The sequence below is a fragment of the Vigna angularis genome, chromosome 4, assembly GCF_016808095.1.
Source record: "Vigna angularis cultivar LongXiaoDou No.4 chromosome 4, ASM1680809v1, whole genome shotgun sequence".
In the NCBI taxonomy this organism is placed as follows: Eukaryota; Viridiplantae; Streptophyta; class Magnoliopsida; order Fabales; family Fabaceae; genus Vigna; species Vigna angularis.
The window spans coordinates 12434193-12506281 of NC_068973.1; the positions used below are offsets into that span (position 1 = coordinate 12434193).

At 32.0% G+C, this 72089-nt stretch overlaps 3 protein-coding genes across 14 annotated transcripts; all 3 read right to left on the reverse strand.

The window, feature by feature from the left end:
- Nucleotides 1-19295: 19295 nt before the first annotated feature.
- LOC108331268 (LOB domain-containing protein 25) lies at nt 19296-21845 on the reverse strand. 2 transcript variants are annotated; one of them, XM_052876653.1, is made up of 3 exons: nt 21600-21845; nt 19730-20303; nt 19296-19524 (listed from the first exon to the last, which is right to left on the reverse strand). In XM_052876653.1, exons 2-3 carry the CDS (start codon nt 20289-20291, stop codon nt 19487-19489), a joined length of 600 nt encoding a protein of 199 aa, XP_052732613.1. In that variant the 5' UTR covers nt 20292-20303; nt 21600-21845; the 3' UTR covers nt 19296-19486. The 2 variants fall into 2 exon arrangements, with proteins under 2 accessions (XP_052732613.1, XP_017421406.2); XM_017565917.2 differs by having other exon boundaries at nt 21550-21845.
- A 15843-nt stretch (nt 21846-37688) lies between these two features.
- Nucleotides 37689-42929, reverse strand: LOC108329960 (putative pentatricopeptide repeat-containing protein At1g64310). Of its 8 annotated transcripts, XR_008248468.1 has the most exons (4): nt 41139-42928; nt 38311-38395; nt 38146-38176; nt 37689-38046 (listed from the first exon to the last, which is right to left on the reverse strand). XR_008248468.1 is itself a non-coding variant. In XM_052876730.1 (2 exons), exons 1-2 carry the CDS (start codon nt 42835-42837, stop codon nt 41182-41184), a joined length of 1545 nt encoding a protein of 514 aa, XP_052732690.1. In that variant the 5' UTR covers nt 42838-42929; the 3' UTR covers nt 37689-41181. The 8 variants fall into 8 exon arrangements, 5 of the variants coding, with proteins under 5 accessions (XP_052732690.1, XP_052732689.1, XP_052732688.1 ...); XR_008248469.1 differs by lacking the exon at nt 38311-38395; XR_001832276.2 differs by having other exon boundaries at nt 38311-42928.
- Nucleotides 42930-46735: 3806 nt separating this feature from the next.
- On the reverse strand, nt 46736-52188 carry LOC108332052 (histone deacetylase 6). Of its 4 annotated transcripts, none has more exons than XM_052876743.1 (7): nt 51550-52188; nt 50453-50893; nt 50217-50359; nt 49261-49351; nt 49057-49175; nt 47014-47048; nt 46736-46901 (listed from the first exon to the last, which is right to left on the reverse strand). In XM_052876743.1, exons 1-6 carry the CDS (start codon nt 52111-52113, stop codon nt 47015-47017), a joined length of 1392 nt encoding a protein of 463 aa, XP_052732703.1. In that variant the 5' UTR covers nt 52114-52188; the 3' UTR covers nt 46736-46901; nt 47014. The 4 variants fall into 4 exon arrangements, with proteins under 4 accessions (XP_052732703.1, XP_052732701.1, XP_052732702.1 ...); XM_052876741.1 differs by having other exon boundaries at nt 47014-47051; XM_052876742.1 differs by having other exon boundaries at nt 46736-47048.
- Between the last annotated feature and the right edge of the window lie 19901 nt (nt 52189-72089).

Genomic DNA, 72089 nt, shown 5'->3' on the forward strand with positions numbered 1-72089 from the left:
TAAATTATTAATCGTGAATTAACAAAATGCAATTCAAAGCAGATCAATTGGATCTTCTTTTATCTTTTATCTCATACCCTTTATTTCATTTTATATGTTGTAATTGTTGTTCATATAAATAAAATATTATTATACTTTTCTATCCGCCTACATATAAGAATAAATTATTTTTATGTTAACATGAGAGATTCAAATTGTTTTGCAGTTTGCAAGATATAACAATTATTATTAAGCAACTTTCTTTCTCACCTAATTAATTTGTGCTCATAATGACCAAATTTTAGTTATTGTAAATTTTTATTAATGAAATTTTAATTATTATTGTAAAAGAAGTAATAATAATCAATTTAAAAATTATTAAAAAAAACTTAAACTACACGTAAGTGAAATGTAACAAATGCTAATTTTTCGTAAGAATACTAATATACTCACTAGTACAAGCAGGAGAAAAGACAGCGGTTGTTTTTCATTATAGGCACCGGTTCTCGAACAGAGGCATATGCAGACGAGGCAAAAAGTGTACCACTTTTGGCCTCTATAAAGGGAGACGATTTGGCATCGGTTCAAATACAACCGAGGCCGTATGTTCCACCTACTGCTTCGGTTGTAGTCTGAACCGAGGCCGTAGAGGTTTTTTTTTATTGCACCCTACTGCCTCGGTTGTAATCTGAACCGAGGCAGTAGAGGTCTTTTTCTTTTTACGCAATACTTTCGGCCTCTCTTGTGGTCATAACCGAGATCATTCCACTCTACTGCCTCGGTTGTACTCTGAACCGAGGCAGTAGAGTTCTTTTTTTTTTTTTACGCAGTACTTTCGGCCTCGGTTGTGGTTTTAACCGAGGCATATATCGCTTTTCTACCTCGGTTGTGACACCAACCGAGGCATATATCACTGTTTTTTTTTTAAAATGAGGTCTGTTTCTGCGACATTCCCCACAACAGAAACAGACCTGCATATATATTTACAGCCAGAACAGTCGAGAATAATCCAGAAACGTATATTTTGAATGAAAATTATAATAAAACATAAATACATTCAATTGAATCATAAATCAACTTCTTATAAGCATAAATCAATCAAATTATAATTCTAAATCAAGTTTGAAGCATAAATAAAACTGAATGTACAATGTTAAACTAATAATAATGTAGAAAAACATCAAACAACTTAGAAACATTAACTTAGAACTTAGTATATCTTAATATCTAGTATATACTATTATATAAATGAATTACATATTTAGTCAGTGCTTTCCTCACAAGTTGAAGTGACTTCTCCGGAATTGGAGCAGTCCTATTGAATTTCTGCATAAAATACAATGATTTAACTTAGTGTATTTGAAATCTAAACTATAGGGAAAATAAAATTGAAACCTAAATAATACCGTTTCCCATCCACTGGTGTAATGTGCACGAATAATGGTCATCATCCAAAACATGACGTAGTAACCACATTCATATGACCCCGTTTGTATATTACACTACAATATATCATCATAATTATAAAATGTTAAGTAACATCAATTGAATGGAACCAAATGTAAATGAGTATGGACTAAAATACCAAACCTTAAGGGCAACCCATGCAAGCTTTTTAGCTGTAGCAGTAGATCTCCCAGATAACATCATATGTGTTGCAAGGGAACTATTAAAAGCAATTCCTTTAGCATACATTTATATATAAAAAAAGTAGAAACATTGAGATTCTTACCAATCTACTACATGTCTAAGAGAGCTGGGAGGAGACTTCTGCAATGAACAAAACCAGACAACAGTGTTCTCCGGTATGGAGATCACAAGTAGCTGCCAATGACACCTGAAATTGGTAATAACTTATGAATCATATACCAAAATTAATAAATGAATGTGTTGAAGTTAACAAACTTCACTTACCCATGTATATAAGGGAGAAAATATATCTCCTTCCCCATTCCAAAACAGGTGCTGATGTATGTCTGGATATCATCAAATTTATTTCTTTCATGAGTCATAGAGGGGTCAATGAACCCATATACATCGTTGAACCCCTTCTTGTTACTAACATCAGACATATACCTAAAATGAAGAAATAATATGATATAAGTAAGTTGATAAAATAGAATTGTATAAAAAAGTTTTCATAAACTTACATCATCCACAGCTGAATGAGTGTAATATTAATTTCTTCTCTACCCGACGCAAGCTCCCTAACATCTTGATGATGCAAGTACAATGGGATCTGAGTTTCTCTTCCAAATGTAGTAGAATCCCAGTGTACATTCATCGGCACATTTGAAATGATTTTAGCGAGCTCGTCTAACGCACCAAGAGGGTCATCCTCAGATAAATGAGTCTTCTTCGGTGGAGGACTTCCCTCTTTACCTATCTGCTGTTAAATGCAAAAATGGTTATGTTATAACGTCAATTAGAAGTAAATATTAAAATTGAGAAGTATATAGTACAAGTGTTTACCGGGGGATTAGATACATCACCAACCAAATGTCTAGGCCAGGCGACAAAGGACTTAAATGCTTCTTCCACAGTGAAGAACTCATCTGTAGGCACAGGAAGAACAGCATCCGCTATGACAACTTCATCCACCGTGACCTTGACCTCATCTTCTGAAAGTTGTACACCATACACTAAAGTGGCTGTCTCATAAACTGTACCACGAGCCACTAGCACGGTCCCAGTATCAGAAAGAATAAATAACTGACATGGACGAGTTTCATCCATGTCGTCACCTGGGGCACCGGAAGCTGAACAACTTCCTTTACCGCTTCTACCTGTCAAATTAAATGTTAGGTTATGCAAAAAGTAAATTAGTTACCAAAAATAAATAAATAAGTTTACCTGTAGGGGGCACAACATGTTCCGCTACAGGAGATGGCGGAGGACGATTGCCATAATCCTCATAATGCTGCTGGAACTGGCGCGCAACCATATCAGCAACTTCATCATACAACTCTGCTCGAACCTTCTTTGTGATCTCCTGCGTCATCTCTTTTCTTATTTCCTCCTTCATCTTTTCGTATGAATATGGACGCGAGGAAGACCCAAAAAACTGTCGTATGCCTATGCCAGTCCCAGCACCACGCACTCGTCCTGGGTGCTCAGGTCGTCCAATAGCTGTGGCAAGAATATCTTGACGACCTTCTTGTGTGAATTGACCTTGGGAGCTCTGCTCAACCAAGGAGTCCTGTCACATAACAAAAGTTCAAAATCATTAGAAAAATCTATGTAATATATATAACAAAATTAATGTAAAAATATAAGGAATGACATCTTACAATTCTTTCAGATATTTCTCTGGCAGACTCGGAAGTGTAGGAGCCCGATGGTCTTATACGGGCTAACTTCCACTTCTCGTGCCGAGATGGTGGTGAAGGAGGAGGAGGAGGGTCACAACCCTCAGAAAGTGGAAGTCTGCTATCTGACTTCTGCTTCATTATTTTTTCTTCAAGCTTCCTATATCCACCACGAGACAGTATGTGTGGATTTTTATTCTGAGCGCTTATTCCCTGTGCTTTTGACCTTTTTTCCTGTGACAATATGAAACAATTGTCATAATATAGAACTATGAATGATGAATTGAATGATTTTACTGTACTTACCTGCCACGCCTCGGATGAACGAAGCTCTACAAACTGACGCCATGTTGCTTCGTCAATTGCTGAATATTTGGAACATGGATTTTCATTACTTTTTGGTCCAAATATATATCTAGACGTCAATTTTGTCTTAAACCCTCGAAATCTTTCTGCAATTGCAGATAAACACTTATTCCTTAAGCTCTCGATGTTTGGCATATCAAATGTTATCTGCAACAAAGAAAGTAATAACCTTATATCAATACAGATTTATCAATATAATGAATATAGAAGATGGAGCAATATTGCTTAACTTACCAATAGATCTTGCCAGATGAGATTCCGATCAGCCTCAGAAACATGGTCAAAGGATGGAGTAAGTATAGAGATACGATCACGTGCCAATACTCCAAGGTAAGACCTAAATACATCTGCATTTGGGCCAGATGCAACTCCAGTGACCACGTCAATAATGATAGGTGTCCTCTCACCTGCATTTCTTCTAAGTATAAGCTGTCGTAACCTCGTTGCTCCTCTCGTCCGTCTAGAAGTGGTGGGGACTTCATCGCCTGACGAATGAGGTGACTCAGCCATATATCTGTCACAATAAATAAGATGATATATAAATAAAGCACTTATAAAATAACATATTATTTAACAATTGCCATAAATATTTACACAAACATGAAATTCATACATAATCATATGGATTGGTCATATATATATTCCCTCATTGTGATCTTCTCGTATTGCTTGTATGTCATCAATTAGAGGGTCGTCATCCAAATTTATTGTCGTTTTAAATGGATGGCTGTCAGCGATATGAAGATTACTTATATTCTCTTCTTTATCTTCAATTTGCCTTTTTCCTTGGAGAGCAACATACCAATGGTCAGACGCAGGATCTTTGACATAAAAAACCTGACTTGCTTGATATGCCATGATGAACGGTTCGTCTCTATAACCAACCTTTCGAAAATCAACAAGTGTCATACCAGATTCATCTATTTTGACACCACTCTTATTGTCTACCCACTTACATTTGAAGAGTGCAACGGAAAACTTAGTGTAATCAACTTCAAATATCTCTTCAATTCTACCATAGTATTTCATGGATCCAACTATAGGATTTTGATCTTTGGATGTTGAAAACTGTAGTGACTCAGCTTCTAGACTGACGCCACTATTTTGTACTGTGCTTTTACCATCCAAAGTCTTTGTATAGAATGTGCAATTATTAATTTCGTAGCCTGTACAACATACAACATCAAACTTCAAGCCATTTGCTAACCACAACAAAGTCTCAGAGGACCGTGATTCTTTCGAAACTTCAGATTTGAACCAGGACAAGAATGTTCTGTTATGCTCCATCAACTGCCATTTCTCTGATTGTCGTGGATAGTTGTCCCTTACAACGGCTTTGTGTGCTTCCAAAAATGGGATCACTTCATCTGTGTTGTTTAATATGTACAAATGTGCTTGCATCAATTCTTCACGACTTTTCGTCACCACATTCACACCTCGGATGCTTTTACTTGTAGAATATCTACTCAACCATGATGTCCGAGGGACTCCTATCGGATTTGCTTTAGTCATATACTCAGAGCAAAACTCAATACTTTCTTCAGCAATATATCTTTCAATCATCGAACCTTCTGGACGATATTGATTTTTGACGTACCCTTTCAAAATCTTCATATAACGCTCAATAGGATACATCCATCTTAAGTATACTGGTCCACACAACTTTATTTCTCTGATCAAATGAACAAGTAAATGCACCATGATGTCAAAAAAGGATGGAGGGAAAAACATTTCTAGTTGACACAAGATGATGATAATTTCGCTTTGAAGTTCATCTAACTTTGTAGGATTGATGACTTTACTACAAATTGACGAGAAAAATGAGCACAATCGAGTTATGGTCAGCCTAACTTTTTTGGGCAAAATTCCACGAATTGCCACTGGTAACAACTGTTGCATTAAGACGTGGCAATCGTGAGACTTCAGTCCAACAAGCTTTAAGTCCTGCATTGACACTAAGCTCTTGAAATTTGAAGAGTATCCTTGTGGTACCTTGATACTCTTTAAACAAAGACAAAAACTTATCTTCTCTTGTTTGGACATTGTGTAACATGCAGGGGGCAAATAAGTACGTTTACCAATCTCTCTTGGTGCCAACTCTTCTCGGATCTTCATGTCAACCAAATCCAAACGCGCATTCACTCCATCTTTTGTTTTTCCCTGGATATTTAGTAGTGTACCAATCAAGCTATCACAGACATTTTTCTCAACATGCATGACATCTATGCAATGTCTAACATCTAACTTTGACCAATATGGAAGATCAAAGAATATTGATTTCTTCTTCCAAGGGGTCGTTACAGAAGACTTCTTCGACGTTTTCCCAAATATATGATGTACTTTATTAACTTTCTCAGCAACTTCAAGTCCAGTAAGTGGAATGGGTGCATTGTCTTTCTCTTGTTCTCCATTGAATGCTTTCTTTAACCTTCGATATGGATGATTAGATTGTAAAAATCGCCGATGACGCATATACACTGTCTTCCTTCCGTGTTTTAATTGTTGAGCTGCAGTGTTTTCTTCACATATAGGACATGCTTTATGACCCTTCACACTGTACCCCGACAAATTACCGTAAGCTGGGAAGTCATTAATGGTGCAAAATAACATGGCATGCATCATGAAAGTTTCTGAAGCAAAGGCATCAAATATTTCAACCCCATCAACCCACAACAACTTCAAGTCTTCAACTAGTGGCCTTAGATAAACATCGATGTCATTTCCAGGCTGCTTTGGACCAGATATCAACATTGACAACATCATGTACTTTCTTTTCATGCACAATCCAGGAGATAAGTTGTAAATTATCAGTATAACGGGCCAACAACTGTGATTGGTACTTAAATTACCAAATGGATTCATTCCATCAGTAGCTAAGCCAAACCTAAGATTTCTACATTCTTCACCAAATTGGGGGAATTCTTGATCAATAATTTTCCATTGCTTTGAATCAGCTGGATGACGAAGCAGCCCATCAGTTGTTCTCTCATCTGCATGCCATCTTAGGTTTTTAGCGTCTTTGGGATTCGCGAACAAACGCTTAAGTCTGGCAACTAGTGGAAGGTACCAAACTACTTTCAAAGCAGAACCATTCTTTTCTGTGTGACCACCATCTTCACCGTTGTTTTTTGACTTGTATCGTGATAACCCACACTTTGGACACTTTATCAAAACTTCATTCTCATTCCTATATAATATGCAATCATTCGGACATGCATGTATCCGTTTATATTCCATACCCATCGGACAAAGAATTTTTTTTGCATCATAATTACGATTGGGTAACGTATTTCCATCTGGCAGCATTTCATTCAACAACGACAACAATTCTGTAAAACTCTTATCACTCCATCCATTGCTCGCCTTTAAATTCATGAGCCTTAACACCGCTGACAACCGTGTGAACTTAGTTGAACCCGCATACAAAGGAGTCTCCGCATCAGTGGACATCGTTTCATACACATGTGCTTGGGCAAAAGCTTCTGCACCAACATCGCGGATCATGTCCTCTAAGTTTTCTTCTTCTGCTTGATCTTCCATATCCATTGTGGAATCATAAACATTTTCAGTTTGAGAGACAGTTGGAAAGTCTGTTAATTCGCCATGCCATATCCATGTTGTATAACTTCGTATGAAACCATCACAGATAAGATGTTCCCTAATATCACTTGCGTTCAACTTTCTCCCATTCAAACAGTTCACACATGGACATCTGAACTTCACTTCATTATCATCACTTGTACTCGCATTACGTCGCGCAAACTCTATAAATTCTTCTACCCCTCTCTCGTACTCAGTGCTGATGCGTGGTAAATTAATCCACCCTCTATCCGTACGCATCTTTACTGAAATTGTTTACACAATTTCAATCATCTTGAATGATCACTTTGATCGTGTTTGTATTCAAGGTGTGACCCTATCCCATTCAAGAAGATTCACTTTTTTTAGTTTATTAAACATATCAATTTTAAACAACATATCTCATATTTCACGAAATTTTGCCAGCATTTCGCATTGGTCTTCAGGTTACACGAAATGAAAGTGATTATAAATCACAATCAAATATGCACCCGAAGATCAATACAAAACACACCGACAAATTTTCGTGAAATTTAAGAAATGTATATTAAAATTGATATGTTATAATAAACTATGAAAAAGTTATTACTCTTCTTAAACTGTCCAACCGGACAATTCAAGATTCAATACTGTAAATTATTATTACCATCTCCTCTATTTTTATTTGTAAAAAGTATGTTTGTTCAAAAAATCTGGAGATAGTAAATAATTTTTGTATTGAATCTCAAACGGGAAACTAAGGCTAATTCACAACAACAATATATATTCAAGCAAACAAATAATTACATACGCAATATGTAATATATTCAACCAAACAATATATTCAACCAAGAGTAAATAATGTCATTTCAATTAACTTTAGGGTTTAGATACTTGTTAATTATTTGTCTCAAAATCTATCAATCTTGTTAATTGATTTTCTAATATATAGGTATAGGTTAGACAACTTGTCTATTAAACAAGTTCAAACTAAATTAGAAGCGAATTGATTTGTAACCTACTTATAATAATCTTTTATTATATTCTTACCATTTTTTATTAATAATGATTTATTATTATTAAGTTTGTAAGTTAACAATTTCATCTTTTTAAACACTTATTTATCAATAACGTTTTGATAGTATGAATATAAAATTATTTATTAGTCTAATTAGATGTGTTATAACACTTTAATTTTCATCTACTATTTATACTAATTTTTAATAAAATAAGTAAATTTAATGATTTCATATAAATAAGTAAGTTGAGTAAAATGCCTTTTATAATACCATAATATATATATATTAAATTGAAAAAAAAATTATCCTTAAATAAATTAAACTACCAATCCTTAAAAAACAGTATAAAATAAACATTTGATTTTATAAAAATTGATGTCCAATTTATATGTTAGTATAAACATATGCATATGAACTTAATGAAAAATTAATTAGAATGTACCGTGACTATAAAGTATTCGATGCTATCTGCCATTTAATTTTATATATAATTAAAAATATTGAATTTTTACAAACTTTTTTAAGAAATATATTTCTAAATTGATTTTGAATGGATTGTATTTACACTAACATTGTAAAAATTAAAGTCATAAATAAATTACGCAATTATTTTAGTATGAAGTATTCAAATTATTTCTTTCGACCCCTGATCCATTCTTTCAGACAAATTCTTACCGCAATTTCATAAATTAAAGTCATATGTTTATGTGCACTTTGATTTAGAATTGTGGTTGATTGTGTCTCATCCTTACAGGCATTTTCCCATCCTTTAATCCAATAATTGTCCCTAAACAGAGGAATGTTTCTGACAGTGTAATAATTCATCCTAACACCTTTTATGTTTACATATGCTTACTTTAAGGTATCTATTTGTTTAGGCGAGTTAATACTCTACTCTTGCTTTTTGGCATATTATTTCCTTTGGGTTTTCCTGATGTCATTACTATAGAAGATGACAATGCCATTGCAACAAATTAATCAGATTATAGCAGATAAATTGTCGTTAGTTTGTGAATCTTATTAGTGATGCCTCTGCTAGTTCTTAATCTGGTGCCATCAATTATGACAAATGTGATGTTAAATAAGGACAATATATGCTTGATCCAACAAAATTTAAAAAATCAACTCAACCAATACATACGATTTGATTCTCTTCCAGAAACAACAATTATTATCAGCAAAAAACAACAATTATTATCAGCAAAAATACAATCAACTAACCTCAATGTAGACAGGAAGAATGAAACAGCGTTGGAGGCAGTACCGGCGGAGGCAGCAGTGGCGGAGGAAGCACCGGCAGGCGAGAGCACTGGCAGAAGCAGTGGCGGAGACCGGCGACGTACCAATGACAGCAGCAGTGGCGGAGGAAACACCGGCAGGCCAACGGTGACGCGTAGGTGAAGGGCGGAGGCGCAGCCAACAACGAGGCCTGAATGCGCGAGCACTGGCAGCAGTAGTGGCGGAGGTACACCTACTTAATATTCAACTCTAAAATTATCATAATAACTTAACATTAGAAGAATTTGAGTCAGAATAATCAACTTAATATTATTACAAAATAAATTTTAAAGAAAAAAATGCAACAATTACAGAACACGTCTAACCTTGCTTTTATTTTATTACCCATCTTGCATTGGCCATAATTTATTACAGAATAATTTATCCAGGCAACTACAAATTCATGCCGATAGCTATCTTAATTATGATAAAATTAAATCAAATTAACTATCAATAATTAAATGACTTTCGTCAAATCTTCTACTAAAAAAAATTTCATGATTTTTAAATCTCAGTTCATTAAATCGATAAATTGAATAATAATAATAATAATAATTAGTTTAAAGAGATAAACTAATATAGATTAGAAAGATTAATATAAATATGAAAATTTTCCAGTGATCTAATAAAAAAACATGTTTGTTCCAGTGCAACCAAAAAGATAAAATGAATCAAAAAAGAAAAAAGAGGGTTTAAATATGACAAACCTAATATACTGGTGTGACAGCTGGGCAGCAGCTACAAGTCCTTTTCAATGTGCTTCCTATATTCATCCAACGTTGTGGCTCCAATACACTGCAAAAAAAATTTCACACTTCCTTACAATAGTTCCAAGTTCCACTAACAGTATGTTTAGTATAAGCATAATTCTTGTACCATTTAACCAAAATTGAACTGCTGACCCTGCAAACGGAAATTTTTGAAGATAAAATTCCAATACTAAATATTAAAAGTTCACATTATTTAATTCAACTAACACGCCAAGAGCAAATGATCATTTATCAGAATTGCTAATTGATATATGAACTTACCAGATCTGTTAGTTACAGTCAGTTTTTAACTACTTACAATTTAAAACAAAAATACTGAACAACCAAAAGACTAGGTATTCCTGTATCTAAAACAGACTTGCAAATATAGCCTAAATGTATGATTATTGAAAGCAAGTTGGCAACACAGAATAGAACAAGTCATTTTATCCTTTAGTATTTATGTTTCAATGGCAATACATGCACCAGGTATTCTTTTCTCTAAAACATATTTGCAAAAATAGCCTAAATATATGATTATTGACCAGCAGGTAGCAACACAGAAGAGAACAAGTATGCTCCAAATATCAAGTTCAGGGTTCACAAAAAATTAATAGCAATGAGAAAACAATGTAGTAATACGATTAAGTAAATAATAAATAATATCATTCTACAGGAGCTAAGCAACAGCTGGTCACAAGAACAAGCATACAACAAGTGATGCAAAACTACTTTCCATGGCATTCAAGAATATCTCTTTTTTTGGTTTGCAAGGAAAATAGCCAACAACACTATTTGAATTACAAGAATATATCCCACAGATGAAAATAAAATAAAAACAAAACAAAGGAGAATAAACACACAATGTAGTTATAAACCAAGTATTGAATTAAGAAAATCAGAAATAATGAATAGCATTCAAAATCAGCAACAACCAATAATACAGCAAATTAACAAACCAGAGATTCTTCGCCTTCTCCATCCACAGGCTCTGCTAGAAGAGACACATTGCGTACCAAATCAAGGACAGAATAACTCAACAAAATTATCAGCAGTTTAATACAGCAATCAAAATAAAATTAATCATAAAGAACGAAACAGCAACGAACACCTGCTAACAAAACTAATCCAAGACTTCAAATGTGAGAGTCACCACCACAAATGTGAGACCACTGGCAACAGCAGTGGCGGAGACCGGCGACGCACCAATGACAGCAACAGTGACGGAGACCGACGAGGCACCAATGGCAGCAGCAGTGGCAGAAACCGGCGAGGCACCAATGGCGAGACGGCGAAAGCAGGACGCAGGCGAGAGAACTGGAAGCGGTGAAGCGGTGGCGCGGCGACAGAAAACAAAATGAATACGAGGAAGAAGAAGCTGTCTGATTTGGTTGATGAATAAGAGCTACTACCTCGGTTACTTAAACACACGATGCAATAGGTGCTGGTTTAGGCACCGGTTGCCTACGAAACCGAGGCAGTAGGTAGGCGTTCTGACTTTTCAGTTACCAGAAGGGGTTTAGGCTTCGGTCACTTACCAAACCGATGCCGTAGCTACGCCCAACGACCTCGGTCCCTTCTGAACTGAAGTAATAGATGCTGGTTTAGGCACCGGGTGCCTCAAAAACCGATGTCGTAGCTATGCCCAACGACCTCGGTCTCTTCTGAACCAAAGCAGTAGAGCCTGACAGAAATGTCAGGGTGCCGTGTAGCAGGTGCAAGGAGTAGAGTTTTAGGCTTCGGTTGCGTGGCAGAACCGAGGCAATAGAGGCTTATCAAAAGTCAAATGTCTTATCGGACAGAAATGTCAGGGCTGTGCAGAGGTATATGCTTCGGCCTTGTCTTAACCGAGGCAGTATGCGGATTCCGCTTCGGGCTCTGTTGCAACCGAGGTATAAACTGTTATATGCTTCGGTTTTCTCATAACCGAGGCATATATGGCGCGTTTAAATCGGAAATTTTTACTAGTGACTTCATCAAAATATTAAAACAAAATGTTTTAATATTACTCTACTTAATCATAAAAAATATATCTCGTGTAACAACTAAAATTATAAAGTGAAAGACTTCTTTATGATTATTTTGATTTCGAATAAGAATAATTATGTTAAATATCTTGAAATTTTTTTATTTGTGATTCTTATCCTACTCAAATAGGATTTAACCTTGTGTATGCAGGGAATGTACGTTGCCACAAAAATAATTTTTTTACTAAATTATTTTGCTAACTATATATTACATTTATTAAATTAAATATTTATAATTATAACATTTTAACTTAATGAATGAATATTTAGGATATCTTTGGACTAATTTTTTTATTTGAAAAGAATTGTAGTCAAACTATTTTGAATATGATATTTGGCTAGAAGAAACATACATCTGTAATCTTTATATATATATATATATATATATATATATATATATATATATATATATATATATATATATATATATATATATATATATATATAATTTGTATGGTAAAATTATTTTGATACATTTTTTTTAACTCTAAACACATGATTTTCAGAATACTATTATATATTTATTTCAACATATTAGTGTAATTCTTACGAAAATTACTTATATTTTGATTATCGTTAACTTTACAAAAACAATTTTTAATTCAATTAATTATACTCAATACGTTTTCTTGAGAAATCAGTGCTAAGCAAAGACTAGGTCATTACCGATCTTATATTACTCACAAAATATACCGACGTGTCTTATATTAATATTTATCCTAATAATTTCATCAATAAAATAAATATGAATTTAATAAAAAAATTAATAAAATATTCTTTTCATTCGTTTCGAAAAGATGATCCACCATAAAGTGAGTCTCTAGACAGCTCATGAAGAGGTGAAAGAGACAAAGCATATTGCAGTATTTAAAATAATATTTTTTTCCTCTAATTTGAATGAATATTCTTATAATAAAATTTGTAAAATGATAAATATTCTTGTAATATTTTTTTTATCTTTTCCCTTTCTAAAAAATTGGAATACATTTCTATTAGCGTATTAAAGTAATTTAAATGGATAAAATTTATAAACACCATAAAGTTATTATATAATAAAAAATATAATGTTTTTGTTATTTTGTGTGACAATCGAAGTGAAAAAAATATAGTTAAATAACTTTTCAATCCTTAAAACATAGGATTATTTTCCTTTCGGTCCTTTTTTTTTCTTTCTTTCATTTTTATAATCCTTTTCATTCATCTTAAGGATTGCGTAGTAATAATGTCCGTATAGATTGGAAAACGAACTACATGTTTCCTAAATAATGAAAGTCTTTCAATATAAAAATACTTGTAGCAAAAATACAGTGTTATAACTTATAAGAACTGGAAGAATAACATTAGAAACAAAATGAAACAAAAATAATTATAATAAAAAAATTTATATAAGTCAAAAAGTTCTATGTACACATAAATATATAAATGAATAAGGACGATCCGAAACAAAATGGCTTTAAAGTAATAAATAGCTTTAAATGAAATGCAATAATAATATAAAATTATTTCACACAACAATCTGATCATATTCTGTCATATATAACAATAATATTATAATACTTACTTATAACTAAGGTGATTTATAATTGTTTTAACAATGCTAGTTTTTACACTGACAATATATTAACATTTAACTAAATACATAAATACATAAATTCGATGTTAGTTTCCGGAGGACTTCTAATTGCTCTGATCAATTAGGAAATCTAATATGGTTCAAACATTTTTTTTTTGGTGAATAAAGAGATTAGAATAATAATTTGGTAAATACTTTATTGCAAGTTCTAATGTTTTTCTTTCTGTTGGTCTACCAAACATTGTACTACTATATGTCCTATCTTTTTTGTTTTCCCGCAAAACCTCATATCCATAGTTGAAAAATAGTTGTCAAGGATCACAAAAACCTTTGCAAAACATCTCCATAACTAAACAGAAAAGAAAAAAATTATTATTATTTTCATAGTTAAAATAGTTTATACATAAGCTAATTTATATTTTTTTTTACATAATTTCACTAAATTTGTATTTTTAGGTTGTGTACAAACTAATTTTAATTTATTGAAACTTATTTCCTTTTAAAAAACAAAATTTCCTCTGTGAATGCTCATGAAAAGTTTATCCAAACATCTCCTATTATAATGAAATATCTTAAAGCATACTTAAGAAAACTTAATTGTTGTAAACATTTTTAGTTAATAAGAGATATTATATTGTTTCCAGTTCAATGTTAAATTGAGAACCGATATAGTGTCTGTCCGAGTCTTTTTAAAAATCAAATTTAATTTGGACTGATTAAACCAATAATGAACTATAAAATTGACGGGTTAACAGTTTAATCCATTGATTCTAAAAATGTATTTTTTTTTATCGTAACTAGAACTTTTAAGAGATTTATAACTGCTAATGAATTTTTATTGTTCAACTTAAATAGTGATATATTAGACGTGTTAGTTTTCAAAATTGACTTTTTTTTTTCTTTTTTCTGTGTGTACATATTTCTTTGTCTATGAGTTGGGACAACCCATTTATCCTAATTTAATATAGTTTTTAGTATAGTTGCATTTCATGATAAAAGAAAGGATACTTTGGAGTAAATTGTAAATTTTAATTTTATAAATTTATATGTATATCGTCTTTTTCTTTTATTAATACTACTTTTTATATATATATTAGATATATTAAAAATTTTAAAAATATATATTTTATTAAAATTTGTTTAATGGGTTAAACCGCAGTTAAAACTTTGAATTATAAACCCATCTTTCATCTTGGTTACGTAGTTTTGCTTTTGTAGCTGTTAACTTTGTACACACATTAATTCCTCGTCAAATAACTACACTTTAAGAAACATTTACCAATTGATTAGAGTTGTAGATTAGCGAATTGCGGTGGCCAGTCAAAGTCAAAGTGGCTTTCCAAGTCAAATAAATAACTTTTTACTTTTAAGGTGGATATATTCATTTCAGAAAAAGTCTAAGAATTTATGAATATATAAAGTAGTAAAGTTTAAATTTTTATTCGTCTTCAAAGTAAATATAAATATTCTATATAAGTTTGGAGGATATATACGATATGTCATAATTCCTTGGTCATTTTAAACTATTATTGGTATATATATATTGATGGATCATAATTAATAATTAGTAGTTATATTTGTAATTGTTCTGATTTTAAATTCATCTAGTGATATTGTTAGAAATAATTATTTTTCATTTAAATTATTATTCATTTTAAAATTTGATAATATACCACGATTTTATTCTGAAAAATGTTTGAAAAATAGAAAAAAATTATCTTATACTTCACTCTTAAATGACAGAATTATTGGATATGATAAAAAAATGCAGTGTTGATAAATTATAGTGTAAACGAGTTTCTTTTAATGTATCACTTTCATTTTATTGATAAATAAATGATATAGAATAAAGAGATCTCCTTGATCATTAATAAGACTGACTTTGAATCTTCTATTAGAAGAAAAAAATCTTACAGGGCTGAAGACTAAAAGTATATTTTTCTTTATAAACTCCGACAGTATATATATGAAATGGATGGGAAATGAGTGTGAAGTGGGTAATAAAGATGTTGGTAGAAGGGAAATGGAAAGAGAAAAAAGGTGTGTTTGTGAAGAGTTAGAGTTAAAAATGATTGATGAAATTGATTAGGAGGGATTTTGAAAGTTGGAATATTTATGGTACACTGAATTAAAGTAGAGACATGAGGTGTGCACGTATAGGTGTCTGTGAAGAGTATTAGCATGACAATGGAGTTGTTTGTCTCTCTTGACCACATTGAGAAGAATAACGTAAGTACATGAGTACGTGTTTGGGTGAGTGAGTGTAAGAGAGAGAGAGAGAGAGAGAGAGAGAGAGAAGTTGAAGAAATGAAAGAAGGTGTGGAGCCTTATTGATAGGAAGAGGAGGACATAAAGAATTTGATGTGGGGGCTTAAATAGGGATAGGACCCCCCAATACCCTCCACCACATGTTTGTCCTTTCTAATAACCTCACCCTGCCATTTTTCACCTGCTCTTTGCTTCTTTTCCACGTCTTGGCATGGTTCAGACAGACCAAGATTGATGGATTCTGAAATTATAACTATAGCATTCATTCAGAGGAACAACAACTTCAGAAACCCATACTCACTTTTCTCTCACACCCTACACTATTCTTTCTTTCTCCTTCAACCATCTCCATTTTTCTTTACTTTTTCTTCTTCCCATGCCCTTTTATTAATAATATTTCTATACCAATTAAAAGGGACTTGACGAATATAAGGAAGATATTCTGTGGGATTAGATTTGCTTCAGCAAAAGTTCCAAGAAAGAAAAAGTCGAGGATTTTGGTGATCTCGAGGACACTCATGAATTGGAGGAGTAATTAAGAAGAGGAAGAGGGTTTATGTATGTATATGAGGCCCTCCCTCCTCATTCAGCTCAGGGAACTCGGATGGATGTTCTCATTTATGTGGATTCTTTTGAGTGTAACAGTGTCCGTGCTATCTGCTGTTTGCTGCCACACCTAGAAAAGTGACTGACAAAACTCAACCCAGAAACACAACACCACCACCTCACATTTTTCTCATTAATCATTTCTCAAACATCAATCCAACCAAATTAACCATATCTACTCCTCTATTTATCTTCTAAATCCATTTTAGTGCTTGTAAAATATTCTATTGCTCATAAATAAAAAATCTCCCACTATAATTCATGTTAAGAATGACTTTGCTTTATTAAGACATTGGAATTATTTTTTTCTTAACTTTTTACTAAACCATTATATCAGTTTAGGAAGGTAGAATAATAAGATATAAATTGTAATTAATGTAATATTTTTAACACATTTCTTTTGTCGAGAATATTGAATTTGAGAATTAAAGGGATTCGATGATAAATGACATATAGCTCCAAATTTCAATTTCCATAGACCCGATATCATACTTTTTTTTTATCCCGGACAAATAATATATAAATGAAAGAGAACATAGGAGTACCCTACCCCTTAAAAAAAGAAAAATAACAAAGGATACAAACAATTAAAACTGAGGTGTGTGAACTTCTAACTGAAATTACAGTACTATATCCCGATACAAGTGTGAAAGTTTAACCTGATTTTATTAAATTGGTTTAGTAGTGTAAGATTTATTCCTACTTTTATCTATCTATATATATATATATATATATATATATATATATATATATATACATATATATATATATATATATATATAGGTGTTTTGTGGAGTAACATGTCAAGAACTGTAAAAGGTGTGAAACTGAGATTGCTATTTTGAACATTTTACAATTCATCTCTCAGTCTTTTTCTTAATTTCTTCTCTAGTTTTGTTTAACTAAATAACTCTACTTTTCCCTTTAATTTTGATCTATTTTTATTTTACCAACTTCTTTCACCATATACACACTCTAAATACATGGTTTTTAACGGTTGAACTAGTATAGATTCATATTTATGGAATTAAACTGACGGCTTGCTTTTGAAAGATGAAAGGTTCCACTGTTACTTTTCTTCAGGGAACATGGAGCTAAAGCAAATGCGACTCAAGGTGTGTGTTAGTTCAAAAACTTTGTTTTTAGTTTTTCTTCTTACATTTTAAAAATTTAATATATACATATATATGATCATGGAGAAAATAAAGAAACCCTAACCCTATTATTCGATCGGATTTCGAAAGGTTTAATATTGCTGCAACCAACGCGTAGGATTCTGATCTCGCCAGGATCGGTTCAGAAATTTCCGTCATATTGCGAACTAGCCTTTGCCTAGAAATAAACAATTTCATTTAAAAAAAAACAAGAAGAAAAACCAAGACCAGTACGATTCTATTAGTTTGAACAATGAATAATAATAGAAAATTTTATTAAAATTTATATATATATATGCATGGAAGTTGCTGTGAATGTGAATGTAGATGCAGTGTATTGGAGAGAGGGAGAGGGGTGTGACTATTTGAGTTTCACTGCGATGTCTGGGGGAGAGTGTTGGTGTGGTTGATAGAAACAGTTTGGAAGTGGTAGCTATAGGGTACTTGTTGGAAGAGAGACAAAATAAAAATAAGAAATAAATAAAAGGTGAAAACCCTAATAAGCATGAACTAGTTGGTATATGTATATGTATCCACCACTACTTTTCTGTATCGGATCCAATGAGTACAGTGACTGTGGCTTACTATTTCTCTGATTTATTTATTCAAGAAAAACGAGAGGGTGTTGCTGAGCCTCACTCTCACGTGAATTGAGACTATAGAGACCAAGTCTTTTTAGAACCAAGAGATTCATCATCCTACCTTTTTCTCGGTACATGATGAAAACTACAATTCAAAACAAGTTCGGATAGATTGCAGCACAGACACAGATTCAGAGAAACACTGCTCGTTTTCCTGTTAGTTGAGTTCATCAAACAAACACCAACCCCAATAATACCCACTGTGCCTTCCAAAGAACCTATATAGAGACTAGATATGTATAGATATATATACATATATATATACATGTAGCACTAACAAGTTGTTCTGATTACCATCAAGACCTTTTACAACACTTGAGATTGAGACTTGAGAGAGTTCGTATATGTATATATATGCTTTGAACTCAACCGTAATATCTTGTTTCTGTGGCTGTGATTGTGACATTTTGCAGTAATTAACTCAGCTTCCTCACTGTCACTGACACTATATAGTTCTGTGCCTTTATTTTAGTGAAATTAAAATTTTGACGGTTGGTGAAGTAAAATTAACTCAATGGATGGTTTGCCAAGTGAGGTAATTATAATGAGTAGAGAAAATGAAAGCATGTTTAAATGATTAATTGTGTGAACCGAGTATAGAATGGCGTAAATAAGTAATTGAAGAGGGGTTAAAATAAGAAGGATAAAGTAAAAGAGTGGTCCATGAAGAAGAGGAAAATTAAAGGCAGGGAATATATAGGGTAAGTAGGACTATAAGCGTCTAAGCCGTAGAGTTAGGCTTTAGAATCAAGTAACGTTATCGTTCATTTATTCTTAATCATAAACAATGACAGAGAATGTCAACTCCGCATGCTCACTGCACATGCCTATAGAGTTGCACTGAATAATACACAATAAGAGTAGGTCTAGCAGTAGTTGTACATTACTATGCTTTCTCATCTACCACCCACTTATTTTAGGACTAAAGATTTTGGAAAGACTACCTAAGTTTTTGGTAGCTTAGGTCTTGATAAACAACACATGTTCATAATCATCACCTACAAAAACAAAACCCCTTCAAATTAATTTAAGAGAAATTAAACAGTGGATCATCATCAGTCACCTAGCCAGAACAGTCCAAAGGAGGCTACATAGCCAGAGACCATGACTACATATTATAAATATTGCAGGGGACATGCCCTCAAGAGGCATAAACCCTAGATAGGCAATATTATTCTTCAAAGACATTTCACAAGTTATTACCTCCTCCTTCTCCTCCTCCATCATTGATATCTTCAGGAGAGGTATCAGTCCATGGAAGAGAATAAGGGTAAGAGTTGTAAGTGATGGTGGGAGAGGGCCTATAAAACCCACTTGCTTCATTTCCAAACCTTGCATTGAAAGACCTTTGGGGAATTTGTTGAATTGTTGTTGCTGTCATTGCTGGTGGCACAGAAAGAGAGGGTGAAGGCATGTCATTGTAGGCATAGCGAAGGAGATCAGCATTGGCAGAATCAAGCTCCTTTTGGAGCCTTTGAACTTGTCTCTGCAGAAAAGAGATGGCTCCTACGCACCCATAAACTGGGTCTCTCACACGTGCCTCAGCTTCATAGGCAAGGGAATTCACTGCATCTTCCCTCTGGTGAGGAAGAAGCTCGTTCAGAAGCTTCGTCACATTGCTGGCACCGAATATCTTGTGCACGTTCGCGAACTTCTGAGGCTCTTCCGGTGGGAAGTATGGTGCAAAGATGCACCCTGAAAGGCATTTCCTCCTCAAGAACTTGCAGGCAGCACAAGGAGAATTGTAGGAGCTCGATGATGCCATTTTTCAATTTCCCTAAAAAGAAAAAGGATTCACATGAAATGAAATCAATTAACACAACTTTCCCTTCTCCACTGTGTAGACTTTTGTTTTCTTCTCTTTCATATTTTAAAGACCAAAAGTTTAGATCAGAAGAAAGTTCTCCCTTATACAAGATATAGGACCACCAACATCTACGAAAATTTATGGTGAAATTTCATATTTCTTATAACTTTAGTGAGTTAACATTGAATAGAACTCCAACTATAATTTTATATATATAGAAAGAGGTAGAAGACTGACAAATAGTCAGTGTATTGTTCTCTCATTTTCATTTCCAAAATTATTATGAAAATGTATGGTAAAAAATAAAGAAAAACAAAATTAGATCTGATTACTTCAGTTATATTTTTTTTTTCTTGTCAAGTTCGTGTTTAAGTTCTTTCTTCGATCAAAGGTATCAACTATATGTATCCATATAATCATTGAATATTATTAGAAGCAGAATATATATATATATATATATGTATGTATATATATATATATATATGTATGTATATATATATAGTAGGATCTTTTAACCCTTCGTAATCCTTTCTTCCTGAGATCTCTTAAGACCCTTCCCCATTACAAACATATACGTACCCAAAACATTGTAACTGGTTTAAATTTAAGGATTAGTTGTCACTTTCTTTAAATTAAATTATATTAAATTATAGTATGACCATCTTTATCCTTTCTTTTTCTTTAACAAACTTTCTTATTTCTTTTCTTAAAATATATTTTCCTTCTTTCCGTTCTGGCTTCTTTTTTCTATTCTTGAGGAGGAAAAAAAATACAATGAGTTCTTAATTTTAATCTTGAAACTCCCTTCATACTGTTTTCTAATTTTCCCCCCATATAAGTTTCTGTGTATGTTCTATCTTCTTCCAGGTTTGTTCATCAGAAACTTGCACACTCTAACACAGACAAGAAAACTTTATATGTATATATATATATCTTTCTTCTGCTGGAATTGAGCTGCATGATAAAGTAAAAAGCTTATAATTAAGTGAGTTGAATTAACCAGGGATCTGGCTGCAGCAACGAGGCATGACTGCATAAAAAAAGCATATGTAAAATGAAAAAAGAAAAGAAAAAAGAAGAAGCCCTAAACAGTGAGTTCTCAAAAGGATCCATTTTGTCTAGTTAGCACCCGGTACTTTACTTAAAAGAAGATGAAACAGAGAAAAGAACTATAGATGCATAGAGAGAAGAAGCTAGAACATGAACATGATTTTACCTGTTTTGTGATGTAGGTTTGGTTGATGAGAAGAACTAAAAGGGAAGTACCTTTTTTTCCCTTGTGGGAGGGGCTTTAGAAGCTGCTCTTTTACCCTGAGAAGACAAAAGAGGCTTAGCCAATGAAAGATATAAGTTGCAGATTTGTGACAGGAAGAGCACCCTTAAAGAGGAAACCCTAACTGCAAAGAGATACACAAAGTGAGAGATAAAGAGAGGAGAGTGTGAAGGTGATAATTAAGTGGGAAAAGTTTATGAGGGAGAGAAGGCAAACAGCATTGAGTGGATGGAGAAGGAATGGATGCAAAAGACAAAGGTAATAAATGGAGGTACACTATAAAAGAATGACTATGACCTTCCATCTAATAATAATATGGGGAATTATGTGCCCATGTCTCACATTCTCATTCCCTTTCTAATTAACCATGCACTTCAACTAAATTGGTTTAAGACAATACACTCAACAATCAGATCAAATCCACCATGTGTTATAGAAAAATCAAAATAAAAATAATTTCAAAAGGGTTATAAAAAATACTATAAATCAATATATAACATAACTCAATAAATTTTGAGAAATTTAACCACTTTCTCCCCAACAATTGTTCATTTACTTTAAGGTAGCAATTTGCTCAAAGTTAACCATTGTACATAATGTTTATGATATTTGTCGACACAATCTTCATAACTATTAAGAAAATAATAATATTTTAAGAATTTGTTATATGTCTGTCTAATTTATGTAACACTTCTTTTATTTGAAAATTAACATAACCATGAACATTACTTTCTAAATCTTTTACTAACAAATATTAGTATTTGATAAGATAATGATAAATATAATATTCTATTTATTATATAAAAAGATTAAAAAAAACACTTTCATTTTTGTTTATTTCATTTTTAAACTTTTAACACGTCCACTAAATATATTTATTAATTTTTCCTTAAACACAAGGGGACTAAGCAAACAAGCTATTAATGGTATTGAATAGATCAAGGATTTTATAAATAAAAGTCCTAGCAACTAATAATGGTCTAACATACTAGATAAAAAATAAACAAATATTGAGATATTCCTATAAAATTTTATATTGTGCACCCATAAATATACCATGAGAGTAGGAAAACGTTTCAATTTAGAAAAGTGCTTACTGTTTAAAAATTCAAAAGGTCGTTTAATACTTTTGATTAATTTAAACAAAATAATAAAATGTATAATAATGATACCAAACCATGTGCCACATATATATATATATATATATATATATATATATATATATATATATATATATATTCAGAATTGCTCTAATAACATTAATTTAACAACCAAAAACTAACAAATCTTATTTATCTTTTAAATTTTTTTGTTCTATAAATCATTTTTCAGAAAAACGCTAACTCATAACGGGCTATTAAATAGTGAAAAGCTAAAAATTAAAAAAACACCAATTATAACATCGAATACCTAGATTAGAACTTTGTCAAATTTATTTTTAAGCAAGATCAATGAGTAATCTTTAACATCATCAGATTTATATATTTTTATATTAGATATAAATTATCTCACAAGTTTATATGGCAAAGTTGTATCATAGGATCACTTAATAATGGGCTATCATTCCAAATTTTAGAAAAAATATATAAAAGAACTTAGTTACTAATTCATGAATAATATATATATTAAGTAACAGAAAATCTCATGGTTTTGATTTACGGTTTTTGTTTTGATTTTTTTTTTTTGTTGAAATAGCCTAAATTTGTACGGTCTTGTAGCATTCTAGGCAGGGTCAGTTGAACTTTTATGCATCAATGGCTCTTTATCCATCTTAAACTTTAACAATGATCAGCTTTATATTGTTGGATAATAAAATATTACCAAAGTAAGCATTCGGTATGAATTTGTTTAGAAAAATCTCTAAAATATGTCAATTAATGTATGTGCATTTTTCTGAATATTAAACCATTTAAAAATAATGTAATAATAATAATGATATGCCATAGAAAATTTTACAACAATAATATATAATTAACCTCTAATCCTTATTACCTGTCTTAGGAAGTATTATCAATAATATTAATATTTTTACATATCATTTTGCATGGTGAAGACATTGTACGTATTTATAGCAAATATTTAATATTGTTTGCTATGAAACATATTTTATGTTGATGGTCGAGACTTAGGAGAACATGACACCCAAGAAATAGGTGTTGTTGTCCGTTTTAAGGCACTATAATCTGCAGGCACTCTAGTGAACCCAGAAACTCCCTACACATATTAGAGGGACCAATATTTCCTATGCATTTCACTCAATAACTCTTCCACAGTCACTCAATAATAATGCTATGCCACATCAAATTCATATTATTTCTTTTACCATTTAACTATTTTATCTCCTTCCCAACAACATTCATCATAGACTGTCGAAAGGTATTGACTTTTCTATTATCCTAAATACTTAAATACATATATTAACTTTTACATTCTTTAAAACTACATTATCGGTTCTAATAACATAGAATGCTGAATTCTTTATTTTAATTATTTTATGTTATTTTATAAGAGATGCATGCTAACACACCCCCCTAACATTTTTTGTTACAAGCTCAAATTTACTGAAAATTATTCTAAATATATTTTCTCATGCCATTTTCATTTCAAAAGAATTTAACAGATAAGGTTATAGTCTAAGATAAAATATATATTAATTGTTTTAGTTTCAATCCATTATTATACCAATCACAACCTAAGTTACATATCTAACATACATTATCTATTCCATCTAAAAGGTACTCATATTGGATTTAGTGTGAAATATTTATATAAATAATACAATATTTTAAGGTCAGATAGTATATATTGAGAAACTGAATTTTGAACTTTGTTATTTTTTGTAATTTTTTTTTTCCTAAAAATCTCTTCCTGCTTTATTTTTAAGTAAATACCCTTATGATTTTGTTTTGATTGAAGAGTAATAGATAATAAGGTAGCTTTACCAATTTGGATATCATTGGATAGAAGAAGTATTTGATATCTGAGAAGTGACAACATGATGGTGACCTCTATATTTACATTAGCTGATGGCAATGGCAGAGTTCCCCCACCTACCTACATATATACATCATCCATCACCTGATTGCCATATGTGTATAGTTCTTATTAATTGCCACATTTTATCATATTATCTAATTCATTTTTCTTGAAAGCTACATTATTAATACTTAATCTCATAAATGAAATCTAAAGCCATGGACGAATAGCTTCATTGCATACTTCGTGATGCAATCATTAGTTAAAGATAATCCCAGCCGCATAGATCAGAACTTAAAAGCAAAAGCTTTTATTTTCTTTTCTTAAAAATTATTTGCTTGCTAAAAGTGGAAATATTGTTGCTTTCTGATCACAGTCTTAATCAAGCAACCATGGAGGATATTTTTTTCTTTCTTTTAATTAAAGAATGATAAATATTTTATGATAGGGTTTCGTGTGGCATCATATGTGCCCTTCCATTTGTCAAAAACAAATGATATATGCCCTTGCGATAGGGAACTCAAAAGATTCCCCTAAAGTGGGTAAATGTTTGATTAATTGAAGACGTGAAACCACAGGACAATCTGTTGATTGAGTGGTAACTAGTGAGTATGTTAATTTTTTTTTAATCATAAGGATGCTAATTAATTAGGATCGTTAATTACCTGAGTAAAACAAATTAGCCATCATTGGAGGGCTTTTTTATTTCCTTTAACCTACGATCTCTCCACAGTTAAACAACCGTTATTAGTTGGTATGAAACTATATTTATTTTGAATAAATTTGAGTCTTGTTTGTAAAAAGAAGATATTAATTAAATATGATTAGTTGTTTTTTTTTGGCTGAGATTTATCTGATATAACATTTACTAATTATTTGGTTTTAAATTGTAATTATATATATATAAATATAATTTTTCATACGTTTACTAAACGTGTATGCTTGATTGTATTAAACAAAATATTTATCATAGAAAATAGTAACCAAAGTGTCTATATATCCTAATAATATCGTACACCATCGGCACATAAGTTTGAGTTTATAATTTCGTGTATTCTTTTTAAATATCATATGAGTTTACCAAACCTGTCTATTTTTTTCGAATCATAATATTTGTAAGAATTTTTTATTATTAAAAACAATAAGTAAGTTATAGTATATACAATACGAACATTATATTCTCAATTTGCTTTATTTCATATGTAAAAATTTAAGCTTTGGACTATTTAGTTAAGAGAGACAAATAGTTATTAGTAGCTTACGATTTAAAAATAAAAAATATTTTTTTTTTTACATGTACGTTTAAATTATTAGAGAATTAGTTAACTTATTTTCTTGTCAACTAAAATCTACTCCTTTTTTAAGAAAAATGGTGCAATATGCACAATGAAATTTAATGTTAAAGAGAGAAAAAAACAAGTAAAATATATATATATTAACTTTTACAATAAAATAAATCTTAGTAATGTTAATATAAATTAGAGTTGTACGTGTTATAATTGGTTAACGTATTATTTTTGGACGGTGTGTTCTTTCTTAGTGACTAACATTTAAAGATATAGAATCTTGGAATTTAAAGATTTGATGATTACAAATTTGAAGATTTGATATTTGATGCTCCCAACCACAGTATCTCAAGTTGATGATGATGTAAGTGTTAAATATGATGATCTTGTACTTAATTTTTGGTTTGAGTTGCGATTTTTTGTTTTAATCATGTTATAAGTTTTTCCTTAACGATTTGATCATGTGCTAAGTTGAAAAGCCTTTGAATGTGTTATAGAGCCTCTTGTGGTTTGTAGTTATGTTTTAGTAAATTGAAATGTGCTTTAATTTATTAAAATGCTCTTAGATTTGCTAGAAAAGAAATGAATAACAGTTTACAAGATTAATATGACGATTTAATTTGTTTAAATCACTTAAAATCTAAAGTTGTCATGTTGGCCCTTATTTACTTAATCAAAATAATTTTTTAATCAATTAAAATCACTTAATTTCAAGTCTTGTTTTATTGGTTTTTGTTTTAATATGTTAAGGCAATGATTTAATAAATTAATTTGATGAGTAAATGAAATTAACAAATTAAAATGTAGTTTTAATCCATTAAAATAGGAAAATTGAAATTTATATAATTTTCTTATTTCAAAACCAAATAACAAAAAAATTAAACCATTCTTTCTAAAAACACATTTGACTATTTAGAGAGATTGTAACTTCAGATCACAAAACACTTCTTGAAGCCTTCTTGTCTTACACTTTGGTTCAAATCCTTGGTTTTAAGAAGTTCACATTGTGATCACTTTTGTATCTTTTCTTCTCATTTGTGTTTGAAGTATTTAGATGATCTTATTCCTTTTTCTTTAATTACTCTAGTTTGTTTTGTCTTGACTAGGATTGTCAACAATGTTGCTTGTTATAGGGTTTCATAAGTGGTGGTAGAAGATCTTGTAAGGTTTAAGATCTTATTATGTGTATTGTCATTGTTATTTTCTTAAAGGTTTCTTATAAAATTTGAAATTATAGTTGTTTGGTTAATCAAGGTGATTAGACCACTGGATATAGCTTTTGTGACAAAGTAAACCAATACAAATCTTTCTCCTTTCGATGTAGGGTTTAAGAATTTGTAGTTGAATTCTCTCCAAGAAGGGGAGGATGGTGAGTCCATGACTCACCATGAACAATGGAGAACATTCCAAGAAGAGTAACTAGAAGCATGAATAGAAGGGAGGCCTCTAATCCTTGTTCTTAATCTCTATTTTACATTTCTTTATGTTGACTTTTTTTAAGTTGACTTAAGTTGACTTTGGTTGACTTGACTTAAGATGACATGTTGAACTTTTGTCTTGTTTGTTTTATAGGATAAGTTAGGACTATTCTTGAAGGAGGATAACACTGCTTGGAGTGGAGGAGAGGCTTGCACTTGGGACCATACACCTTGGAGCGCATTTTGGACAGCTTGGAGAGCAAGGTTGACCTTTCCTTCTAGAAGGTCAATGTTGCACACTAAGAAGGCTTAGTGGCCAAGCTTGGTCACTCTCCACACCAAGATGTCACCTTTGGGATGCCCTAGCTTCTAAAATCTTGTTTCATGTATTTGCTTTAGTGTCCTTTAGCTTTGTACTTTTGCAAAGAGACTTTCGTACCTATAAGAAGGGTTATCTTAAACCTTTGTAAGGGTTGAATATTTTGAAGTTGTACACTTCATATTTGATCATTTGTGAAAGGCTCTTCTTTACGAGTGTTCTTTTCTTTGTCTTATATTTAGAATAGATTTCAAGTGGCAATGACGTTTTAATGGCTCTTAAGTGGTGTGCCATCCTATTAAGCCTCCCTCCCCTCTTCTATCTTCCATCTTGTATCATCTTTCTTCTCTTTTGGTTACTTTTGTCTTCATTTTAATTTACATATTATGATGCCTTGTGTTCTTGTTTTTAGTTTCTTGTTTAATTAAGTCCTCTCCTTTCCTAGAGCACTTGGAAGTAAACATTCACCTTTAGATAACCTTGGTTATCTTAGTGTCCAATGGAGATTTCCTTGAGCTTTCTTAATCACCAAAACATGTTAAACTCTAAAATGGGTCTTCATCATTCTTAATTAAAGACACACTTTCCACTTTAAGAAAAACAATTTCTCTAATAACAATTATGTTCATGCTTTGAGACATGTTTTCAACCTAAATACAACTTGTTTAAGCAAACCTTTATTTGACCAAATGACTGTGTATTTTGCGACAAATCTTCTCATTATAACTTGTGATTACTTAATATTATGTTCTTAAATATTTTCTATAAAAAAAGGTTCAAATACTAATTTAGTATTTATTTTCGTTGAGTTTATTCAATGTGGTCCTCTCTTTCTTCATAGTCAGTAAGAGTTTAGTCCTTTTTGGTAACCTAGTTTAAATCATTAACGACATACTAAATAACGTGACACAACTCATGTGACGTGTCAATTTATCTTATATGGAGGGTGGCCATTTTAACTTACATGGAGGGAAGATTCATTTTCTCACCTATATCCTCACCTTCATCTTGAACCCATGCCTCTTACCTAACATTCTAGTAATATGACACAACCTCATCACCATCTTCTTCTTTGAAGAGTTCCCTTCCATAAACCTAAGTACTATAACACTAGAAGCCTTCATCTCCTTCATCCTCTCCTTTGGGACCCATTACACAATCCCATCACCACCTTCATCTTCTTACAACACAGAACCACCCATCACCAACACAGCCATCCCACATTAAACAAAACCATCATTAATCACCTATCCCCACATACCTTCATCGAAAAAAACACACTATATATCATGAATCATTTCCTCCATTCCAAATTCAAGAAACCCTAATTACATACCTCCGTTTCAAATTGAAGAAACATTAATCATGAAACCCCAATCACATACCTCCATTACAAATTCAAGAAACCCTAATCACATACCTCCATTTCAAATTCAAGAAACCCCAATTAATTGTGTGTGGTTTAAAGTAATGTCAGGTGTGTTGGTTTTGTGAAAAGGAAGATAATTCAGAGAAAGTTTCTATGTGTGTTTTGCGTTGATGATGGGTTGTTCGGTGCTGTAAAAAGATGAATGTGTGGAGATGAGTTTTGTACGTGGAGGAAGAAAATGGACTGTGAAGTTGGATCCCTAGAGAAAGTGGAGTGTGTGTTTTATGAAAATGAAAGATGGGTTATGAAGTTTGATGTATGTTGGTGTTGGAGGAAAACACTAAATGTTATACAAATAGTGTCAGCTTGTCTACTATACCGCTTATTTAAACGTCGTTACTAGAAAGAACTAATTAAATTAAAAAAAATTAACAAAAATTGAGATCTTATTGACCACCAATAAAAAAGAAGAAGACCACATTGAATAAACTCAATGAAATTAGGAAATAAATTAGTATTTAAGCCTTAAAAAAAAATTTATACTCATATGCTTAACATCATAATCTATGACAAAAACATATCTTTTGATCACAAACTTTATGACACCTATTTAGTTTAAGACATCAAATTTTGTCATACTTTTTTATAACATGTGTTTAGCGAAAAAAAGTTTAATAAAGTACACTGGATGTCACTATGTTACAATTAAATTAAGACCTGAATTAAAAGTAAATTGCAAATATTAAACCACTACAAGAAAAACATTAATTATCGATAAAACAAATCCTTTGTAATTGCAAAAATTCATTGATAATTTCAATTTACTAATGGGTTCTCAAAAATCAAACAATCGTTAATCAAATGGTCATCGATATATTTTACCAAGAGATTGGAAAATCCGTTGATAATTAACGATGACTACAAATCTGTCAAAAATTCCAACAGATCCTCCTTTCAGTAAAATTCATCAATAAATATTGCAATTTGAGTTTTTTCTTCCTCCCCATCTTCTTCTTTTTCCTTTTTCTTCTTCTCCATCTTCTTGCTAGAACTTGCTAAATCTGTCTACCATATAAATTATAAATTATAGATAGAACTTGCTGATGAAACTAACAACATTTCCCACATAAACATATATTGATAATGATTTCATTTATAATTGATAAAATATGTCAATAAATTTAATTTTATTAATAAACTTATTTTCTCGGTAAAATTTGGTTATTCTTATAATAAATTAAAATAAAATAGCTTAACCAAATACAATAATTCATTTTTGTTTTCCTTCGTCAAACTAAACGTTTTAAAATCTCTTCATATTATATGACTATATGATGGACAAATATTATAATAAAGGCTTTTTCTTATCTATTTACATATACACAGTCAATTATTGGACATATAATTTAAAAAATTGTAATTATAATATTAACAAGCCTACCATTCTTAACATTTTTTTATTGGCAACAAAAATAAATACATCAACAATAAGTCTTAACAATTTATTATTAGATGAAAGAGTTTATACACTACTTACTATTTTTCTAACATACATATTGTTGAGTCTATTTGTATTAAGATTGAAGCATCCAACATATATATATATATATATATATATATATATATATATATATATATATATATATATATATATATATATATATATGTATATATATATATATATATATATATGTATATATATATATATATATGTATGTATTATTTTGCCGATAAAAAAAACCTATTTTAATATCTTTTTCCTAAAATAATATTAGTGCATATAGATCATGTGCTAATTGAAATTCTGTAGTCTATTTTTGTTCTATTTCTTCTTTCGTAGAAATCTCATATATAGTTAATTAGTACAACACATTAGAAAATGTCTGTTATGTATAATAATAAATAGAAGAAACACTGATCCACAAAATACTAAATGGAAATTTTATTTTTAAAAATTACTAGAATGGTATAAGATTTAAAAGATTGCAAAATTAATAAGTCAAGTTTAATACAATTTTATTGTGAAGAAGTTGTGTTAGTTTGACATTGTCATTACTTTTTAATTTTAATCAAAGTCGTGTCATTTTAAAATAATTTCAGGATATTATGATATAAAATAAAGTTATATAAACTTAATATCACTTTTCTGTGTTATATTATTTTAAAATTGTAATTGAAATTGTACCAGCATGATATAATATATTGTGAAATAAATTAATATTTTCTCAACTTAGTTTGAGTTGAGTCTAGTATAACCGTTTTTATAATTTTAATTGAAATTATGTTAAATTGATACGACTTTTTCGTAATGAAATGGTTTTAAATTGATACGATTTGTTTAATTTTACATATTATTTAGAATTTATACTATTTGAATAATTTTGAAAAAAATAATGCACTATTTTAGTGTTTTCTAATATAGACCTTATAGTAATTGGAAGAGGAGGCTTGAGAAGTGTTAGAAAAAGGTCACATAAGAGTGAATTATTGTAAACTGACCTAGTCAATCACAGTTGAAAAGAGAGAAGAATAGAGAGGAAATAGAAGTGGTCCACTACTATTGCAGCTGCCCTTAGTGTCCTTATCATTTTCACAACAATTCTTTATCATCACTTTCACTCCCCCAACCACAGTTTCAAACTCACTCCCCAATCTTCGGACCCCATGTGTTCCAGTTGCAGATCATAATCAGAATCACACCAATTTTTTTTTTTCTTTTTTCTTTTGTTTTCCGACAAAACGAGGTTTGTCTCCATTTATAAATTATGAATTGGCCTTATATCTAGTCGACGTAAGATTTTTAACATTACATATTTATATATATTTTGAAATCATTTTATATCATTAAAAATTTATATTTATCTTACATTTTATGTAAAAATTTGTCAAATCAACAATATTTACAGTTTCAACCACATGATTATTGTATCAACTAATGTGGGGAAAAAGTGCAATATCATTCCCTCACTCTTTCTATCTGTCTACAGTCCACAGATATTTGTTTCTCTTATCCCTGCATTATCTTCTTACATTTGGGAACGTGCCATCGTGCTTGCTTCTTTCCCCTTGGTACAAAAGTTAATTGCATGGTATATATTATATATGATATCTTAGACTAACATTATTTTCTTCATATGTACTTGTTAAGAATGTTATCTGCATGAATGAATAGGAGTGAAGAAGTGTTAGGAAATGGGGGATTAATGGAAAACACTGTGCCTTCATAGCAATTTAATTTGAAGTTGGATATGTTGTGTGCAGGATGAGATTGCACGACAGGACGTGTCATTACTGCACTACCCTTTCCATATATTCCTGGGAAAGATTATGACTCTTGATGAACATTTCCAATGTCGTTAGTAATGATCTTTCCTTTCCACACATTCCTGGGAAAGATTATGACTCTAGAGAAACATTTTCTAGGCAACGGAAACAGTATGTAAATGTGTACACGTGGGAACACGTAATCTTAATAATTATGTGTTTGGAACAGTTGTGATATATTCCTCCTTTTTCACCAACACACTGTTAATTCCTTACTATACAAACATGTGATATGTGATGTGAGAGTGAGAGTGAGAGTGAGATACTAGTGCAGTACAGAACCATCCCATGAATGAATAATTGCTTGCCTGTAATTAATGTGCTCATCATGGCTAAATCTGTGTGCCTACCTTTATGTATTTTTTATTCCATATTTAGGTAATAAGAAAAAACACTTTCATCAATCATACGTATATTGATATTTTCAACCAAAATCACTGTACGTACAAGTTTACAAAACTACCAGACATGTACATCAATTAAGATTAAGTCATATGGTCTTAAGTTTGAACTGTAACTCACAGTTATGTTATATACTTCAAGAAAGTTTTGTCGTGTATAATACTTGTTAAAAAATAGATTTTAAATTTAATTCAATCTTATAATATCAATTTGGACGATGAGATTTACATCGGTATCATATTTAATCTATACAAAATTTGTTTCCAATAATTATGATACTATCTTAAAAAAATAACTTTAAATTTAATTTAATTGTACAGAACCGACTTATAAAATAGTATTCGTATCTATCTATTTACTATAACTTTGTTTTATTTCTAATAAATGAACTTTAACAAGTAAAACTTGTTAAGAGAAAAAGTCACTTTGTATTTTTTCTTACAAACCCTATACCTGGTCCCTCAGTTAATTGAAGCAATTTTGATGTAGTTGGGCCATGGGGAAAAAAGGAAAACAAGTAGTGTTTTATTTAGTGGAAGTGGACTACTGAAGGCACATGGTAGTGTTCCAAATTCGATGTTTGGAGGAATAGGCAAGTTCGAAATCAGTGTGCGATCCAATGTGATGGATAAAAATGAGTGCATGTGCCTTTATGATGATTAATAAAATGGCCCTAATGATTAGAGGAGATATAAACTTGGACTGTGCAATCTTTTGCTTTCGGAAAGATAATTCATCAGAATAATACTTTAATAAGAGTCACTTTGTTATAGCTATAACCTAAGACGCACCAATCTCTTGAAGGCTTCTCAGAGCTACCAAGAGGGGCTGTGACAATTTACACAAGATTCTGATTCTGCTTTATAGAAGAATCAATTGTGTTACACTCACTGTTACCAGCCACCCCATCCAATACAATTTAAAAAATGTGCAAATAGAATCATAAAAATTCTCAAACACCAAAAGGGGCCCTTCTCAGTGTTGAATAATGCAATCTAATGTGATGGTAAACGGTGTATTTTTCACAATTAGTGGTGAGTATCTGTTATTACCATCTGCATGATCCCAGAATATTTTTGAAGAATTTGTAATTTCATTCTTGGTCCAAACATGAGATTCTTCAAATTGTGGGGTTGGGGGAGGAAAAACATCGTGGGTGGGCCACTGGGGCAAGCGAAAAAATTGCAGTCCGTGATACAAAAAGGATGAGGACGTGCAGCTGCAGAATAACAAGATTAGGAGCAATAGTATAACGTCCAAATGCAAAACTGTGACAAGGGAATCTTAATGGCGCCAACTGTATAGGACTCTCTAATTATTGTAGTCAATGGAAAGAACAAAAAATTCAGAAACATCATGCTGAGAAATTAAAAACAAAAACATAAAAGAACAAAAAAAAATTTGATTTTATGTTTAGAACCATGACACAAGTTATTTTTGTAATGTTAAATTAGAATATAAAAGACTTCTTAACATGATATCAAAATTGTTTTGAGTATAGGATCTAACAATTTCACAAATCACACCTTCAAATTTTCACTTTTTAACCGCTTGGGTAATTGTGTCTGTCCTTAGTCCAAATTCTCCTTCGTCTGTGCTCTAAACCGGTCGGGATATATGTCAAAGGTACTCTGATGCTTAAGTTAGTAAAGAGTTTAAACGGGATTAGAGCAAAATCTTAAATTTACAATAAATGCGATAACCTACCTCTTAACTTTGACCTTTATTTGTGGCTTTTGAGATGAATCTAATATTAATAAAACCTTAATTACACCTCAATATCAACTCATTACACTAATTGGTACTTACCCTTAACCTTGATTCTTGATATCGTTTAAGAAGTATTTGCTGCTCAAATCGTCTGTCCGGCCCACCCCTATGCATGACCGGATGACCTTTGTATTTGTTTTGTTTAGAATTGAGTATTTATTGTGCTGGGCTGCCTACTCCTCTTTATTTGTCGAAATTATTCGATCATACGATACAAAAACTATAAGTTAGACTCATGTTTTTTTAGGATTGAATTAAATTTAAAGTTAAGAAAAAACATTTACAAGATTTATTAAGAACACAATGAGGAATTATTATAGCAATTACGTGATGAGCATTAAGAGGGGAACCCAGAAAAGTAGAAAAAAGAATCCTTGCTTTTGTTTTAGAACCACTTGGTGGAACGGTAGATCTACCAAATTTACTTCTCCCAGCTTAGAAGAATGCTTTTTGGAATCAAACTGAGAAAAAGATTGGCAGAATGTTTTTATTCGATCAAGTGGGTCGAGTCATCTGCACAACATTTTCCTTTCAAGAATTTAAAATTTTCAGCATCTGAATTATTTACTCTCTTGTGGGTTTTCCAGTTGTGTCATAAAGTCTAACATATTCATATTAAATTGCTATCAGGGTAACTGATATGCCGGATAATTCCACTGGATATGAATAGAATCGGAATGAGTTAAATACTACAAAAATAGAATGATATTCCCAATTTTTAATGTAATGTGTCATTCCCATTTCATGATTTGATGATGACTTTAGGATGAAATTATTTCTGGGCCCTTCAATGGAATTAATGCAGAATGGAATCAGATGTAACTTTTTTTTAAACTGCACATGCTTTCGGCTCTGCAATGCAAATTAATTTGAAGCAAGTGTATATAGAAAAATTGACTTCTTAGACGAAGAACAACTTGTGCAGTTTTTCTCGCACCTGTAGAGGATTGTGGATAATTTTAACCCAAATACCCCTTCATAAGAAAAATAAAGAAAAATGGCTTTTCCCCTTAAAATATTTGCATTCTATTTTTTATATGAATTTAATAATAAATGTATGCTACATTAGAAAACGTTTTTTAGATAAAAAAAAATACTCCATATTTTATGATACTTGAATAACAATTTTGTTTCACAATATTATTATGCTTCCATTTTTTTCCACAAATTTATATTATCAAAGTTTAAAAAGACATGACAGGTAAGTTAAAGTTTAAACAAATTTAATAGACTAAATTTAAAGAAACTAATTTTATTATTCTGTAAATAAACAATATATTCAGAAAAAGAAATTAAATCTCACTACATTATGCATCATTGTCCCAACTCTTGATGATTTCTGATTTAAAATAGTCAAACATAGATTATTATTAATGAAATCCCCATCACAGATATCAAACAAAGAATTACATCGAACAGTTATCAGGGATGAAGACATAAAGATGTCGGTTTTTATAATCCTATGACATTCAGCTCAGAACACATCAGTGTATTTCAATGGTGAAAAACAATCTAAAAGTGTATATATTAGGAAACTGCGTTTTGGTCTAGACAAGACAATGGAAACAAAAAATTGATTTATGATTGTGATAGAAATACAAATATGGTCAAATTTGGTTAAAGGCATGGATGAACAGAAAAAACTGATATTTGATGTTCTATCCAAGTTTTTTTTTTCTTTTTTTACTTCTATGGAGATAAATTCAACACTAACAAATATGATTCCAACACCACAACGAAATCAGGAAGAAAGGGACGGTTTTTCCAGAAAGTACCAACGATCAGTACTTGAAATTGATTTTAACGGGTACTTTGGGCATTTCTGCAGCATTTATTCATTGAATATCTAAAAGGAAAGGTAAAGTCTGTTGTATTTACAACCTTGAACCTGTTAAAGGTTAACTTCTAAAGACAATAAAAACGAATTTATGAAATTTGCATGAAGTTGGAATGCAACACGTGTTTCCCAAGTAAAAAAGGACCTATTGGTTCATTTTTATTTTTATATCAGGTGTAATGTGTTGCTTTCACGGTTCAAAGGTAGCTTCTACTAAACAAAATTCCTACGAACATCTAAGTTCTTAGATTTTTCACCAGTCATCAGTCACACAGGTGCTGCAATGTGTTGAAGATGAAATTTCTACATAAAACACTCTTTTGAGGCCTCAAATTTCACTTGTATTTTAAAATCCTCTAGGATCAAAAACATTACAGAGAAAGTATACTTAAGCCAGCCAAGTATATCTCAAGAACATCATTATGCAGTAACTCAGGATTAAATTTATGATCAAATTTAACGAACTAAATCTAAGATGAAATGTGTAGTATTGAAGGTTCCCTGTTCACTTTGGCGTTATTTTCATGTCTGAGTCTATGACACGTCTGGTTTTACAATTCAACTTGAGCATCATTTACATTATGCAGTGTTGTCCTGATGTTTTATGTTATATAAGGTTTTATGGATATGGACTTCGTCTTTTATTGATTAATTTAGTGGCCATTTGGGCAAGGTTTCATTGATATTCCAACATAATATTTATTAAATATTGACGGGGAACATTATAAGAATTGTCATTATTGGTACTCACTGATAAAATACAGGGGAAAATGCAAATTAATACTCTTTAGGTTTGCATCATGAGTGTGACACAACAATCTTTTGTATCTAAATCTTAAAGAGTAGTATCTTGATTCTTAAGGTTTTTCTTTTTGTTGTCATAAGTTTTCTCTACCCGATCAAATCATATATTAATCTCATTTGTGATATTGTTACTGTCGTTTGATTAACGAGTTTTCAATATAACAAAGATCAAAAACAGAATTCACTACTAAATAGATCTAACTACTACGTGTTACTGTAATGTACCTAACTACTACATCAACTCATTGGATTGATTCTCAAGGTCTTTACAGTGTTAACCTTTAGTAATTTTTTAACTAAATATTAATGGAACTTGTCGCATTTAAGGTGTTCATGGGTTCCATAGCATGTCAATTCAACCGACAGAAGCATCTTGATTTCAATTAGGATGTTATTTGGATAGTATCTAAACCAAACCGTTCAAACCCACTGTCTTTTGGTTGAACTAATGCTTTTTTAACTAGCAAACATAACGACCAAATCACTTATGTGGTACTTTATTTGTAAATTATCATACAAAAAGAACATATCTGAATATTTTGTTGTATGTGAGCACGTGAGGGTACAACAAAATCAATCACAAATACAAAAGCATAAATTAAACTCCTAAATTGTTGTAACAACAACACTTATTTATGGGGATAATTATTTTCATATATAACACTTCCCTCCAGTTTGAAGCACAATGTCATGACTTGCTAAAATGTAATCAAGATGAAAGCTTCCAAGAACTTGCTGAGAATGTCGGTCAACCAGTCATTAGAGTTGACAAAGTCACTTATAGTTTCCTCTTAAAACAGATTTTTTCTTACAAAGTAGCAATCTATCTGTATTTGGCCCGATCAAGAAAGATTGGATTTGATGTAATGTGAAATACAACTTGATTGTCAAATATAAGTTTCATATATTGAATGTCTCCTAATTTAGCCACGTACCTGCATGCAACCGATACCATAGCACAATTTTTAATCTAAAATATGTCATGCTTCTTTCTCCTCAATTAAACGAAATTTCCTCTCATAAGACCACATTACCTAGAGGTGGGTCTCTTGTTTGATGATGATCCTGCCAAAATCATATTAGAGTAACAAGTAATTTTGGCATTTCCTTTATTTTCTTATATATTAGTCATCATTTATGTACCAAACAATATGTGTGATAACATCTAACTGACTATCACAAGTGGAAAATTGACTTACCACTAACTATAAAGGTGATGTGAGGTATGATGACAATGAGATGGTTGAGTTTTCCCACGAAACGGCCCCTTTAACTTAGTTGAAGCTTCACATTGGGAACCATTAGAGTATAACTCAGATGGCAATCAAGAATATCAGTCTCACAATATCAAAGCACATTTTATTGGGTAATGCAGTATAAGAAAAGCATTGGACAATTTCTATCCCTGACAAGTATTTGAGGGTCCCAAGTCTTTTGTTTAAAACTAAATGAAGAGGTGAGTTTTGAGTCTTTATTATGTCATTACTAGTGATGATGGCATCAACATAGATGACAAAATAAATGCACCGCAATGAAAGGAGAAAATAGAGTGATCAACTTTCACCGAGTTATGGTGAAATGTATTATCGCGGAAATAAAACAGCCAAACTACTAGTCATGATGAGACCACTTCAATCCTCTGGGAAAACGACAAAGCCAACATACAAGACAAGACTCACCAAAAACACTAAAACGTGGATACTGATACATATAAATTTCATGCAACTTACCATGTAACAAGGCATATTTAGTATCTAACTAGTGTAGAAGTCATTCTAGGGTAGTCATGGCAAGAAAGAGATAAACAGAAGTCATATTCATCACTGAAGAAAAGGGTGTTCACATAATCCAGACCAAAATTTTGTATATAACCTTTGGTCATCAAGTGAGTTTTAAAACTGTCAACACGAGCATTTGATCCCATCTTTACTGTATTAACCACAAGCTATTTACTAGTCTTGTCAGGAGTTAAGGGAACAAGTATCCAAATGCCATTGGAGTGTAAAGCTCTCATACCATCCAACATTGCCTAGCACCAATTCGGTTTAGTTGTGGCTTCATATGTAAACTTAAGAATAGACACAAAATCCAAACAAGAGACAAGTAGGTGGAATCTTACTGGAGTGAGTTTCCGTTGTTAGTAAGTAATCAATGGAGGTGGAGCAAAAACAATAGGTCAAATATACAAAGGTTTTGTAGTCAATATCACATCAGATATAGTGAAGGAGAGGGGGAAGGTCTCAAAAAAATAGTAACTCAGTAAAGACAATATATAGTTGAAGTTGAGGTAAAAATAAAATAAAAACTATGATAACACTTTTGGAGACATGAATAACACCCAAAAAAATACATTCTAGAGATTTGATAGAAAGTATAAAAATATGTAATTTAAGATCATGGCCAAAACTTGTGAAACTAAATATAAGGGGAGAAACAAGGTAAATAGTCTATCTGCAATACAAGATAGAGTAGGAACCTGATTGCAGACACCAAAAATGAAGAAATTGTGACATGTGACAAATGCGTCGTCCCAAAAGTGAAGAGGAACATAATGGTGACGTAAGGTACAAGTAATTTCGACCAAGTATCAGTTCATTTTTTGGCAATACCATTTTGTTTTGCTGTAAAATGTTGCTTCAAGTACAATGAAAAAAATGGGGCAGGTGTTGAAAAGGGTAACGCAAGAAGATAAAATGTTTCTGAAGTTGATGTAGAAAAACAATTACAGTCCTTTCACAGATTTGAATACCCCAAACAATACATTTGATGGTAGAGTTTATCATTTCTAGGTTTGAGGTCATGACCAAAACGTGTCAAACTAAAAGACAAGGAGAGAAGCGTAAAAATTCTATTGGGAATACAAGATAGTTTACGAAACCTGTGATGAACTAGTAAAGGAATGCAGTTGATAAGATAATATCTTGATAGAACAAGATAACCAACTATTATCAGAGAAAGAATAAGAAAAATTATAACGTGTAAGAATTAACGGGGGCAGCTGTCAAAGACTACAATTAAAGGAAGTTATTAGTAATTGTTGAGGTGAGAATATAACTGTATGGTTTTGTGTGGAAGTTTAAGGTTCCTTGAAATACCTTAAAGCAATTCAAGTGAGAACAGTTCTGTTTGAGGAAGTTCTTATAAGTACCAATACAGACCTTCTTCTTTTTGGCTACTGTTTCTTGGTCTTAATCTGATCCCACTTCTATCAACCAAGATGTTCCCTGGAGGCAGTGATCAATTTGAGCCCTAATTTTTTTGCCCTGAGGCTTGTTTGTAGATGTGCCAACAGAGTATATCTAGGAGTCAATGGCATGCTTCTTATAAATAATGTAATCTTAGTAGGAATGTTGAGAAAGGAAATAAATGGAAAAGTTAGAACTTTAGAGGTGTGGAGATAAGCTTTGGAACCATGGGTAGAGTATAAAGAAAAAAACATCAATCTTATGTTAGACATAAAAGTTGGAGATCATACTCTACCACATAGTCACATAAGTATGTTTTTTACATGAACTGACTTGGAATAGAACAAAATCCCCAGGAACCATGTATATGAAAATATATAGCATGAGAAAGGAAGTATTTGAAAATATAGCAAGAGAACATATAGGCACCACTTGAGTGAGATCAGCCCTGAAAGTAACGGAACAAATGCATAATTGAAAAATAAGTGAGATCAGAATTTAATCATTATTTAACAAATCTAACTCAGACAAGAGTTCGCACCAGTCTGTAAATACATGGATTTGTTAATGCAAGGTTACTTTGGACTCTATTATGAAAACTTTCATTACAGATATTCTAATCAATTTGGTCAAATAAACAAAAACTGAATGATGTTACTCTCAATATGTGTTTTCTATCAGGCATAGACTTAAAGAAACTCCTTATTGTGTGATTTTATAGATGAGAATTCCTTGCTTTTTCTTAAAAGACAATTCTCAAGTCCAATTCTATGCATTCCTAAAAGAAAGAAAAAAATAGAAGAAGCAAAAAATATACAAAATTACGTTTAACATTCTAATACCTTTTGGAGAATCCTCTCTGTTTCTGGCAAGCGCGGCAGCTGGCTAACTGCTTTCGATCCAGCTTAGTCCGGGCATTTTTCTCATACCTCCTGTTATTTTATCCCTCAATCTCTTAACATCATCCCACCTACCATCACCCGCATATATATTAGAAAGCATAACCCTGTATACATTATCGGCAGGATTATTTGCCAAAAGCTGCTGCGCTACAGTTTCTGCCAGCTCAGAATTTCCGCAAGAATTACAGCAAGATAATAAGGCTCCCAGGATGGCCTTGTCTACAGGTTCTGGTAAAGACTGGATCAGACTGTAAGCCTCTTCCAACTCCCCAGAACTGCCAAGGAGCTTCACCATGTAAACATAGTGTTCAGCCCTAGCTCTGATGCTAAATTCCTCCTTCATTCTCCGGAAAATCTCCCGACCATCTTTGACGAGGCCAGCATGACAACAGGTAGAAAGGAGAGAAGAGAATGTGGCTTCATCAGGTACCAATCCTTTCTCCAGCATCTTATCAAATACCTTAAAAGCCTCAGAAGCATATCCATGCAAGCCAAAACCCAAAATTACAGAATTATAAGAAACAACATTCCGCACTGGCATTATCCTGAAAACACTAATTCCCAACTGCAAGCAACCACACTTTGAATACATATCTATTAGAGCAGAGGAGACCCTGACATCTAGTTCCAATCGATGCCGAAGAGCATAACCATGTACCTCGCACCCAAGTCCTACATTTGTCGTACGAGCAATAGAAGCCAATACACTGGCAACCAAGACAGCATCTGCCTTCCTGTCTTCCATGTTTAATTTCCTAAAAAGGTACAGCACCTTCTCATACACCCCAGCCTGAGAATACCCCATAATAAGAGCAGACCATGTGACCAAATCAGGATTCAAAATACTGCAAAAGACTCTATATGCATAATCCATGCACTTACATCTCGAGTACAAACTCACCAGCAAACTACTAACATGAGAGTCAGAATCAAGCCCACTCTTTTGACTTAAACAATGTAATCCTTGGCCAATGCTCAGCATCCCAGAATCTACAACACCCACAAGCAACCCAGCCAGGGTATACCCATCAGGCTTCTTCCCGACAAGTTTCATCGCACTAAACAGCTGCATCCCAACATCCCAAAGACCAGAGCTCCCATAGCCAGAAATCAACGAATTCCATAAAACTATATCTGGTTCGGTGATCCTATTGAACACTCTACGCGCTTCATGAACAAGGCCGAGTTTTGAATAAGCAGTCATAAGGGCACTGCAACAAACAGGGTCCAATCCTAATCCTGCAGCCACAGCACCTCCATGAAAACGCCTTAGCGTACCGTAATCAAAGTTGTCAGCACACGCACGTATAACACAAGCATAAGTGTGACCATCAGGACTTATGTCAGCCCCAAGCATGGTTCTAAACAGAGAGATTGTACTGAAAAATCTTTGGGACTGCGCGAAAGCTCGAATCATGGAATTCCAAAGATAGACACTTCGGTTGGAAGTTTTGTCGAACACGTGATGGGCCGATTCGATGTCGCTGTTGACTGCATACTGCCTGACAATTTTTGTTGCGTAAAAAGGATCTTCTGAGAGATGGGTCTTCAAAAGGAATGCATGTAACTGCTTCACCCTCAAGAGGGACCTACAACTGTTGCTGAGTTCGGAATGAAGCCATTCAAACGGAACGAACATTAAGCTAACAATGTTAACTTCTGGCAGCAACAAAAATGAGGTGATGAAAGAGCCGGCACTTACTTTCTTATGGATCTGCCCAAGTTACAATAATTTTGAAAAAAAAAATGAAAGAAAGAAAAGGATATAAATGAGAAAAAAAATCATTTACTTTCTTTCTGTATCGATATACTAAAATTGGTTCATCTTGCATGAAGTAAATATCAAATCGCTAATTAAATTGTTTATGTAAATAAATATTTAAAAAATTCATAATGTAAGTAATTTATGCTTATTTGATATTTGATAAGTAAATACATATTCTTTTTACATTTAATACATAAATACCTATATTTATTTACATGAAAATTACCTATTAGTGAGTGTTCTCGTCTTTCATGCATGAATTTGTGTATACGTTAGAAAAAATTTAAGAGAAAATCACAATTACCTATTAAAATCACATTGTTTTCATGTGATATTAGCCTCTCGATAATTTAAAAAAAAAGTTAGTGAACTTGGTAACCTAGCAACAGGTCAAGTTAGGTTGTGAAGTTAAATCCATTTTGAATTGGTAAACGATTTGCACACTAATATCAAACCAAATTGACCCAGTTCACTACCTCTTAAAATTTGTCTAAGAATATGTAAAGCAATACGAAAACTATAATACGAATGATAATGGAGATTTTCGGTTTATACAAATTGATCCAGAATGGATTACATTTCATTCTTTCTTTAATTAATTTTTTTTAAAAGGTTCTACTATAATCAATTAAATTATAAAGTCACCTCTGTTTATACCCTTTATCTCCATTTAAAATAAAGAACAAAAGTATATTTTATTATTGTCTTGACATGTATTCTTAAGTTGCCACTCCTATCTATAATAAAAAAAGAAAGATGTTTAATTACAAGAAAAACGTTATATGATAGGATAAAGATTTTAAGCACCTATGGGTGAGATAAGTTCACAAAAGTGAAAGATTTGGAAGAAGATTCACATTCACTTTTTCATCTATCAAATAATCATGTTTTTACAATAATTTGAAATAGCAACACAATTATGATGTGGATATTTACTAAGATCATTTAATTGTTTTGCTTACTTTCATTTACAGGTCTTGAGGAAATAATCAAACGTTGGTCTCATTTTGTTCTTTTACTTTAATACTTTAATGCCAAAGCTTGATTAATTGTTAGTGGTATTTTAGATGATATATTTTATGTTGCACTCAAACTTCTTGTTAATAAAGAAAATTTTACTGTAATTATAATTTTTCTCGTACTGTATATCTTGCTTACATTTTCATAGAAGATTAGTTTGTTATGTTATAATCGTAATCAGAAGAATAGGTAGTTTAACGAATTCGAAAGAATTTGTATATTTGTATAGAGTGTGAATTTAATGTAAATTATAAAGCAACCAAAAGAATTTGTTCTAGGAATAGTTTCAGTCTCTTGATCATTCTTAACATGTGAATTTAATGTAAAAAAATGAACTAAGAAATTAGTAATTTGACATATAAGTTTAGAACTAATTCTTAAAGAATTAAGACTAGTATACATCGATATGAATGTTTGAATGAAATAGTAATAAATTAGATAAAGCATTATTACCATTTAATTCATGAATTCCAATTTGAATGAAGTTTCATCTTAATTTCAATCACAATTTCTAAATTTTTGTTATTACAATCTGTTTCCTTGCTTATGAATTCAATCATTGTTTTTATTCATGTTGGAATTGATAAATAAGCATTATTAGACAAACAAACACAAATTTTATGAGAATCAATACTTGGAACTTTCATTTACTATTTGTAAGGAATTGGTATAGTTGTCAAAATGTTAACCGTTTGTAAGTTGAAGTCCAAACTAAAAATGACTTAAAACAAGTTCCTAAAATGACTTAAAACAAGTTCCTAAAATTAGGTATGGAACGCTTACCACCATTCTTGTTGGTTTTGGTTTTGCTCAAAGCAAGTTTTTCCCTCTTTGTTAATACTTATCTCTCTTTGTTAATACTTACATCTTATGCAGGTTGTCTTTATGTTATCATCTATATAGATTATATAATTTTCGCTGACTCCTCTTCCATACAGTTGCAATCTATAATATCTAGACTAAACTCAGTCTTTGCCCTCAAAAAACTTAGTAATCTTGAATATTTTTTTGGATATTGAAGTAAAGATCTCTCAAATACTTCTTTTATTCTTCCCCGAACAAAATATATTTGTGATCTACTTGACAAAAGAGGAATGTCAACAACTTAAAGCTAAAGAATTCTTCACTCTTCTCCAAAGAGAACTAAAACTTTCTAAGTACGAGCCTGGTGCTCTAAATCAATCAATTGTTGGTATTTTACTATATATAAGACTACCTATACCTAAAAGTAGTTGTAGTACTAACTAGAGCTGTCAAAATGGATCAAACCCGAGGGCCAATCCAGCCCACCACGGGTTTGAGCCGGGTTGAGTTTGAAAAAATTGTATTTTTTTTATGCGAGTCAGATTTCAATACGGCTCATTTAAACCCGGCTCATGTGGGTTGGCCCACCAACCCACCTACCTAATTTTATTTTATTAAAATTTTATTTTATAAAAAAATATTTATTATTTTGTTATTGCTTGAAAAGATTATTTAAGTTTGTTATTTTCAAAATTAATTAAACACCCATATTGGGAGTGAAATTTGGAAGTGAAATTTGTTTAGATTTAAATTATAGAAAGTTTGTAATTTTTTTTATTTAAAAAAATTGTAATTAAGTGAGCCAATGAGCCAACCCGTTTACCCACCAACCCGTGGTGGGTCGAGCTGGGTTCGAATTTTTCTAGCTCGCTAATAAATGAGCCGGGTTGGGTTAAGTGACCAACCCGTGGTGAGCCGGATCGGACCGGGTGACCCATTTTGACAGCTCTAGTACTAATAGACTTTGTCAATTATCTAATAAAATAATTTCTATAAATTTCGAATAAACCCATTGTATCATTTGTTTAATTTTAAGTAAATAGCGTTCAACTTCATCCATTTTTAATTTAATAATGTAACTTTCTATTTTATTTATAAGAATAACATTTTGTAAAATATTCTATAGTTTTTCTTTTTTATAATTTTTATTTAAATTTTAATCAATGTAATATTTCTAAAAAAAATAATATTGTTAATATAAAAGAAACAAAGATAAATATAAAGAAAAATTATGTTTAAAAACTAAAAATGGTTTAGTTGTATTTTAATGAAAGAATGGAAAATATATTAATGTTCTTACAAGTGAGAAGACCTTTATAAGACCACATGTTCTTCTCAGTCTCCAAATTTCGAAAATATATTCTGATGATCAAGTTACTGTGTGCAAATAGTAATATTTATGGGATAAGCAATAGTATCCAATCATAGGATAAACAATAATATTCGTAGTTAATACCTTGCTTATTTATATTATTTTTAATGAATATTTATTTGAATAGATGTTATGATAATTAATTTTAGATATAGATCTTACTTAATATTTCTTGACCTTGTCTTTTACTTCTCAACAAGATTAGGATTAATAATTTCAAGTTTACCAATTCATTTAACATTCAACCTAAACATTCTCCGCTTATAAACCCTGTAGTATAATTAATAATTAATATAATAAAATCTATTATATATACACTTTCTATGGAATCAAAAGGCCTCAAAAGAATTTTATAACCCCGAACAATTATCACTCTATAAATTCTTAAATTAATATTAAAATTGAACAACTTTGGCCAATTTTAGCTTTGTCAATCACAGCCAGTTAGAGATTATGTAATTAAAAAATTACCAAAAATGGGTTCTGATAATTATTGACTTCTAGGATATAGAAGTAAAAGCCTAATAGAATGACTATTAAGATCAGAAATTAAGCTATAAAAAACAAAATAAGGTATAAGGGGTATAAAAGGGAACTATGTATATATACTTTAAAATTTAAAATCTGCTTCGCCAAAGCAAACATGCGATCCGAGGCAAAATGTTGTAGAAAGTGGAAAGCTGGCATTACAAACAAAGCCAGCACCCCGCAGACCATCATTTTGGCAACACTGCTTCCTACTCTGTACATCAAAATATTTAAACTGTAAAATTTACATCCACCAAGTGGAGACAAAATATGAATATGATATGCTTCAAACAGCCCTAATTTAACACTTCCTCTCTTCCTCTTACTTTAATCTTCGTCCATCCCATCTGCACCACACCTGCTGCTGCATAATATAAGTACATATTCTTAGCTTTCAACAAAGGAAAACACATGTAATCACATTCATTTCCTATCACCAATTCACCAATAATTAACATGCACTCTCACCCTTTTGACAGGAATATTATTTTTTTTATTGAATTATAATTTAATTTAACAATTATAAATGCTGGATAACAAAACCTCTTTATAGTATCAAATGTTATTACTTAGAAGTAAAGATTATATACTCTTCTCGTTCATGTAATTTGTATCATTTCAATTTAGTGTCAATTTTGAAGGTACCGAAAACTTATTTAATGGGTTAACTATGTTTTATGTTTTTAGACTTTGTACTTTGACACAAAATTGATTGAAATTTGTCTATAGCTTAAACTATAATAAATTTTGGTTTTTAAACTTTAAAACTAAATGAATATAGTCATTTTAAAACTCAATTTGGTTACCTTTTTTATGTGTCAAACACATTTTCTACATAGATATTAAAGTAGAATCGTGTCAAACTATATAAACTACTCAAACATGAAACACATTTAACACGTCAAAATAATTTAACATAATTGAGTTACAAGAACTATACACATTCCTTTTTTTTAAATTTAAAAACTAGAATATATCAAAATTTCGAAAAGAGACAAATTTTAATTTCACATCAGAATTCAGAAACTAAAAACATACTTAATCCTTATTTATTCCTTACTTGATAAGAAATATTAGGTCTTTACATTAAGTAAACAAGTATTTAAAGTTGCCGAACACCGAGATTTGAAGGAAGTAGCACATCTCACGTGATTTCAAGAAATTAAATGAAATTGTTTGAATAAAAAAAGGCTCAGTTAAATATTCCAGGATTTAAACGTTGGTATACACAAAATGTTAGAGCAAAGAACATTGGGAGTATTATTGTAGACAAGGATTAAAAAGAAAGTATGGTGGATGTAAAAAGAATTAGAGACAAAACAATATATCCAAAATTATTAGTTGCAAATGTGACTAACAATATAAAGAATGCTTATACAGGACTGAACGAACTTTTGAAAGAAATTTGGGGATTATTTAGTTGATTCATGGCTTTCCACACGTCACGTGGAAAATATTCTCATAGACGGGGATCAAATAAGTATGTTGACACAAGACCAGGCAATTAACATGAACTAATGGTTGTTTTGGTTTCAGATCTATGTTAATCCCAATTTATTCTTAATTTCTCAATGACATGATTTCAAGAATATGAGCACTTCCTCTTTTAAGAAATGGAAGGAGTCTGCGTGACTTGTATCCAAGCAATCTGACGATAAAATCGAGAGACAACACTAAGGACCTTCTTATAACGATAAGTTTATATCAAGACTTAACCTTAAATCCTTGTTTTATCTAGCCTTGGTGTGTTTACCTCAAGGATTTGTATTCAAACCCTAAGATATCTATGATGAAATAACTTCTAATGTTAGATCTCCTAGAGACAAGACTAAGGACATCCCTGAAGGATAAGTTTACTCAACCTTGAATCCTTGTTTTATCTAGTTGGGTTATGCTTACCAAGGACATTAAAAAAATATATCCTCGATTTTTTTTTCATTCGAATGACATGGCTTAGATTGAGAAATCAAGGAAGAAACTAACTCTAAACGTGAACGTAGAACATAAATATTTTAATACAAGGGTGTCTTCTTTAAAAATACAAGAGTATCTGAACTGTACTCTTAGGTTCAGGTATTAGGTATCTACAAAATGATGGAAAATTAAGATTTTTAATACATAGAAAGCCGTCAATGATGAAATAGAAGTTTTTCAATGTTGCTATATGACTAAAGTGAGTTGTGAATGTGAGGCTAAAGGCTAAAGAGCACTGAACAATCTAGTGAAAACTTCAATTAAAAGTGAGGCCAGGACTTTCAGGCTACATAGAGCATTAAGGTTATAGTCTCAAACCCATAGCATACCTACCCTCGTATAATAATAAACCAAATGGATTTACTATTCTCTTTAAAACAATACTCAACCCTTACCTCGTTTGGGCAGTTAAAACAGAGTTCTTTGAACTAGCCATGTCATCATCGTTATCAGAATCAAAATCTTCACCACTCCATATGCGACGTTTTGGTCTTATATCCATGTGCTCCTCTTCCTAAAACCATTTACTGATTAAAATCAAACAAGAAAGAAGAAACTGGAAGAGTAACAATATGGATAACTCTAATTAGAGTAACCACCTCTTCGGGAACTTGTATAATTGATGGTGTTGTTTGAAAAGGCACACTGGGTGCATGGGGAAGCTTGGAAAGTTGTTCCAATAATGCATTCCTAGAAAATCAATTAAAACAATACCTTAATGTTAGCTCCAAGGAAGTCCTGGCAATAATCACAAGATGCTGAAGCAGTGCATGGCTAGATTAGATAGAACAGAAAATATCTCATAAACATCTAATTTAACTATTACAGTGCATACCTAGCTAAACCTTAAACATGATAAAATAGAATTCCTTTTTTCAATCTCTAGGTGCTAGCATCTACTACAAGGGAGAGGGGATTTGAAGCAGGAACCCCAACCATTGATGGGAAGCAGGTTTTCACCTTGGCTATTGCTCAATTGGCAGAGTGCTATTTTCATAACAAACTCAGTATAATAGTGCAATCTGAAGATGGAAAGCTCATGTCAGGTTTCCTGGTTGACATGAAGAGGCATCTGGGCCTAGATGATAATCTAAAATGGTAACTTGTATCAACTTCCCAATGTTAACCAACTCCCAAAACAAAAACACAGAGAGACTTGTATTATCACTATATGCATTAGAAAATGGATGATATAATCCTGCTCAAGTTCAGTACTACCCTGGCCTAGGCACAAAGGAGAGACAACTTGTCACAGTGGCTTTAGATATTTGATGTCTAGAACAACAATTCAACAACGGAAAGGGCCATCTTCCAGGTCTAAACTATAACTTGTTCAGTCGCATGCAATTATTTATATGATCTGAAATGTTGAAGCATGGTATTTGCAGAAATGATGTGAGTTAGCAACTGAAAAATATAGTACATCTGACTAATTAGATTCACAAGTATTAACTAATATTCATGGCCAGATCTTTTCCTCAATCAAAAGAAAAAAGAATTGAAATCAGAATCATGAATGGTGATACAAGAGAAAAAGCAATTAATGCAAACTCACCGAATTTTTTCCAGATCCCTGGGTGTGTTTAAGTTTTCCATGTTGGATGGCTCGGGATGAAGAGTATAGTCTGGACCAAAATATTCATAATATTCATTGTAAGGCAACTTCGGATTAGGTTCCACTCCTACTGCCACTGCGGTCTACAACAAAGAAAGTGCAAAATGGTGATAAATAACTATTAGACCATAACTAAAACCATCTACAATTCCATCCAAGTAGGTACAGAAAGGGACCTCATAACACCAACAACGGGCAACATTCCGAACTGTATATCCTCCCCCACCCAACACCATTAGAGGAACATTGAATGATCTGAGGAATCGAAGGCAATCTGCGTGACCCTTGACAGTCAAGTTGAAGCAACCCAACCGATCACCAGACAAGGAATCAGCTCCACACTGAAGAACAACTGCATCCGGTTGATAAACATTCATGACTTTTTGAATGACGGGGCGAAACAGAGAACGGAAAGTCTCATCATCCAATCCATCATTGAGTGGGACATTTAGAGAATAATTCTTTCCAGCACCAACCCCAATGTCTTTAATGTGCCCAGTTCCTGGGAAAAAATCCCCAAACTTGTGAAATGACACTGTCATGACCCTATCAGTAGTGTAGAATGCCTCCTCGACCCCATCTCCATGGTGAACATCAATATCAATATACAGCACACGCTGATCATCACCAGTGAACAGAGAGCATGAAGAATATAGTCAGAAAAGGAACAAAGGAAACTTAACTCTAATAAAGTTAACATAGCAAACACAAGTAACAGAGAAGCCGTTCGTGGAAAAGTAAAATCATAATTTTGATTTTCACAAAAATTTTAAAGGATAAATTATGATTATAGTTCCACAAAATATCTGAAAATTCAGCTTTTAGTCCCCACATTCACTAAAATTGATATGATTTTAGGGAAAAATTGATTTTGAATGAAATTGAATTTAATTAAAATTGAGTGTGGTAAAGAAGATTATATCTATTTGTATGGACTAAAAACATATTTTTCCCTTTATCAAATAACCCAACTGCTACCTACAGTCGCAACATCTCATAATCACCCTAGACCCAGAATCAATTCCTCAACGAGGAGCCAAACATAACAAAATTCACCGAATCACAATAACTAATCTTTCAATGTGATTCGAAACAATCTAAGACGAAACCAAACACGCACCAAGACTCTCTTCAAGTACTAAAAAGGTGTCTATTTTGAAAACATAAAGGGGTTGTTCGTGTGTCGGATTAATTGGGGTTCAGAGTAAATTAAATCCAAATCGATCCTATTTAATTGCGTTAGTTTGCTCCAAAAACAGATAATAAAAAATACCCTATGAACTTTGAGAAGTTCAAGAATGCCGAGAACAATGTCGTTGACGTAGCAGAAGCCGGAGGCCTCAGCCTTCTTGGCGTGATGCAGGCCGCCGGCCCAGTTGATGGCGATGTCGGCGTCGGCGCGGTTGAGTCGGACGGCGGCGCCAATGGAGCCACCGGCGGATGCGCGGCAGAAGTCGAAGAGCCCGTCGAAGACGGGGCAGTCCTCCCCGACGTTGAAGCGCTTCAGCTGGCGGTAGTGGGAGTGGGAGTTCTCGGATAGGATTTGCGGCGAAACGGAGGCAAGGAACTCGACGTAGTCATCGGAGTGGAAACGGCCGATGTCTGCTTCCGCCGCCGGAAAGGGACGATTAACCTGCATGCGGCGGTGGAGACCGTAGTGGACGATGAGGTTGTGGGCCATGCGAATGCGGTGCGGCTTCATTGGATGTCCTTGACCGTAGTAGTAGTCGCCGATGCAGGGTTCGTAGAAATACGTGACTCTCCGCTTCATGGCGTCCGTACCCACCGACGGTAACGACGCGCCACTCTCCGTCTCTGCTCTCTCTCCTCTCGCCATATCTCTCTGCTCCAACCAACAAAAAGAACCCTTCTTTGTGCCTTTACTGCAAAATGAACACTCTCGCTTCCACCTTTCAAAATTTATAGGGTAGGCACCATTTGATTATTCTGTCATTGCAATTCCAAAATCAAAAGTAAACAATTTTTCGTACCTCTCGTAAAAGAATTAATGCTTAATTTTAAAGAATATATTTACTTTTAGATACATATATTAAATATTTGGAATATAATTTGTGTGTGTTAATTGTTAGACTTAATTAGAATTTTATTCTTTTAATTCGTTAGTTTTATTTATTTGGTCCTTCGTATTATAATTTTGATCAATTTAGTTTTTCAATTTTTTAAAATGATTCAAATTGATTTTTTCTCTTAAATTGATTATAATACCCTTGTCGATTCTTAAATTTTTGGATTTTTTTTATTTTTTTCATTTTTAAAAGATAAAAATGAGGTACACAAGAAAACATTAGAGGTGATGAATAATATTTTCAAAATATTTATAAGATAAGCAAATACGAATTCTCTGATACAATGAGATAAGAAACTTAAAAGCAGTTTTTAAAAGAGAAAAACAATAAGACATTTTTTATACTGGTTCACTCAATCTTGAGCTACGTTCAATTCTCTCTTAAGAACTCTTAAGAAGTTCCATTAATCTTTTTAAGATTACACGACTTTAACCCACTCTTGGTTAAGTACTCTTACATCACTCCTGGTCCCCTAAACGACACGTCTAGTATGAGTTTAGCCTTTCCAGGATCTATCCTAGATCGAATATTCTTACACCACTCTTGGTTCTGAGTATAACCCACTATTGGTTGAGTATTATCTCCCACTCCTGGGACCCCTAGACAATACGTCTAGTTGCAAATGTTTTAATTCTCTCCAAAATTTACAACACATCCACTACAAGATTCTTACAAGATACAGATTAGAAAATCTCAATGAGAGAATACAATTTCAGTACAATGCAATATGAAATCTTGTTTACAGACTTTAGTAACTCTCTAGAAGAGAATAAAAGTATTGAAGCGTAGCCAAATAACTTATGAAGTTGTTCCTTTGAGTTGAAGAGCATCAGACGGTGTATGCTTGAAGCATAGTGCATCAATATCTCTGATGCTTGCTTCTTTCTTCTTTTCTTCTTTCTTATTCTGCTTATACTCTTTTTTTCATTCCAAAAGCTTCAAACATTGTAGTCTAGAGATGTAGTAGAAAACAAGACATGATGATAGCTTTTTCTTCACATTTTCTTTGCTCGAGCTTGCTTTCATAATTTTCTTTTAAATTGAAGATCATCAGATGATATAAGAGTTGAGATAGATTAGAGTTGAAATATTATGATCTCCTTTGAGCATACTCTCTTTCTTTATTTCTCATCTCTCACTTCTTTTCATTTTCATCTTCAACTTTTCATATCTTCATCTAATTTCTTAGGTTGAAGAGCATTAGACTGAATATTCACTTAGGTGAAGTAGAGTTTATCTTCTTTATATATTACTTCGTGAGATGATTGTTGTATATTGAGTTGATTATCAAGATAGGCCTAGTGGACTTTTCCAGTAGCTTGGTCAAGCTTAGGTATACATTGTAGAGTAGCAAGATTTTTCTTATAGCCCGAGGCAAAACTTGAGCTCGTACGATGTGACAGAGCAAATGGCTTCAAGGAAACATTTCTAAAATGTTCTTTTTCTCTCATAACGTCTTTTTCTTGGATGTCGCAATTCTGATCATATCTTTCTGCTTTATTGATTTGCACGAATATCAAGAAACAAAGTATACAAGCATCAAAATGCTTTTTCGTACATGCATTAAATGTTTTAAACGTTGATAAGCATTAAGCAGCGTAGGGTGTTCAAGACATTTTATCATTTGTCATTTCATTAATAAATTCATTGTTTGGTAACACAATTGTATATTCATCATATGGTATAAACATAAGATGCTTTCTTAAGGCTAAAGCGCTTAGCGGTCACTTATCAGACGATGTTTTCTTTAGAAAGTTTTGCTTGATATAACACTGTATTGAATAAAACATCTCTTTTATCCTTAGTTTTATATAAAAGTTAGACTTTTGTTTTCATAAGAAATTAGCTTATTTTGTTCATATAATGAGACACATTTTCCTTTAGACGTTTATTTTATGAGAGTGTTTGTGTAACCTTGTGTCTATATTCAAGCGAAGTTAATGCTTGGATGCTAGATCATACATGAGTTATTTAGTTCAGATGCTATGGTGTACAAATATTCTATCAAGAATTTTATATCGTTTAATGTCGATTTTTGAGCTAGTATTTGCTTAATGGGATGACTATCATTTATCCTTCTGTGTTATGTTCTATATATAGTTTTGATAGAGTGTAGAGTGTCAACACCCAATTTCGTCCGGATAAGTAAATAAAAAAATAAAAAAAAATAAACGAATAAAAGAATAATAACTAATGATATATAAAAAAAAGGAAGGAAAAAATTAAAATAAATTTCTAAAACGAAATGTATATATATATATATATATATATATATATATATATATATATATATATATATATATATATAACTTTCAAACTTTAATTTAGCCTAGGAGTCCAAGAGTTTTATGCAAATCTTCAATCCTTCTTTGCTTTTCATACCCCTTACAAAATACGAAAAATATTTTTTAAATATTGAGATAAAGGTATGTTTTTAATGTGGTAATAATTTGAATCAATATTATGTCAATAATTATAAAAAAATATTTCTAATCATAGTTAGAAATAATATCTTGATATTCTATAATTTGATGTGTTAGTTTCTTTTTAAATGAGAAAGATATGATCCTAAAAATTGATGTTTCTCACAATAATTATAATTAATGTCTGATATATTATCTAATTTGATTTTTTGAAATATATTGCAACCAAGATCATTTATTTTTCTATTTTGTTCATTGTCAATTAATTCACAATTAAAGCAAGATTACCATAATATTGCAATATGTGTATATAAATGCGCACCCTATCATAGAAAAAAAGGAACAAAAAAAAAATACAGAGAGGCACACAAAAATAATAGAACTTAGAACCATAGAAAGATGGGAGGAAAGTATAGAGGAGAATAAGTTCTCACGTAAAATGGGCTCTATCAACGGTAATTACTAAGGAAGAATTAGTTGGAGTAACAAAAGCTAGGAAGATATGTCACCTCCACCTTTTTCTTTTGATTTGGGTATTATATTATATTGCATGCGTTTTTCTTTTACACATAACTTTGGCATTTCCTTCTAAGGGCATTATTTTTACTACTCACAAATATCTTGTTTTAAATCATAAAAAGAAGGTTTTCCCTCATTTTTTTTGGTATTCCTTTGATCCTTTACCTCACGTGATATCTATTTTCAAATTTTCTTAAAAAATATTAAATAAACAATTCTAAAAAGTAAAGATATATTTTCTTATTACCTATTTTCTTATTTTAAAAAATAATAAATCATAAAATAAAAGATAAAGATGTCTACTCATTTATAAAGGTATGAGCACTCATGTGATTGTCCACATCGTCCTAGTGCTTAATTCTTTTTCTAAATAATTAAATATTGTTTTAAAAAAAGTATAAGTACTCATGTGACTGTTTGTGTTAGCCTAGTACTTGTTTCTTTCCTTCTTCCCACCATTTCTAAAATACCAAAAAGATTACAAAATCTTTAAAACCAAAATATCAACCTTGCGAAACAAATTTTCTTTAAAAAAACTACGTAACTCTGATTTCTCATTCTCAATGAGAATACGTAGGAACAAGGTCAACCCCTTCGAGCCCATAAAACAAAAAAAATATTTTTGTTTCTTTATACTATTATTTTGGGGAAAATTAAATATTTATGAAAACCACATCAACTAAATTTGTACAATTAATTACAGGTACTGCTTTTGGGCATGCGCGATAGAGTGTTAATACCTTCCTTATGTGTAACCGATTCTCGAACCCAAAATCTAGTTTTCGTAGACCATGTCTTGCTTTATGGTTTTTCAAAGTTTTTCCAGAATAAATTATGGTGGCGACTCCCAAAACCTTCTTTCTTAAACCCGTTTATTTTCGATTCGCCGTCCTATTGCCATCCCGGTTGCAATAGATGGCGACTTCATTGAGGACACTAGAGAATCAGGCCTAGTTGATTAAATGTGCAAATTGATGTGGTTTCTCTTTACATTTTCCTTCTCCCTTTATTTGTCTATATGATTGACTCTTATTCATTTTGATAATTTATCTATATTCTTATTTTTTATTATTGGAATAATTTACGATTCATATTATGAGTGAGACCCTATACACGAGTCTAAGTGTAACATGGAATTAAAGGTGTTGTGTAGCGGTGGCACTTGGGACTACATCCTGTTTGGCTATCGTGTGAATCCCAGTCAGAGTTTGTTCTCTTCACTCCAATTTCATATCTAGTTGCACCTCAACTTTTGTGGAAAGTGTTCTGAAAAGGATCATAGATTTGGTGGTCTTGATTTTAGGTTTAGGAAGTCATCCCTGTGAGGTTACATATATACAATGCCTAGACATTAAAAAGCATTGAACCTACCTTAAAGCACAAAGTGAGAAAACGTGTGGTCCTTTAACTCTCATCAACATTATTTGGCACATGCATCTTCATGCCTCATGCATTAGCAACATTTTTATCATTTTGTCTTCACCTTTTCTTTGTACATAATAATAAATGTGTCATGAAATTTAAAAAAACAAAAAAAGAATGTCATGCTTTAATGAATTCATATTTGTCCGTAGAATTATTTTTATGAAAACAAAGGAAAAATAAATAAATAAGGCATAATAAACACTATTTAGTCAAATGAATTAATAGAATAAATTAATAAAACCTTTATCATTATTTTGAAGCATTTATGGCATGAAATCGCAAAAATAAATTCCTTCTTCATCACTTTCCATCATCCATTTTATCTATAAAGAATCAACTTACAATGGACACTATCTTAAAATGAGCGCAAACAATCCTTTTTAGCACATAGAAAGAATGAAAATGAATAAAAAACAAAAACCATGGGCAACTTGTCGTATTTGAACTTTATTTTTCCTCTAAGTTAAGAGTTTGAAAAATTAAAATGAGCATGATTTAATATGTGGACGTGTTTCTTCATCAAAAATCCTTTATAACTTATTTTGAGTCTTAAAAATAAATAATAAAAAAATTCTTTCAAATTCCCTTGAACAAGTTAGGTTGATATAATGTTATTTAAGAGATAGTTTATCAATAAAACATTTTTCTGATATGAAAAAGAAAGAAATGTTTTTGAGAGAAAAAAATGGAAATTGAAAAAAGAAAATAAGGTGAACGAAGAGAAATCAAACATATATTGAGTGCAATATTTAATGGTAGACCTTTGTTATAGATAACCGTCACTTCATTTTTTAGTCTTTATTATCCATTTTTTATACTATGACATAAGTTTAATAAAGTCCACATAGATCAAAGATTGTTATATTTCAAAAGTTGTAATTTAGAGAAAAATGTTTTCACAAGTAAACAAGTTTGTCCAAACAAAAAATAAAAATAAAAAAAAGATATTAAAAAAGGTGGTTGAGGCAATGTTAGACAACAGACACCCTTTTCTTTCTTCATGGACTTCATCTTTGTTTCCTATATCATAGACTCCACTTTGAATTTAGATCTTGACCAATCTTCTCTGGCCATCGTTCATTGCCTTTGTTTTGACATCCAAATTGGGGCAATTGTGTTTGTTTGTCATCCATACTCTAAATCCTCTTAAGAACCTTGAGTGATTTCATGTTTATTATTCAAATAATATTTCAAAACGAATGATAAGCTGAATTTTTTTAAATGAATTGATGAGACCAAGAAATTTTAATCTTTTGTTTTTCACGAACTAATATAACAAAAATGAAAATTAATCAATATGAATTTTCAAACAGGTACATAACAAAAATAAAAAATACACTTACCTTACAATATTGCTTTACATTTTTACATCCAAGTGGCCAACAAAAAAAATATTTGAAGATTCAAAAATTAAAAAAAATCGATCATTTTAAAATAAAAAATTCAAAAATTCCAAAACAAAAAAACGAAAATGAAAAACTTAATTTTTAAAGATTTTCATTCACTGTGAAAATAACAAGAACAATTTCTAAGGTCATTAAGTTCGATTGTCATACATAGTTTTCTTCAAACTCAATTTCTCGAAAAAAAACAATGGAATGAAATAAGAGAAAAATATAAGGAAAAAATATTTCTCAACAAGTTTTATCATTTTCATTTTAAAAAAAACATAAAAAAAGAAATCATTACATTTTGAGTAAATTATTGTTATACCTTTTTGTGGCCAAATATTTTAAATAAGTGATAGCATTTTCTGTTGAGATGTGTGTGTGCACATTGCTTGAAAACACTCATCATCCAACCTTCCTAAAAAATATAGATTATACTAGGACAATTTTGCCTTGCCAAAGTTATTCTTGTCTGTGCTAGTTAGGAGATCCTTGAATTTGTCAAAATGATTTTCAAAAGTTTCAAAAATAAAAACAACTCGTGTTGAGGTCATTTAGTATTGTCATAAAGTTAATCTCTTGAAGATAAAAATAACCAAAATTTGAAATGATGTGTGGTCGTCTTTCTTTATCTAAAAAGTATAAAAAATATCCAATGTTACCCCATTTTAGCCCAAATAAATAAATTCTTTTTTAAAACATCTTTCCAATGGATGATTGCTTTCTTTGAGTCATGCCACATAGATATGTGGGACGTGGTTCAAATGTGATCTATATACCCCGTGAGAAGAAGAGTGAAGCACTGCCTATAAGTAATTGTTAAGACGACCAAAAGCAAAGGTATTTATTAAACTCTAAAGCTAGAAATTTACTAATGTGCGTTCTTTCATAAGAAGAATAAAGGAAGGTCCATGCCTTCAAAGGAGCCAAGAAAATGTGGGACACTTTGATAGTCACCTATGAGGGGTCAAGTGAAGTAAAAAGAAATAAACTTATATTATTGACAAAATAATGAGTTATTCTATACAGTGGATAATGGATATATCAAAGGTATGTTCATCATCAGATTTCAAATGATCTTAAACAAATTAAGATCGTTAGGTAAGGTTTACAAAAATTTTAATAATATTGACAAAATTCTTGACAGTCTTCCCAAGCAATGGAGACCATAAGTTACTACTTTAAGAACCTCAAAGAATCTTGATGGTATGAGCTTTGAAGAACTTGTTGAAATCCTAAAATTCCATAAGCTGGAGCTTCAACATGATAGAGTGTTGAGAAAAGAAAAGAGTATTGATTTTAAAGCTCAGAAGCCAGCTAGAAGAAAACCTTCAAAAGCCTTTACGGTTGAGGAAACCACTAAAGAGTCAAACGCTGAAGAAGACTCTATAGGAGACGAAGAAGAAGAAGATGAGTTATCATTCATCTCGAGAAATATCCACTCTATGTGGAGAGGAAAGAAGAGCACACCATTCAAAGTTAGAGGCTTTTGATCTACCTCCAAGAATGACCAAAAGTATAAACGAAAGGAAGGACCTATCATTTGCTACAAGTGCGAGAAGCCAGGAAACTTTAAATCTAAATGTCGTGACCTAGATAAACCCGAGAAAAAGACTGTCTTTTCCAGAAAGGATAAGAAAAAGGTACTCATAAGTACTTGGGAAGACTTGGATTCCTTGGAGTCTGAAGAAGAACAAGAAGAGGAAGCCAATCTTTGCTCTGACGAAGAGATAGACTTCTCTGACTTACTCTTTGTTGTTCAAGCATACAATGAGTTATTGTCAAATTCCACAAGGTTATCAAAAGTTTTTCAATAAATGACAAAACAAACAAAAAATTAAAAGTAAAAGGATACATTGAAAAATGAACTGGCATCATCTAAGAAAATGTTTAAAAAGCTCGACGGTATAACATCTTCAACAATAGTTGTATTTTCCACCAGCTTTTCATTTTTCAAAATAAGATTTTCATTTTATCTTTTCAAAACATTTAGCTTCCCTAGCGACAAAAGTATTCTCATAGTGTTGAGCTTGACTACCGGTGCGAACGTCTCTTAGTAATCTATACCATAAGTCGTGCTTTATACCTCTCAATAGTTCCATCAGCTTTATGCTTAATTGTAAATATTCATTTGCAACCCATAGTTTTCTTTCCTCTTAGTAAGAACACAATATCTCAACTGTTGGTTTTTTTAAGTTGTCGTCTCATCAACCATTGCTTTGATCCATTTAGGATCTATCAAAGCTTTCTGTATATTATTTTTTGTTTAAATTTAGCAATAAAAATTGAAAATAAAAAAACATAAAATGTTATTCTTAGAGTTGTCACCATAGTTTATTTTAAAAAATTATGAAAAACACCTAAAAGTAAAATGTGGTATATGAAATCGGATTTTGAATTTAAGAATCAGTTACATAAAGAAAGTATAACATTCTACAATATCTATCATGATACCTTTAATTAAATGTGAAAAAAGAGATATGACTTTTCAAAATATTTATCCTTCTCAAAAACAAAAAAAAAATATATTGAACAAAAAATAAAAATATCATTTGAAATTTTTCGATCCAATTAATCCTCGTTTTTTATGTATTTCCATTCACAAATAGAAAACTATTTGTAAATGATTTTGGGAAACATAATTCTTAAAAACCTATTTGAGTATTATTTTCTTTTTTAAATTTTTTATATTTTTGAATTACCTGAAAAGGTATGTCAGACGAGACAATTAACTTGACAGACACCAAATTAAAAAAGAAACTAGTTTTTTTTTTTCATTTTTTAATTTTCTTATATATTTTAATATTTTTAGAACAATGGTGCATGTGAAAAAGTGTAGTGCTATGAAAAGTGAAATAAATGTTGTAAAATAAAAACAATGTGGGTTTGTGAGTAAAATGTGGAGTGTAATGGATTAATAAAAATTGGAAGTGCATGGCTAAAATGCTGTGATTTAAAGAAGTAAGTCACAGTCCAGCCCAAACCAAAAGAAAGTGGCGATGCAATGAATGAAAATTGGGGTGCCCCGAGTCAGCAAATGTAGCGTGGGTGTATGAAGGAGAACCTGCTCAGCCCAAAGTAACAAACAGTGGGGTGTGTGCACTGAAATAAGGGATGCAGAAAGTAATATAGATTCAATCCAATTATTAGAACATGAGGTATAGTGGAATTGAGGGTTTGAGATGGAAAAATGGTGGTACGGAAAGAAAAATTAATTATTAATAATTGTTGTTTTAAAAACAGTTGTGTTGGACAGAAAAAGGCCCAACTTTTCTTCTTTTGTTTCTCCCTTTTTTTTTCTTTTTCTTTTTTTTTTCTCATTCTTCTTTCTTTCTTTTTTATTTGGTCTTTCTTCATTTTTTTAATTAATTTTCTAACTTTTCTTTAAAAATGATTTCATAAATTTTACTTTTAATTGAATTTTTAAATAAATAAATTTAATTAAAGAAAAGAACACAATTATTCATTAATTTCAATCCCCTTTCTTCAAAATTAGTTAAGCATTTATCTTTCACACTTTTATTTTTTGAAATTAAATTTATTCATCCGAACGAAATTGGATGATGGCACCTACCTAACTACACTCTTTATAAAAACACCTTACTTTGTTTATTGTTGTTGTTTTTATCTGTATACTTTCTATCATTAATAATTAACTGTCAAACTTTGATATATTAGGAAAAACTATTGAACTTTATAGTTATTCATTGTTATCAAATTGGTGAAGGAATAACTATTTCGCTTGATCTTTTCATCGTGTAGAATTGGGAAGTGTAGAAGAGTGAGTTCTTGTGCTATAAGCTTTTACTGCATATTTAAATAAGTCATGACATTGAGCTTTAACAAATTATTTAATGAACACAATATGAATTTTGGCCTTTAAATTAAATTAATTCAACATATACAAAGTTCCCATGTTGTAAGAAGGATATAGTTTTAGAGTTTTAGGATCACAGGAAGTGCATACTGTAGTCATGGAGTTTCTCAAATATAACATATAACACTTCTTTTTCTTTCTTTTTGTATAGGTTGTTCTTATTAATAAATGCATGCATGTTTAACATTATATGTACTTTAAAATATTATTGTAATGTTGGTTCTCTCTTAACCTATATACACGCAAGCAACATTATAAGCATGTTAAGTAAGGTATTGCAATCATATGTACCTATAATTAAGACCTAATTGTTTATAAGTACATGTACTTGTTTATGTATATTATTATAAGTGGTATGAATTATCATGTGACAGAGGTTAATTGGGTTAAGTCACAATTGAATCGTGGTATTTAAACTGCTACACTCTTAAGTAGAAAGAGTTGTATCCTAACTGAGTTATAGTTTTTTTAATGTGGTAAATGTTTGATCTAATAATTGGTATCAAATTCAAAATCACTAGTTTGATCTCATTGGGGCAATTTTTTGAGAGGATATTGCATCATAATTAATGAGTATGATTACTAATAGGACAATTGCTAATGAGAAGATTGTTGCAAGTGATATTGAGTGTCCCATGGCGAAGCCTAAGTGGAGAAATTACAAGGAAAACAGTAGAGGTGGGGGGGGGGGGGGGGGGGGAGAGAGAGGGAGAGGCGAAAAATAGTGTTCCAAAATATTTTCGGAAATCAGTGTCTAATAGTTTGCAAAGATAATTTGCAAGATTTTTAAGATGATTAGACGCTAGGTTTTAATAATATGAGTAAATGGAAAACGTTCTAGATAGAGAAATAATAAACCACATATTTTTATACTGATTCACTCAACCTAAGCTACGTCAAGTTCTCCCTTAAGAACTCTTACAGGGTTCCACTAATCTTTTCCAAGATTATACATGTTTTGCCTCTCTACGATTTCATAGAGTATTCTCACCACTTTGTTATAACGAGTATTAGTACTGTCAGAGCGGTGCAACAGAATGATCAATGCGTTCAACAAACCAAGAGGGGGATGAATTTGTTTCTTACCGCAAATTGTTCTTTTAATAATTTTCTCACGTGAATATAAATTTTTGAAAACAATTTAAACAAATTAAAAGAGTAAGGATGAGAGAAAATTTCACAGATAATTTTTATCCTGGTTCGGATCACAAAGATCCTACATCTAGTTGTTAATCTCAACTGAGAATTAATGCTTCACTAGCACAAACCAACAAACTACTACAATCACAAAGAAAATAAACATGTTGAAGGTTAGAACACCTCTCTTGTTACCCCAAGAGATGAAACTCACTTCCCCTGTAACCCGCAAGGGATGAACACCTCCTTTGAATGCCTCACAAAGGATAACCACCTCGTTTGAATCTTCACAAAGGATGAACACCTCCTTTGAATCTTCACAACGGATGACAAACGTTTAACTCAGCAACAACAACACTCAATCACACTCCCAGTGAAAGTTCTCACTTTATGCCAACACGCCAAGTTCTCAAAGCCACAACACAAGGGTTATACAAACCCTATAACACTTATCACCGCACATTGCAAATAAGAATTTCAAAATACACTTATTTTGTATGTTATATTTTGTATTTTAGAATGAGAGTCTCAATCTAATTTATAGAAATCTCATTCAAGTATACCTCCAAAAATCCATTATCAACTAATTAACGTGTGATAACCAATTATCCATTTATGGTAATTGATTATGCATTTAATGAATGCACAACGGTAAAAAACTTGCTTAAAAATTCTCATAATTGCTCGTGCTAATCAATTATGGCAAGTCATAATTGATTACTGATAATCAATTATTATAAATTCATAATCGATTATCTTGAGTATAAAATGAGGTTTATTGATTCAAAAGGAATTTTAACGTAACCTACGACAAACAATACATAGAATCAAAGATAAACCACATCCTATACATAAATCTACTAAATTACAAAAGCTTTAACACAGAACAAGTCTTCATGAAGATCTTCTTGCAACAAGAGCACTTGAGACTTGACTTTGAGACATCATCAAAACTTCTTCTCTTCAGCTTTATGCTAACAAGTACCACTCTTGGTTTTCTAGTAAACCTAACCAGATCAAGTTTAGCCTCTCCAGGATCTAACCCTAGATCATTGTCTAGATGTTCAACTCAACTTGAGTTGAACACCTAAGTATTTGAGTTCTCTCCAGACCTTAACGAAATATATTTCAAGATGATTTTGAAGGTGTATGGTTATGCTAGTAATTTTATATCTTAGTAAATAATGTATACTTTAATATGCTCCCCCTTACTCCTAGCTCCTCCTGAATTGTTAACCTTTATTATAACAAATGTGACATTTCTAAAAAATTTCCATTAGCGCATTTTTATGTCAAAAGCTATATCAGAGCTTAAGATTTCCATATCAAATCATTGTATCAAAGTATGATTGTATTTTAGCAAGAAGGTATTAGAGCGGAATATGATTATCAGATCAAACATGTCATTAATTTTTCGTATATCAGAATGTATATCGTCTAATCATTTTAGAGTATTAGCAAAGCATATTGGATATGTATATCATCAGACGATTATCATTTTGTAAAGAGTATGACTTCCTTAAGTCATATTTATGCATGATATGATATGTAGCAACAAAGGCAGTTGTGTATTTTATCAGAGCATAAGTGCTTTTTATATACCACGATTGAAACGCACACTGATAAGTGCACAAATATATTTTATATATAGCAGAGTAAACACAAATCTATGTATCAAAGTGAACACAGATCTATGTATCAGCGCCAAAGATCATGTAACTAAGCTAGGTAAATTTGCTATCCACCGTATAATGATTGGGTGTCATTCAACTTGCCACACCTCACTTCATCCATTTCATCCAATCAATCAGAAACGTAGATAAGGAGGTAATCGATTGATATTACTCTTCATTGGTGTATAGACTACTTGTTAAGCAAGGGGTTGTTGAGCATCTGTTTTCTCCAAATGTCCTTGCTTCCGTAAGGAACGACATACTACTAAGTGATGCTTCACGAGGTTAAAATTTCAATATCAGCAACATGAGGCAGATGTAGTTAGAGGGGAATAAATTAGACAAAGTTCCTCCACTCAACATCAATAAGATTGTCAACTTTAGAAATAGTAGATTGGCTACTCCTCATATGAAACCAAAAAAGAAGTAGATGCTCAAAGTTGCAGGCTTCTCCAAGGCGTTGTACATAACGAAGCTGGAATTAAAGAATTGTTAGATTATATAAGATTGTGAAGAAGAAAGGCTTCTTGAAAAAGAAGCAGAATCTAAGGCCCAACAGTCTCCAACAATGTTTGTTGCAACATCGTCTAGTGAACAATCCACCACTCTTACGCATACGATTATAGCATCTAAGGGTGGAGTGTCCACTCAACGACCTTGACCAGCTACGTCGAAGGCAAAGAAGGCTAAGAAGATGAAGATGCCTTATTCCACCCTAGAACGCCCTGAATAGTCTTATAACTCTGATGATCGACTCATTATCAAATAGCTGCAGAAGCGTGCCAAAGCATCTAAGAAGCGCACTTCTACTTCCAAAGAAGTAATTGTTGTTATCGCCCTCTTAAAAAGCAAAGGATAAGCATCAAACGCTTCTCTCAGACAACATCTAAGGGGATCCCATCAAGCATTCCTATAATAGCGTCTGTTATTCATGATTGAAAACATCACGAACCACTTCTTCAATCACCACCAAGAGCGTCTACTCCTCCTACCCGAACTCCAACTTCCTTGCCTAAACAAACAACTCCTAACAAATCACCTAAGCAACACTCTCCTAGATAAACCTTTCATCAACACTCACCGAAACAAACATCATCTAATCAAACCTCTCTTGAAGCTTCATTAAACACCAATCCAACTATCACATACACCCTCTTCTTCACAAAAATACCTACCTTCAAAAAAAAAAATCCCAAGCCTCACAAACAAGTTCCCTTCCCTCTCCTAACCTTGACTTAACACCCAAATTACCTACCACAACCTTACCAAGACACCCACTAGAACCTACCACATTTTCCACCTATTTAACGCTCTATTGAGTATGATCGTCGATTGTCACGCTCGACTCAAATTAATATTGCAAATTAAATGTAGTAACTAGGGAGTGATTCTTAGGTCGTCTCTCAAGGATCATTTTTTGGTTCTGTCATAAGATCAAACACATAGTGAGGGGTATTTTAAGTAGAATGTGCGAACTATTTAACACACCAATTAACTTGGACTAAAGAACGATTAAAAACAGTTGGTCACTAGTTCGATTACAATGTTTCTACCCTTGATTAACAACAAATTACATGCTACTCTCACCCCTAATCCAACACGAATTAACCAACTAAGGGAAGGTTAATCCGGTCTTCAAGAATTTGAATTAAGCAAACACCATGCATATGTCTAATCAATTATGCTCACACAGATTAGTCAACTAAGTAGAGATTAAACACAAATTAGGCAACTAAGCGTGTACCTAATTCCAAGCACAAAGCAAATTAAGCATTATGCAAGGTATGAGAAGCAAAATCACAATGACAACTCAGAAATCTCAAGGAAAACAATGTAATCTCCTAGTGTCCAACCACACAGATTCAACCTTCCATAAAAACAACTTGAACATAGTGAAAATGAATTACAACCATAACAAAAAAGGCAAGAACAAAATTGAAACTGAAATTGGAATGCGAAAATGCAACTAAAAACGAAGCAATACTGGAAAGTGAAACTAACATAGCAAATGAATTATATAGAAGAAATGAAAACGAAATTAGAATGCAAAGTGAAATTGGAACTAGATAATGAAATTGGAAACAAAACAGGAAACAAAATTGTAATGTGAAAATGAAAATGGAAATGAAATGCAGAATCAAAGAAACGAAATGAACTCAGAAAACGAAAATGTTATCAAACTTCAAAACGATAATGGAAATGAAAGTGCACAGGAAGCAAGGAGAGAAAAACGAAAGTGGAGAACTAAAATTAAATTGTTGAAATTGAAGGTGTTGAAAAATATAAATAAAACCTAAGAGTAGAGCTCTCTTTTTTGTGTCCAAGAAGCTAAAAAACCAAAATTACAATGAATTAGAGTTCCTAAGGGGTCGCTGCTGCATGGGCACTAAACCCTAGGCTAGCCAAGTCAGCCCCCCCCCCCCCCCCCCCCCCCCCCCCCCCCCCCCCCCCCCCTCCCCCCCCCCCCCCCAAATTGGGCTTTTTTTCTAATTCACCAAAAATGGTCCAATATTTAATTATGACCCAAAATTAAAAGAAATAAAATTATAAACGAAATTAAAAACAAATGTTGATGTGAAAAATAATAAATGATGTGGCAGCTTTCTTGAAGTCCCAATTATAATTCCAAAATTTTTCTTGAAAATAATAATGGGAATAATTAAGCTCAAATAATTCAAATTAATTAAAATAAGAATTATTGGTCAAATTAAGCCCAAATAACAAAAATTGAGAAAATAATGGAAAGTTAAGCACAATTCACTAATTAAATTTGGTCCGGAAAGCAAAGTGAATATAAAAAAATAATGATTCATCAAAGTATCACACTACACCTTCCACTCCACACCCCAGAGACCACTATCACAAAGCCTCACAAGCTTATAGAAGACTACCCATGGATGCCATTATTCACCTACCTCTATCTAGCTAAACTCGAGAACATTATCCTAACCTCTCTCACATGCCTCCCTACAAACTGCCCCTAGAAACCACCATCAGAACTCGCCCTCTTACCAAGCCCAAAACTAACAAACATAAATCTACCACCTGATCTCCACCACCAACAAACAATAAGGAAGACATTGAAGAGCTAAAAATTGCCCTCAAACAATCTTTGGAAGAAGTCCAAATCTCATCATCTGTTGGACCCATCAAGGATGTACGCCTAGCTCCAACATGACCTATCCTGGCAAATCCTAGGAAGACATGGTTTGCTGATGCAACATCTAACAAATCAGACGCTTATCTTTTTTGGCAACAGTTAATTTTTTGGCCATACGGATGAGTCTTAACTTAACCATGCGTCGTCTAACAACCATTCCTTAGAAGAATTTGGTGAAGGCATCATCACACCTGGCCAATCCATAGCTGAACCATGTAGGATTCATCACTTTGATTATTACAATGGTACCTTCCTGGTAGACATTAATGCAAACGGTCAACACATATTTCCATAACTGCCAACTAGACAACCTTGCCTCCACTGCTTGTCATTAGAGATGTTATTATTAAAGACAAAATCGTCTATATGCCTAAACGCTCTCATGTTTTGAAGTTTACTCAAATAACATTAAAATAAAATAATAATCAGAAAACTACTTAGGGTGAAAACACAAAACTTAGAGCCTAAATCCCAAACACACAAAACCTAGAACCAGAATCCCCAACATATAAAATCTAAGGAAAACACTTAGGTTTCTAGGACATAGAAAAACATTTAGCTCAAAACACCCAGACGAATGGCTAAACGTTACTATGCCTAAAGCGTCTAAGATAGTTGAAGCCAAATGCTTGATGATACCTGAAAAAGGTACTCAACGTAGCTCTGAAAACAGAATAGGTCGAGACAATGTCTTTGACAAAATACCTTAGAACACATAAAAATCAAAACCTTAAAAGAGAGCTTAAACAAGCTAAACACTATCTGTCTAAAAAGAGAAGCATTTATTTGACTAAACGATACCATGAGCTTAACCAGTACCTCGTCTAACAATGAAGTAACTATATACGCTTAGTATCTTCAGAAAAGAACTTAATTGCAAAATGCTACCTAATGGTAGAAATTCAAAAAGCACCTTGTTGTTTAGATCAAGCATTAAATGACATTAAATGCTCAACATTTAAAAACAACAAAAGTGATAAGAAAAGATGTATCTGCTGCATGCATAATTTACTTTAATCTTGCAGATAAGCTATTCTACACGTATCCACAATGCTACAGATCATATATATATATATATATATATATATATATATATATATATAATGGATGTTAGAGAAAAATGACATATTCACATAATGTTCTTCACTTGAAGTCATATCTAAAAAGATCGTACAACCTAATTGAAGCAAAGTTCTGAAAAAGCATGTCTGTTCCGACAAGTTCTCTTGTTCATTTATCTCTTCTCTTGCTTAAACGATCCTCTTATGAAAACCTGCAGTCGCGCGTTATTTTTCAAATATAAGAATCTTCCAAGTTAAACGATTACTTATCAAACAGGAAGTTCTTGCTAAAACGCTGCAATATTTATTCTGAATAGCACATCAAAACACTTATACATATTTATCAAGTAGAGCATTTAAGCTTTTAAAAAGAATAGTTCAAAAGCTCGATAACATGCTATATCAGAAGGGAAGCGAAATTTTTTTCATTAACACTATTCAACCTCCCCTTCAGCTATGTCGTTTAAGGATGGTCTAAGCCCAGTCATTGTGCAACTATTTGTATATACGGTAATGACTGATTTACATGTTATAGTAGCTCAAGAAATCTATCTTGATCCTTCAAAGCTTCCACTTATTATTGAAGAACTTTCTGAAGAACAAGAAGATGTGCAAGACACGACTAAGACAACATCCAATCTCCACCAACCATTACCTCTTCACCTCAACAAGTACCAAACCAAATTGTAGAAGACCATGACAAATCCATTCCCTCAATGACTTAACTTGACCCATCCAACCTGTCCTATTAAATAGTCACAACCAAACCTCAAGTTATTCCTTCAACATCTTCACATGAATTATCTAACCAATCCTCTCAAAAAACCACATCCAACCCTCAAACCATAACCATACTCCTACCAGACTCTAACCTACCTATTGACGCAACTTCTACTACCTTGTTGCAACATATGCATGAACTCATGGTGCAACACTCTACAAACACTGTTGTAGAACTTGCTACTATCAAGGCTGAAGAGAATGAAAAATTCATGAAAGTGGTAAACACCCTCAATGCCCTAACTCATAGACTTTTTCATCCACTTGGCTCAACCACACAACCACCTTAACCCCGACCTCCTCCACCTCCTCTAGTCGTGTCATCTAGGGGAAGATTAAAGCATTAGGAGCTCAAGGGATCTAGACACTATAGAATATTTTTTGCTCTGGTACATAATTTTAAATGCTCTAATAAGTTAATTATGTTTTTAAATTACTGTAATACCTTATTTTCTATTTGCTCTTATGCATTATCTTTATAAGAGGCTTTGATCCATTCATTACCCTTCCATATCTGCTCTTATACTTAGATTCATGCTTTCTTTGATATGCTTAATTGTCTGATAATATGATGCATTGCATATGTCTAAATGATTATGACTTATGGAAATCATATATCATTTATAGCATACTTGGTAAATCATTCTCCAATCAACATTTTTGCTCTAATCCTTATGGTGTTTCAATGCTAATTTGCTCTCATAATCATATTGTCATATGCTATGTTCATCGCATAACCCTTTTTTATCTTTATCAAATAAGGGAGAGAATTTTAATATGCTAAACTTTGATGCTAAACGCTGAAGGGGATAAAAATATTCTAAGGGAAGAAAGACTAAGAAAGAGAACGATAGAAAAATTAAGAGGGAGAATATGCTAAACACTAGAGAAAGATAAACTTTAAACAGAGAAAGTCATATACATCAAATAAGGGGAGAGAATGCACTAAATAATATAACCTTTTATTATACTAAACATTAAACATTGTTTAGGCATCAGAGTCAGGGGAAGTGTACCCTTATTATTTATTGATTCTATTACTCTAATGCCATTAAAATTTGTCAAAACTTTAGTATAAAACTCTGATGTCGTTAACATCTTGATAATTATCAAACTTTAGTATAAAACTCTGATGCCATAAATTCTTGTTGTTTCTCAAACTATATTATAACTTTGATACCATATATCTTTGAAGAACTCTAATGCCATATATTCTTGATGTTTGTCAAATAAATTTTAATACTTTAATCCATAAACCCTTGATGTTTGTCAAAAGAATTTTATGATTTACACTTTCATATCTTTGATATTTATTTGATATTCAACATTTTGGAATATATCACTTATACTATAAAATGATTAAACACTTTGAACTATAGTCTAACATAAAATCTTCATAGATATATTTCGTTTAGTATGTGTATTTTTTAAACATAAAAAGGGCGAAGATTGTTAAGCCAAGATCGTCAGAGAATTTTGTCGGTAATGCATATTTCACTTATCGACAAAAAAATTCGTCGATAAAATTCGTCAGTAATGCATATGTAAGTTATTGACGGAAAAATCCTTCAATAAAATCCCTTGGTAAATTAAATATACATTATCGATGAAAAAATCATTGGTAAAGTCATCGATAAAATGAGTGGGAATTTTCCCGCCCATTTTTCCTCTCTATCCATGGGACAGGTTATTTATTCTCTCTCTCGCACGTCTTCCTCATTTGCGCGAGGAAACATCCTTCTTCTCCTACTTCCCTATTTCATCACCACAACTACAAGCCAAGCCGCCTCCATCTTCATTCAGTTAGGACGTTGTCTCCCTCTGGCGACATCGTGTTTGAGGTCTTCCACTCCATCTTTTTCTTCTCTAGCATGCATAGGGAAGGGCAATGCCTCTAATCTTCCTCTTTCACAAAATTATGCAACCAAACACTACCACGACCGTGCAACGCCGTCGTTGTTCGCTCTAAGTCCGACCAAAGCCAACATTTGTCACCGCCCTTACGATCAAAGATGCACCCTACACTCTTTGGCATGAGCATTATTTATTTTTTTGACGCATTCTTTCGTCTGGATGGATAAAAACAAAATCAAAGAAGAAGAAGAAGAGCAAGGAAGAAGATGAACCAGTCATAACAAGTTCTTAGAGTTAAGTTTCTATTGAGTCTTCTTGTTGTTTTCAAAATATTACTTAACTTCAAGGAATTTTCCATTTAATTGTTTGTCTTTGCCTTTGATCACGGGAATTAAAGTTCAAATCATATACTAGTATTGATGTTTTCAA

What these genes read in the sequence shown, in the direction of transcription:
- LOC108331268 (XM_052876653.1), bottom strand. Translation starts at nt 20,291, where the DNA reads ATGGCATCATCGAGCTCCTACAATTCTCCTTGTGCTGCCTGCAAGTTC. An exon ending in TGGAGGAGGAGAAGGAGGAG is followed by an intron (nt 19,525 to 19,729) that starts GTAATAACTTGT and finishes TTGTTTTTGTAG; the next exon opens with GTGATGATTATGAACATGTG.
- LOC108329960 (XM_052876729.1), bottom strand. Translation starts at nt 42,837, where the DNA reads ATGTTCGTTCCGTTTGAATGGCTTCATTCCGAACTCAGCAACAGTTGT.
- LOC108332052 (XM_052876741.1), bottom strand. Translation starts at nt 52,113, where the DNA reads ATGGCGAGAGGAGAGAGAGCAGAGACGGAGAGTGGCGCGTCGTTACCG. An exon ending in AGGGATCTGGAAAAAATTCG is followed by an intron (nt 49,352 to 50,216) that starts GTGAGTTTGCAT and finishes TTGATTTTCTAG; the next exon opens with GAATGCATTATTGGAACAAC. An exon ending in GTTTTAACTGCCCAAACGAG is followed by an intron (nt 47,052 to 49,056) that starts GTAAGGGTTGAG and finishes TATATTATGCAG; the next exon opens with CAGCAGGTGTGGTGCAGATG.